This window comes from Juglans microcarpa x Juglans regia, chromosome 5D (genome assembly GCF_004785595.1).
Source record: "Juglans microcarpa x Juglans regia isolate MS1-56 chromosome 5D, Jm3101_v1.0, whole genome shotgun sequence".
NCBI lineage: Eukaryota > Viridiplantae > Streptophyta > Magnoliopsida > Fagales > Juglandaceae > Juglans > Juglans microcarpa x Juglans regia.
In genome coordinates, this window is record NC_054602.1 from 11,102,109 (window position 1) to 11,174,197 (window position 72,089).

The following is a 72,089-nucleotide window of genomic DNA, read 5'->3' on the forward strand; positions in this document are numbered from 1 at the left end:
TAGTTTTTTGCACGAATGAGTTGTGTTTGGGGGTATGGATTTCAAATTCGAAATCCACCCGTTTTGGTGTATTCCGTAGAACTAACATCAAAATAATCGATAGACATGATTGGGCTTCACTCCTTATCATTTCTACCGATTAAAACAAAGGATAACATCTAGATAGGAAGTTTTTCAGTTCGGGGCTGAGTCGACTCAACCATGGTTGTTTGGCTTCTTCCTGTTCGAACTAACTTTAGTCCGTTCGAACGCTTAGTTGTCAAACAACATTATTTATGTTCGAACAACATAAATTTGTTCGAATGAACAAATTTTTCCGGTTCGAATGAACAGAACAGTCCATTCGAATAAATTAGACTAGTTCGAATAAAATATGTTCCATTCGAATGAATTATTTCAATTCATTTCAATATACTATAATTCTTCAATAATATAATTTAAATATTATGGTTAATTATATTCTTACTTTCCTTATGGTTAAACAGTATATTAATGGCATCCAGTGGAAGAAAACGTGCGAGAGATCAGCCCATCCAAAGTAGTGGAGCAGCTCATGCTCAGGAGACGAGGCCAATACTTGTCGAGCGTCCAGTCATTTTGTCTGACTTCTCTGATCATTCATGGGAGGGACAGAGCATACAGTCCATCTTCACCGAACAGAGATGGATATCGATCTGTGAGCAGCGGGGGACTGCGTATCCAGAGATGGTCGGTGAGTTCTACCGTGCCATGGGAGAACTTAGCGCTGATGCTCTGTTCTACATCCTATCGGTCTGGGAAGTGAGTATTAATTTCTCTCCCCGCATTATTGCTGAGTTCCTTGATATCCCGCGCGTGGCCGACGCATATCCTGCAGTGGCTACACGGGGACCAGCGATTGCACCATCTGATTCCAACACACCGGCCGCATCCTCCATGCTAGTCCTGAATGTAGATTCGGATGTTAGTTCGGATGGTAGTGAGGATGATGATCTACCTGATGATGGTCTCACAGACGATCAGGTGCGTCAGCTAGTGCGAGACCCATCGGCTCCTCTATATGATGGGAGCAAGGTGATCCGACAGGCCGATTGTATAGCATTTTTTAGAATGCTTAATTTGATTGTTGGTTATAACATCGATCCGAAAAAACATAAAACTGATTTTGGGATCGATCGAGCCAGATTTTTGCTGCGGATAGAACGGGGGGATCCCATTAATCTGGCATTGTATTTATTCCTCCGCATTCAATCAGAGTCACGATTTTTCAGTGGAGGTAGTCTACCATTTGCACTACTGATATCTAACCTCCTACTCCGATCAGGGGTTACAATGTCGGCCACTGAGCAGAGGTCACCACAGATGGGGCCCCTTAACAAGATCACATTTAGCAAGAGTAAGGGGCACTTGCTGAAGACTGCACCAGAACAGCCTAGTGATCCTCCCACAGATCCAGAGCTTCTAGTAGTGTTGCTGCTGTTAAGAGACAGCCTCCTGGGGCTACTTTGGATCAGGTACGAGCTCTGTTTGTGGAGTTCGTTGAACCCATCATGGAGAAGTTTAGGGATCTGGAAGGATCTATTAAAATGTTGCAAGAGGATGTTGATTTACTAAGGACCCAATGATTGTTTTAGTTATTATTTTTCTTTTTTATGTTGTATTGAACATTATATATTTGAGATGTAATTAATGTATGGTTTTTATTTTTCGTGTTTACTACTTTGTTTATTTTTTTCATTTTACTTGCCGTTCATGATAATATAAAAAATGATAATATATTTGAAGTTATATTTATATAAATTTAACATAAAAGAAATCACTATAAAGTTTTGAAGTTAATTATATAAAATTAATTTATGAATTTATAAATATTTTAACTCACTGCAAATCATAATATATAATATATACACATTTTTATATTTTGAAAATGATAACAAATTAATGGGAAAAATATTTATTTATTTAATAGAAAAAATATAGGCACAAATCCATACTAATAAAAAAATTAATTGAAAAAATTTCCGTTTGAACAAATAAATTTAAGTTCGAACGTTTATTAACTTTCCCCGGAAAAAATAAAATAATTTCCTGGCCAATATTATTATTCGAACAGATTATATATTGTTCGAACGGACATTAATTCCATGTTCGAATCTATTTTGTTATGTTCGAACGGTTTTCTTTTTTTGAGACGATTTTGTTTGTCACAAAATATCTTATTTGAATGGATAGTTTTCAGTTCGAACGAATTTTGTAGCTCAGGCATTTTTTGAGACAAATTTCGTCTCCAAAAATGACTTTTAGAGACGAAATTAAATTCGTCCCTAACAAATTTCGTCCCTAAAAGTCAAATTTCTTGTAGTGGTGGCTAAAATTTGATAATCTACCTTGTACTAATTTATACATGATATAGAGCCCCTATGTTTGCTAAATCTCATCTTCACGATCTTTTAAAAAAGGTAGAACGTTGTGCGTTCCATTCGGGAGAAAAAAAAATGAGACCCATCATAAAAGGTGAATTAGTAGATTATAGTTTTTTTTAATGACTTCAGGAGATTATTATTCCCTTGTTTGTAAGTCTTTTTTTCTTTTTGCAATGGGTGAATTTAACACTGTTCTCTAGGTAAGATGTAGGACTTTGTAGGTGCTTATGACAAAGTTTAGTTTTGAACTCTAACAATTATATCATGTATATGGTGTGTGGTGTAGAGGGCACATGAATAAAGGTATTCATTAAAATACTGAATATCATAATTCCCGAATAATAAACTTATATGTATTAAAATAAGCCTATTTAAGAGGGAGGGAGGGCCTGGAATCTAGCCAACAGGAGTGATAAGGACGTGTTTCACACCACCAATCGCACGGATGGCACCTACAACAATGAAGAGATGGCGCTGGTCGCCCTGTGTAAACTCCGATGCTTAAGTCAGTAACAATATGAGAATACGTATATAAAAATAGAGATCCAGCGAATCAATTTAAGTTTTTGTTACCTCTTGTAAGCTATTTATAGAGGTTATTTTCTTGGAGTGATAGAGTGCAATTTGCTTTGTGAAGCCTTTTCCTTTTAGGAGTCATCTCCTAAAAGGAGTTTGTGTCTATCTCCTATTAGGAGTATGAGTCATATTCTTCTTAAGAGTTTGAGTCCCTTATTGACTTTATCTCTTAGCTAAAATTGTGGGGGTTTAAATATCCCTTCCAGTTACCCAACTAATTTTTTTTTATGCTGGCACATGGGAAATTAAATACTTTGCATTCTCTGTACCTGCCTTTTACCTCGCTGGCTCGTGGGTGTCTGTTTGCTTTTGTTTTCCCCTACCCTGCTGAGAGTCCATACTAGTTAGTATATGGGTGTTTCCATGCCCTTGTGAAGCCTTAGAAGGCCTTGAGAATCTTCAAGTCAATAATATGCAAAATAAATTTAGAAAATTGGTCACTGGCTTCCTGTTCGGAACCTGGTTTGTTGTTCGGTCTTTGATTTTCTGTTTGTTTCATGTTAAGCAGTGAGGGGCTCAGCTTGGAGAGGTAGGCGGAGAGATGCACTCGACCACATTAGTTGTGAGTGCAGAGCTCGATTTTGAGTTTGTTTATTTGTGTGAATGTTTGCCAGAAAGATTGTTTATTGTCGGTGAATAGTGCATATTTCCATGATTGGTTTTTTATGTTTATTTTTGTTATTGTTTTTGCTTTGGTCGGTAGTAATAGATTTTCTACCTAATTGGTGTAAATTGTTGTTGGTATTCTCGTTTTGTTGTTTGTTGGTAGTGGTAGATTTTCTGCCCCTTGGTGTAAATTTCTACTGTGTTCTCGTTTTGTTGTTTGTTTGTAGTACCCACGCTAAAGTGGTCAGGGTGCCCGTCGACCCCTTGGATCCATTTTAGGCAGTTGCTGATCCCGTCGGCCCGTTCCTAAAGGTAATCTGCTCGAGACGGTTTTAGAGCCTGGTGGCTCGTTCTGGAAGGTAACCCGCTCGGGGTGGTTGTGGCATGAGTACAAACACTCGGCGTTTGCTGGAGAATATGCTGTGCTTGTACTGCTATCCAAGAGAGAGGTCGGGCTGTCCCTAACCTTTCCTGCCTGTTGACTTTCACCGCGAGTGTGTAACTCGACTTTTGACTTTGGAGAGGGTCGTATGGTCTTCTGACCTCCACGCCTATTCGATTGCATTGTGAGTATGTCACTCGACTTTTGGTGGCTAACTTTGGAGAGGGTTGTGCGGTTTTCTGACCTCCATGCCCGTTCGTTTGGAGAGGATCATGTGGCTTTCTGACCTTAACGCCCTTCTTGATGGCGATCTTTGGAGAGGGTCGTGTGGGGGGTTGGTTGGTTTAGGGGTCAAACTCTCTTTTAAGTTTGGGCACAACCTGAATCTCCCAAGTGGGAGAGAGAGAAATCCAAGCCTTACAATCTTTATGGTTAATTCCCATATAAATATTTCTGACATTATTAAATAAAAAATAAAGTCGTAGGATCCATTTAATGTATTTATCTCTCCCTCACTTGGCACTCAGTTTGAGCAACAACTTGATCAGTGAATCTTTTTCTAAATTCATAAACGAGTATAATTAATTAAGATTTTGCTTCTCATTAAAGGTGTTCATCTGGGTTCCAGATTGGATATACCCGACCCGGAACCTGGGTATCAAACTTGGGTCGGGCCGGGTTTCGGCCCTAGTATACCTTGGTTATCACCCGTGCCGGAACCCAGATGATTCGGGTTTTTACAACTCGGAAATCCGGGTTTCGGATTTCAACTTGGATTTTTTTTTAAATAAAAGCCTTAACTATTTAATATTTTTCAAAAAAAAAAAACAAATGCTGAAAAGCTTTTTTTTTAATCTAAAAGCCTATATTCTAGTACAATTGCTCTAAGAAAAAATGTTGACAAACATTTTTTTATATTTAAAACAATTATTGCCTTTTTAGCTAAATGCATCTTAAAAAATAATTCAATATTTATCATGTAAATGCATGCAATAATTGAATTTACTACATATTAAATTACATTACATTACAAAACAAAAAATTACAACATACAAAATTAAAAAATATAAAAATTACATATCAAAAGTGGATTGTCAAATTACATATCAAAATTACATGCAATAACATAAACTTCTTCTGTATTGAGTGAGGGCCTGAAATCTTCTTTCCTAGCAACATTAAGAGTGCGTTTGGATATTAAACTAAGTTGAGTTGAGTTGAGTTGAGATGATAAAATATTGTTAGAATATTATTTATTATTATTATTATTATTTTGAGATTTGAAAAAGTTGAATTGTTTATTATATTTTGTATTGGGATTTGAAAAAGTTGTAATGATGAGTTGAGATGAGTTGACTTTCTAAACGAAGCCTAAATCTTGCCAAATAAAAAACAAAAGAAAAACAGTATATTATTTCAACAAATAGTATTAATAATATACAAGCAATAAGCAATAAACTTGTATAACTCATGTTGAACTAAATGCAACTTAAATTCATGTTGAAATGATTCCATTGTGTTATTTGTTCATCTGGTTCTTGTGATGCTGGTGTTGATGATCATGAAGATTATGATGGTTTCTTAGAATATCTGGGTCCATCTGCTTCTCTTCTTTTGTCTTCAATTTTCTTCCATAAAATCTTTAAGGTGAGTTTGAAAAGTAGTGTACTTATATAAAAGCCCCTTTTATGGAATCAAACAAAAACCACCATCAGGATCAGAGTTTGGCTCTGTTTTCTTCGGAAGCAAATTTACTTCACAGGAAGGTTTCCAGAAATCTTTTTGCTGATTTCAATGGATCTACCACCAGATACTATAAACCCAAATTAATATTGTAACTTGGACAGAGAACACACTGCCATTAAAGTAGCCTTAAGAAACAGAGGAAAAAGATGGAAACATGTTAACAACCATCCAATCTGATGACAACCAGAATTATATTTGTGAGTTTGAACCACAAAATTGAAGAAAAATAACATTAAAAAATATTCAGAATAAGGACAATCTGAGCAAGAAATTCCAACAAGAGCAACTTAAAAAAAAAAAAGAAACGCATTAAGCAACTTAATTAGATAGTATCCCCTCACGCTATATAAATATATTTACTGTAATAAAAACCAAATTATATTTTCTGCCAAAAATATCTTCCTACCAGATGTAAAGGGAAATACTACACGATAATCCAAACAAATCTGTTATAAGAAAATGGGTTCAACATCATCTAAAACTTATGCCCAAGATCTAGATCTCACAAGCCTAGTCCAGATCTTATAAGGAATTTAGGAGACTTTGTGGTTATGGATATTTTCACTCGTCTCCTTTCTAGGTCTCACAAATCCAAATCTAACCCATAAAAACACTATACAAAGATTACTCCATTCAAACATTCACATCAAAATAAACTCAAAATCAACAGAGAGAACAAAAATCAGACGCAGAAAGCAAGCCAAGACCAGAAAAAAAATAGCAGATCTAGCAAAAATAACAGCATATAATAGACCCAAATAAATAAAAAAAACCCCATGTTTAAAAACAAACCCAAAACAGACCCTAATCCTTTCCCACCTGCTTACAAATCTAAAACACAGATTTGGAAGTGTAAAGCGTGGGTTTCGGGGAGATTTCCCAAAGAAGGAAATACGAACCTTCGGTTTGTCAAGAAGAACTAACCTAGAGACAATATTTCACAACCCAAATCGAAATAATAGCACCAACACAGAGAGAGAGTATATGAAATGGAGGAAAACTAACCTTGGATTGTAGAAGTCGAGGACAGAGCGAAAAAGTAGAAGACGACGGCCACGAGGACAAATCTTCGATCGGCAGAGGAAGAGTGACAGAAGCTAGGGTTTCAGTACGAGAGAGAAAGAGAGAGAAGAAGACGACAGAGTGAAGAGAGAGAGAGAGAGAGAGAGGGGGTTGTAGCCAGAAGATGGAGTCTAGAATGGGTTTCGAGAAGGGTTTCGACCCTTTTGAATCTTTGATCATGCGAAATTTCTTTTTAACCCGGGTACCGGGATTAAAAACCGGGTTCCGGGTTTTAAATCTGATACCTGGCCCGGCTATATCTGGGTTTAGTCATCCGGATACCGGCCCGGATTTAATCCGGGCCGAAACTCGTAACCAGAATCCGGTATACTGGGTTCCGGATTGGGCTGGGAACAAACCCGGCCCGGATGAACAGTCTTACTTCTCATCATAAAAAATTCAAAATCATACATGGAGTGATTTTCTTGAAAAAGTATTTATTTAAACGAAAATTCATCTTAAGATATGCATGTGATCTACAACTCCAGTAATTTATAATTCTGATCATGTCCGTTTTATTTTCATTTATTTTTAAACTATATAGACAACCTTCATTTATTTTCATTACAACCCGAAATTAAGGAACCTGAACACCAACACAAAGCGGAAAATACAGTAATTATAAATGGCTATAGCTTAATTTTTATTTTATTTTATTCCAGAGATCATAATTTGCTTCCTCTCTTTCTACTTATACGTTTTCGAACACGACCAAGTGGCACTGTCACGCAAGCATGGCCTCCTAAATTAATGTACCTCGTTGTCTGGCATGCAATTAGAGAGGCTAATTAAGCATTTTAGTTGTTGCTTAGTATGGCAGTCGCATGCTCCTGTACCACTTTCCAAGCCATGACGACGTGCCTTTCCTTTACCAGACTTGCACCAACTGCAAACCGTATTACATACATATCTTCAAGTACGGTATGAGTCATGTAAACACGTCCTGACGCGTTCATGGACTCCAATAACTTCTGGTTAAGCTCATTTGCAGTAGTGATCTCTTCTTTTAGTAACTTTTGACCATTATCGACCACCTTACCATTTTGATATGCTCCCCTACCCATTGTTGATGGCAGAACCCTGAAACAGATCATGGCAAAATTCCTAGGGACCACAATCTCAAACCTCTTGTCCATTGCCACAAGCCCTTCAAAAAGCTTGGCCATTTCAACATGACTTCTCATGAAGTTCTTCAGGTTAGCCACTCCATAGCTTCTAAGCACGAACCATAACTTTAACGCTCGGAATCTTCGGCTTAGAGTTATCTGCCAGTCTTTATAGTCGATCACTTGCTTTGAATCAGAGGCTTTATTTCTCAAGAACTCGGGGTTCGTTGATAGTGATTTTATCAAGGCGCTCGGATCTTTAACCCAAAGGCAACAACAATCTAAAGTGGTGAAGAGCCATTTATGTGCATTGAGACTGAGTGAGTTTGCAGCCTCAATGCCATCCATGAATTGCCGGAACTCAGAACAAATGCAAGCACTTCCTGCATAAGCAGCATCAACGTGGACCCAAAGGCCATAATCTTTTGCCACATCACATAACGACCCTAATGGATCAATTGCAGTTGTTGATGTTGTCCCCAAATTGGCACACAGGTACAATGGGACTAGGCCTGCTTCTATATCTGCACAAATTGTGGACCGTAGAGAGTCCGGTGAGAGCGCAAACGATGTTGACTTAGTGGTCTTGATGGCTCTGAAATTCTTTGGGTGGATTCCTGCTATTTGTGCCGCTTTTTGGAGTGCGCTATGTGTTTGGTCAGACCCATAAACCACCAGCTTTCCCGCATTCTCTCTCCCTATTCGGCAGAGCATTTGATCCCTAGCAGCGACCAATGTGCACAAAATGGCCTCACAAGTAGTCCCTTGTATCACACCGCCACCATTGCCAGAAAAAAGAAAAGACTTTGGCAGGTTGAGCATCTCTCCAAGCCAATCCATGACTATCGTCTCCAGTTCAGTCGCAACTGGGGATGCGATCCAGTTGAATCCGACCACATTGAATCCAGTGCAAAGCATCTCACCGAGAAACCCTGCTATGCTACTTGTGCATTGGAAGTAGGCAAAGAAGTTAGGGCTTTGCCAATGCGTTATACCAGGTACAATATGGTCTTGCACGTCTTGGAGAATGGTTTTGATGGGTTCTGAATCATGCGGGGTGGACTTTGGCAAGCGTTTATGGAGATATCCTGGTTCCACTTGGCTTAGGACTGGATATTTCTCGATATCTGCATAGTAATCAGCAAGGAAGTCTATGATCATGTGGCCTTGCCGCCTAAACTCCTCGGGATCTAGCAGATTTGAGTTATGGGAAGAAGTATGCAGGTTTAGTTCATGTTCAAAATTGAGGCTATTCATCTTTAGTACTGGAGAAAGAAATAGTTGTTCGGTTTTTTCCACCAAAGAGTATTAAAAAGTGGAAGAAAAAACTATAACTATATTCCAATCCTTGATGAGGATGGAATGATATAGGAACGGTACTGAATTTATAATGTAGATCAGGTAATGCGGAGTGTCTGATGGCATAATTAAGATCCACATGGATTATAGGTTCGACCCCTCTCCGATGTATAAATAATAATAATATATTGTAACGAAATGACGATCTTGACTGAACCAAAATTAGTAGGTGATGAATTCAATTCAAATAGCCTTGTTACAATACTTGGTACTCAAGCAGCCACGAAACATCACATGTAGGTTGATGGGATAAATCCCTTTTTCGTCTGATTTGTGGTCTGCATCAGGTACGTACCATGCGTTAATGTATTTTAGAGAACTAGTATTGGAGTTATCAAATTTTGACGAAAACTGTATGTTATCTATATATCTAAAAGTTCATTATCTATAACTCTATATTGAATTAGTTATTGAATTCATCAAAATAATAATATAATATTATTTTCATATTTTATAATTATACTAATTATATGTTAATTAATAATTTAATTTAACTCTTACATTATTATTATAAGACGGTTAGAGATTAAACATGAATAAAAAAGACCATTAGAGATTAAAAGTGAATAAAAAATAGATTTGATGAGTGAACAGTAACCCTTCAAATTTGAAATAACATATCCATTTATTGTAACTCAAAGTTTTACACTTATCTATTTGACTAATCTAATGCAGCTCTCTTTTGATGAAATTCATCATATTTTACATTTGATTAATTATGCTTTTGATCAACCCAATGCCAATGTAGCTCTTTTTTGATGAAATTTATCATATTTTACATTTGATTAGGCTTTTGATGAACTTAATGTCAATGTAGCTAACTCGTCTCAATATTATTAATTGAGATGATTTATAAATAGTAATGAAATTATTAATTAAAATTAAATAAGATTAGTTCAAACCGCCTTATAGAAGTCGTCATGAATAATTAATTGGTAGCTAGGTTCCTAGCTTGCATGAACAGTACTATATATAGGTATCTTTTTTTTTTTTTTTTTCGTTTGATTTGTGGTCTGCATGAGGCCAGTACGTACCATGCATTAATATATTCTTGTTAGCAGCTAACTCGCTTAATATTATTAATTGAAATAGTTTATAAATAATAATAAGATTATTAATTAAAATTAAATAAGATAAAATTAGATGGGATTAATTCAAACCGCCTTATAGCTCGTATACTTAAGGTCATCATGAATAATTAATTTGTAGGTTCCTAGCTTGCATGAACAGTATTTATATAGGTATTCCATTTTCGTTTGATTTGCGGTCTGCACGAGGCCAGTACGCAACATGCATAATTAATATATTTTTGTTTGCAGCTAACTCGCTTCAACATTATTAGTTGAAGTGATTTATAAATAGTAATAAAATTAGTAATTATGTTATTAATCCATGATCCACACATATATATATATATATATATAATTATGATACACTTATAATTATTTTATAATTATTTTACAACTCATTTTCAAACAATTAACAAAATCGTGCCACTTAATTAAAAATAAATTTTAATATTATCAAACTACCCTTCATTTTTTGTAGAGTTGTAAAAAATTTGTAAAGTTATCATTTTCTTATAATTATTATACCCATAGTATTTGGCCACCCTACATTTAAATTGCATTTACTTAGTAAAATATTCTATTTATAAGTTAGCGTAGATAACAGATTCAAAGTGTTTATACAATATATATATATATATAATTTAATTTGGAAGAAAAGTTTTAAAACTTGATCTTATAAATTAAATCTTACTATTTAATTGATGTGAATGATGTGTTTTACATATTCTCTAGTTCATCAAGGAGAAATTAATTAAAGAATGTGATTCATTTCTCCTTGCTTCAAAAACTTCCACCACATTCATGCAAAAACTCCCAAATGTAGTCTCCCATGAAAGAAAAGCTAAGAGCATTAATAGTGGACTCAACAAAATTTGGCCAAAATTTAGTTAGAGAATTCACTTTTATAATATATAGTTAGCCACTTTTCAACAACACCAAATAACAGACTCTCCAAAGTTTGGTATTGATATAAACATATGCTCTTTAAGGAAGAGAAATCTATCGTAGCATGTATTACATACTACATGTGTTATTTGACCAAATGAGTAAGTGAGTAAATGGTTCCCTTCTTTCTCACTATGTAAGTCTATATTTTATAAAGTATCATAAGATGGAGGTTGTGACGTCTGTTACATTTGGCATGCTGTCTATGACTATGTATGAACAAGATTGAGAACATTAGAGAGATGCAAGCCTGGATTCATGCCCACTGTGTGTGAGTGAGAGATATAAGTTAGAGGGGGCGCCCACTAGTTCATGCCCCTCCTCCTGTGCTATAACGACATGTAACGTTACATGCTGAAGAGTAAAGTGGCAAACGACCACTTTATTGGTTCAAAGGCTAGCTTTTAAGGCCATCCGTTTGAAATGCACATGGAGGGCTATATATAGCCCTCCTCAAATGGTTCTCAGATTATTCCAAAATCAGAGTATAAAATTTCTCTCTTTTTGTTCTCTCTTATAAAAGTATCTAAGCTGTGGATTTGTTTAGTATTACTTTAGTTCATTCTACGTAATATACTTCACCACCAAGATGAGACGCTTGAGGCATGTTAGATTATTTGTTCAGACTGGATAAACTTGTGAAGCAGCTCAATAAGCTATGTTTGAAGTATTCCGCTGAGTTCTCTAGCATGTACACAAGCAACTAAGAAAAATGAAAAATTATTGCCAGTACAAGAAAAATAATTATTTATGATGAGTTATTTGCAACGATAATGACTATTTGCGATAAGAATATACTATGTGCATGTTTGAGATTGCGGTGAGAAATATAACTTATAGCTTATAACTTAAGTATACTATTAAAAAGTTATTTTCTATAAAAAAAAGTTATTTACTGGTTGGTAACCATATCTTTAAAATACTTTAAAACATGTTACATTTTTTTTAGAAATAAATTAAAAAATTATTTTCTGGAGTAGAAATGACAATTATTTGATTTTTTAAGGATTATGATCATATCATTTATAGTTATAATTATCTGAAAATTGCATGATGATTTTTTTCCATTGATAGGTTTTTTTAAAATTCTAATTTTGTTATGTATTATCCGAAAAAATAAGTTTGATACTATTCTTCAAACGTACTTTTTATTTTATTTAAGATTAAAAAATAAGCTTTAAATAATATTACTAAAAAGAAATAGTCGGGTTACATCGATCATCACATGATCCACCTATATATAATTATTACGCCAACTGTCTCTGGATATATTGGTTGTACTTGATAACAAATTTAATAAAGTATTTATGTATCATAAATATTTTAAAATTTATATCTTATAAATTAAATTTTATCTACTGGATGATGTTGAAATTAAGATCTCATATGCTGTACTATACGTCCACTCAAACGAAACACATCGATCACCCCTGATGGAAGCTCACACCAAAGCCGTTCAAAGTAATCACATTCAAACTAGCTATATAGATAACCTTCCTTTAAATGGAAACGATCGAAAATCATTACAGCCCGAAAAGGAACCTCAAGTACACCAACACAAAGCGTAAGAGTATTGGCAATGGTCTAGCTATTGCCAAGTCTAAAGTTTAGCTAGAAACTTAAATTTTGACTATAATATCAACTTTTAATTAGGTGAGTCCACATTAGACTAGCTATTATAAAGTTAAAATAATAATATAATATAATATTTATTATTTATTATTATTTTTATTTTGTAAATACAATTTATATATTTTTTAGATATTCATATTTTATAGAAATAATGTGTCTACTCTATCAATTAGTAGAAATAATGTGCATGTCATGCATGTTTTACCATTCAAAGAGAGAGAGAAGTAATGAAATAATTAAATATTACTTTCCATTGTGAATAGTAGTTAGCCATGTTTGGAGAGGACTTAAGATTTACTATTCATCAAGTCTTAAGTTTTGGACCATTGGCTAGTCCAATGTAGAGGCTTTTTCTCACATCTAGCTAAAGTTTGGACTTGCATTGGCATTTGACTAGTCCATTGCCAATGCTCTAAAAGACATTAATAAATGGCTGGCTTGAAATTGATATTGATACTTAGTTTTTTATTCCAGAGATCATTATAAATTATTTGCATTATAAGAAATTTGATTTTTAGAGACGAAATTTGTTAAAGATGAATTAAATTACGTTCCTAAAAGTCATTTTTAGAGACGAAATAAAATGTCTGAGCTACTAAATTCGTTCGAAAGGAAAAATATCCTTTCGAATAAGATATTTTGTGACGAACAAAAATAATCTCAAAAAAGGAAAACCGTTCGAACGGAAAAAATAGATTCGAACACGAAATTAATGCCCGTTCGAACAGTATATAATCTGTTTGAATAATAATATTGGCCGGAAATTAATTTATTTTTTCCGGGAAAAGTTAATAACCGTTCGAACTTAAACTTCCTTGCTCAAACGAACATTTTTTCAATTAATTTTTTATTAGTATGGATTTGTGCATATATTTTTTCCATTAAAGTAATAAATATTTTTTCCATTAATTTGTTATCATTTTTAAAATATAAAAATGTGTATATATTATATATTATGATTTGCGGTGAGTTAAAATATTTATAAATTCATAAATATATTTTATATAATTAACTTCAATAGTGATTTATTTTATGTTAAATTTATATAAATATAATTTTAAAGATAGTATCATTTTTTATATTATCATAAACGACAAGTAAAATGAAAAAAATAAACAAAGTGGTTAACACGAAAAATAAAAATTATACATTAATTACATCTCAAATATATAATGTTCAATACAATATAAAAAAGTAAAATAATAACTAAAACGATCATTGGGTCCTTAGGATCTCAACATCCTCTTGCAACATTTTAATAGATCATTCCAGATCCCTAAGCTTGTCCATGATGAGCTCAATGAACTTCACAAACAGAGCTCCTACTTGATCCAAAGTAGCCCTAAGAGGCTGTCTCTCAACAGCGACAACACTACTAGAAGCTGGATCTGTGGGAGGATCACTAGACTGTTCTGGTGCAGTCTTCCGCAAGTGCCCCATGCTCTTGCTGAATGTGATCTTATTAAGGGGCCCCATCTGTGGCGACATCCGCTCAGTGGCCAACACTGTAACCCTCGATCGGAGTAGGAGGTTAGATATCAGCAGTGCAAATGGTAGACTACCTCCACTGAAAAAACGTGGCTCCGATCGAATGTGGAGGAATAAATATAATGCCAGATCAATGGGATCCCCCCGTGCTATCCGCAGCAAAAATCTGGCTCGATTGATTTCGAAATCAGTCTTGTATTTTTTCGGATCGATGTTATAGCTAACAATCAAATTAAGCATTCTGAAAAATCCTATACAATCGGCTTGTCAGATCACCTTGCTCCCATCATATGGAGGAGCCGATGGGTCTCGCACTAGCTGACGCACCTGATTGTCTGTGAGACCATCATCAGGTAGATCCTCATCCTCACTACCATCCGAAGTAGCATCCGAATCTACATTCGGGGCTAGCGTGGAGGATGCGGCCGGTGTGACGGAATCAGATGGTGCAGCCGCTGGTCCTCATGTAGCCGCTGCAGGATATGCGTCGGCTATACGAGGAATGTCAAGGAACTCAGCAATAATGAGGGGAGAGAAATTAATACTCACTCCCCGGACTGATATGGTGTAGAACAGAGCATCAGCGCTAAGTTCTCTCATGGCACGGTAGAACTCACCGACCATCTCTAGATATGCAGTCCCCACTGCTCACAGATTGGTATCCATCCCTGCTCGGTGAAGATGGACTGTATGCTCTGTCCCTCCCATGAAAGATCGAAGAAGTCAGACAAAATGACTGGACGCTCGACAAGTGTAGGCCTTGTCTCCGGCGCATGAGTTGCTGATCCACTACTTTGGCTGGGATGATCTCTCGCACGTTTTCTTCCGCTGGATGCCATTTATATACTGTTTAACCATAATGAAAGTAAGAATATAATTAACCATAATATTTAAATTATATTATTAAAGAATTATAATATATTGAATTGAATTGAAATAATTCGTTCGAACATAACATAGTCTGTTCGAACTAGTAAACTCTATTCGAATGGACTATTCTGTTCATTCGAATAGAGTTTCTATGTTCATTCGAACGAATTTATTTTGTTCGAACAGAAATAATGCAGTTTGGTAACTAAGGCCTCGTTTGTTTTCAAAAAACATCTCATCTCATCTCATCTCATCCCATCTCATCATTATAACTTTTTCAAATCCCCATACAAAATAAAATAAACAATTCAACTTTTTCAAATCCCAAAATAAAAATAATACTAAAAAATATATTCTAACAATATTTTATTCAACTTTTTAACTTTAATCTCATCTCATCTCATCTCATCTCTGAAAACAAACGAGGCCTAAGCGTTCGAATGGACTAGAGTTTGTTCGAACGGAAGAAGCCAAACAGCCATGGCTGAGTTGACTCAGCCTCGAACTGAAAAACTTCCTATCTAGATGTTATTCTTTGTTTTAATCGGTAGAAATAATTAAGGAGTGAAGCCCAATCATTTCTACCGATTATTTTGATGTTATTTCCACGGAATACACCAAAATGGGTGGATTTCGGATTCGAAATCCATACCCCCCAAACACATCCCAGTCGTGCAAAAAACTAAACAATAGAGGTGGAGAGTTGACCCATACCTCTTAGAAGTTCAAATGTGGGGTTCCTACGGCGGTTTTCACGGCAGAGTTAAGGGGCAAACTCGGAAGCTCTCGGTGGTTGCTAGTTCGAACGAGAGAGTTTTGTTTCATTGTATTCGAACTGGGTCTATAATGACCGTGGCATCTCGTTCGAACTGGATAAATATCCGTTCGAACAGTTATTATATTAATATATTTATAATTATATTACTAATAGTAATATATAATAATAATATTACAAAGTACAAAAGTATAAAAATGAAACTAATAATAGTATTATAATACTTTTAATTAATATATTTAGTATATTATTTTTAAATATATTGTTTCTATTATACCAAGTATATACTAAGAGCATTAACATTGGAGTCATTATTTTCATCTTCAAAATTTGATGAAAAGTACATATTTTCCATAAACTCAAAACCTCCCTATCCATAACCCCACATTGAATTAGCCATTGGATTCATCAAAATAATAATATAATATGATTTTTTTAATAATAATATTTTTAATTTATTTTTTCATATTTTACAATTATACTAATTATATGTTAATTAATAATTTAATTTGATACTTAAATTATTGTTTCCCAACTTAAATATATTGTGGCTCAAAATTGGAAAGCAATAATTTAAGTAAATAAAATAATAGTTATAGAGTGTGAATAGTGAGTTTTCAAATTTGAAAATGAATTGGAATGCACAATTCGTCAAAGTTTCAGATTTTAATGTTTGGTGAATCCAATGTAGTGATTTTAAACATGAATTCATCAAATTTTGAAAATTGAACACATTTGATGAGTCCAATACCAATGCTCTAAGTACTTAGTATAATTATAATGGCTGAATTATATAGGTACTATATATAAGTTATGATAACTATACTTCTATAGTTTATATAATATTATAACACTAACCATAGGTTTTTTTTTTTTTTCGAAAAAGAGCCGGTAGCCATATGGAAGTGGCCCCGTCCCAAGTTTATTAATAAGCCCTCACTTATGGCGGAAGAATACCGTGGTTATAAGCCAAGTATGAGGGAGTTTACAGATAAGAGAAAACAAAAACCTCCCAAATACAAACCAACCTAAGAACCAAAACAACAAGAAAAATATAACAAAATAAAACTGAAACTAACAGGCCTATAAAAAAGCCTATAAAAATGAAACACGAAAATACAACTAAACAGGCCTATAACAAAACAATAAAACATCTAAACAAACCTAATAAAAAAAAAATAAAAAACCAGAAAAACAACAAAAACAAACCTGGAACTCAGACTAACAACGAAAGTACGGAATGCCTAGAAAATCCAGCCGCACAATACCTTTTAAATACCTGGGAAAATCTTGGTTGCCGTTATACGTGACATTCAAACCCATTTCACCTTCTCTAGCAAGAAAATCCGCTGCACTGTTACCTTCCCGCAATTGATGAACCACAATAAAATTGAGCCCCTCAAGTTCCTTGTGCAAAACCTCCCAAGAATCTCAAAGATACCACACAGAGCATTTACCCTGACAAAGCCAATCAACAAAAATTTGTGAATCACTTTCAATAATCACATTAATCATATGGAGCCGTTTGCACAATCTAATACCATCCAGAATTGCTTTCATTTCAGCGCCATTATTCGTTCCCACCCCATAATGGGCAGAAAAAGCCCATTTTACCAGACCATTCCAATCTCTAATAATGTCGCCCCCTCCCGAATTACCAGGATTACCTCTACAACTCCCGTCGCAATTAAGCTTCACCCAGCCCGAAGGAGGTCTGGACCATTTAACAATTTTACTAGGTCTCATAGAAATGCGAGGCCTCTCTAAATTAAAATCTTCCAAAATCTTCAAGTCGTGCATGGATAAATGACTATCAGAGTTAATATTATTCGCCAAAGATTTAATCCACACCCGAACACTTCTCCAAACAATCACAGTTGAATCATACTTTCCATCCATTCTAGCCTTACAACGTCTCTTCCAAAGGCACCAAGTGATGATACAAGGAATTAAACTAACAAGAGTACCTTTAAAAGAGGATTTTTTTGCATAAGAAAACCAGCCAGCTACTTTATTTTTCCACGGAAGACTGCGTCTACAAGGGATACCCAAAACAGTACTGGTGTACAACCAGACCTCAAAAGCCATAGCCCCTATAGAAAAAATATGGTCAATATCTTCCATACACCTCATATCACAACAGTCACACGCGGAGGCAAGAGACACACCTTTACTTTGAACCTGAACGTCTACAGGCAGACAATCCAACCAAATTTTCCACAAACATATAGAAATTCGCTTAGGAAGAAGCTGGTGCCAAAACCAATCATGCCAAGGTAATTCCTGACCTCTCCTTCTCACCACCTCCCAAGCTGTACGAGTAGAAAACCTGCCATCAGTAGAAGGCTTCCACACAAACAAATCCGGACCATGAGTAACATTAATAGGCATCTGAATAATTTCCTCAACAACCTCCTCACTAACCAGCTCCCTAAGTAAGTCCTCATCCCAAAAATTATTAGACCAACAATCTTGAAGACGCAGCCTGTTATTAGTAATCTCTTCCACCCGTATGGAAAGGGGACCTGATGCCAACCATCTATCAAACCAAAAAGAAGCATTACCACCACGCACAAGGACATTCACATTGTCCATAACTTCTGGAAGCATCTTTACAATCGATCTCCAGAATCTAGAATCAGTTGGCTTCACCTTGTAAGTAGAAAAATGGCTATGACGAATATATTTGGCACGAAAAAAATCAGACCAAAGATTGTTAGAAGACAAAATACAGAAAGCAAACTTCATATGAAGAGATTTTTGAACCTCTTTAAGATCTTTCACGCCCAAACCACCTTCTCTAGTAGGCAAACAAATATTCCTCCACGACCTCCAATGATATTTCCTTTTACCATCATTCTCACCCTAAAAAAAATTAGCTAACAAAGCATGAATACGAGACAAAGATATGGAAGGCACACACATAACAGATAATAAGTGGATAGGCATACTATTTAAAACATGCTTAATTAAAATCAATCTCCCACCCGATGATAACAATTTAAACTTCCAACCGGCAACTTTTTTCCTGATTTTATCAATTAACGGCTCAAAAACCCGGGTTGTCAATCTACCAGAAACCAACGGCACACCCAAATAAATAGTAGGAAATTTACCTTCCTTAAAGCCCGTAAGACTCAACAAGCTCCTCATATGTAAATTAGAAATAAGCTTAGAAAGAAAAAGAGCAGATTTATCCCTACTGATTTTTTGACCGGACCACCTCTCATAAGTATCAAGAGTATGCAACAAATTTTTAATAGACCTCTTACCCCCATTAGTAAAAATAAGGATATCATCAGCATAAAGTAAATGAGAAACCAAAGGAGCACCAATTGGGTGGCTAAATTTGCCAATCCGACCATCCTGAAAATTACTCCTGAGCAACCGAGACAAAACTTCTTCCATGAGGATGAAAAGATAAGGAGAAAGAGGATCCCCTTGACGAAGACCCCTGGCAGACGGGAAAAAACCTTTTAAGGTACCATTCGTCATGACAGAAAACCACTGAGACTGCACACAGTTAGCAATAATCTGACAAACAGTATCAGAAAAACCAAAAGCACGGATCACATGCAATAAAAAATCCCAATTCACCCTATCATAAGCATTAGCCATATCAAGTTTAATCAAAACATTACCACCAACAGATTTTTTATGAAGTGACTGAACCATCTCCTGAGCAAGGGTAATATTTTCAAAAATACTACGCCCAGGAATAAACGCACATTGTTCATGAGAGACCAAAACATCAAGAACAGAATTAAGACGATTCACAAAAATCTTTGAAAAAATTTTATAAGCCACAGAGCACAAACTAATAGGACGGAATTTATCAAAACCAAAAGGCTCAGGCACTTTTCGGATAAGAACAATAAAAGAGGAAGAATAAAACCTGGATAGGGGAACACCCCTGAAGAAATCTCCAGCAGCCGCTACCACATCCTTTTTGATAATATCCCAGCAAGACATATAAAAACCCGGACCAAAACCATCAGGCCCCGGGCTACTATTCTTTGGAATAGAAAAAACAGCTTGTTTCACTTCCAATTCAGAAGGTGCCGCGCATAACCAAAGATTTTCTTCATCTGAAATTTTCTTCTCAATAAGCCTCGACAAGTCGCAGTGTTCCACCGTAGAGACATCAGAAAGGAAATTACGGAAATAAGCCACGGCCTCCTCATGAACCTCTTCAGCAGTACACAAAACTCTCCCATCGGCAAGGACCATTTTACTAATATGCCCCTTGTTGCGCCTCTGGTTAATAACCGAATGAAAAAACTTCAAATTTTGATCTCCCTCAGTCAACCATTTCTTTTTAGCAATTTGGCCTAGACGAGAAGCTTCCCTTTTCTCCCATATTTCAATCTCGGTTTTAGTAGCCACAAAATCATCCTCAATCTCCTCAGAAAAACCAGTTTGAAGTTGGCTATCCAAAAAATCTAACCTCTCTTCCAGCGCACGAATATTCACATCCACCCAACCAAATACATTTTTATTCCAAGCACGAAGCGCTATCTTAGTTCTTTTCAAACGAATAGAGAGTTTTAGAAGACCAGACGCCGTATCGTGCTGGTTCCAAGCTTCCTTCACACACATAAGAAAACCATCATGTGAGCACCACATATTCAAAAAACGAAAAGGAGAGGGGCCATAGGACATAGCTCGATGATCCGAGTATACAACCATCGGGCAATAATCAGAAGATTTACGGCTCAAATAATTGAAATGAACAGAAGGAAAGAGACTGGCAAACAAATTATTCATGAGCACTCTATCTAATTTTGCCCAACTTCTAGACACTCCCCCATGTCCATTACACCACAACATGCGTTGGCCAGAACTAGATACCTCTAACAGACCACAACGATCAATACAATCGTTGAATTCTAACATCGAGATAAAAGGCCGAGGATTCCCACCAACTCTTTCCGAGTCCCTGCGAATAACATTACAATCACCCAAAACTAACCAAGGCTGATCCAAGTCGGTCCACTCCTCTAAATCATGCCATAGTTCTCTTCTATCAACATAAGAACACTTAGCATATACAAAAGTAACAAGAACACGATGAGCATCCCACTTGAACCAACCAGACACGGATTGGGTTGTACAAAGTACAATTTCAAAAATGTTAGGAATATTCTAGAACACCCACAACTTACCACCCTGATTAGCATTAGAAGCATAATAATTAAAATCCAAAAAACACCCAAGAGAAGCCATTCGAGAATCATCAACAAAAGGTTCCGAGATAGCAAATAAAGAAACCTTGAATTTAAAAAGCAGATTCTTCAAAATACCTCTAGAACTGCCCAGCCCTCTAATATTCCAGAAAAAAATGTTACCAGTCATAAATTCAATTTTTGGGAGCGGGTATGAACCCGTTGTGATTTTCTCAGCGCCTTATCCTCCTTCATATTTGATTTCTCATTTGCCGGGATATGATCCGCATCCGAGTCATAACATTTTTCTTTTCCCATCACAGTAGGTAGAGCACCCTCTTCATTTTCAGAGTCATAAAACCGCGCCCTCTCCCCATGGAAAATCAGCTTACGCGAACTCGGCAAGTCTTCCTGCACCTTTTCACCATCAACCTGCACCTGTGGAACACTGTCACACCAAACTTCCTCACAATCATCTTCACTATCTTGGGCGCTAATATCATTCAATTGCTGGCCAGCATCCATATGAATAACAACAGTAGCATCCTCGAGTAACTTACCAGCCGCAATGTCCTCCACTGAAAGATTAATACCAGGATCCAGCTGGGCGAGGCACACGGCAAGATGGTTTTCCATCAAATCCGATGGCTGGAAGTTCTTGTTAGAGCAAAGGGGAGATGATGCCCCCAGCCCACTAACACACGCCCCTTCTTTGCTGCCCGTCACAAGAGACTTGTTAACCTTAACAGAAACTTCTGCACCCTCCTCTGTTTTTTCCCCTGCATTACTTGTTTCGGGTTTATCAGGTTGTAGCTCAATATTAATTTTCGCATGGTCATCTTCTTTGGTTATCACCACGGCAGAGTTCTTCCGACCCACTTCCTTCCATATTTTTCCATCATCCTTGTTCCCTTCCACGTTTCTGGACTGTTTCCCGACATGCACACGGCTTGCATGCTGTCCCATTCTACAAGCCACCTCCGTCCTTGCTTATAACATTTATTATAGTAAAAACCTGGCTTCTCATAGACCACCGACTACCAAATCTGATGCGAACCAAACATCACAAGAAATCCTTTAATCTGCTCGTCTCTGAGATCAACAGCTACACACAACCGTGCCCCTGTGGCTCGGGTTCTATAAACCGTAGCATTGTCCGTTCCCAAAAACTTCCCAAAACGTGTGGCAAAGCTTTGAAGACAATCCAACCTATACAAATGCAAAGGTAAACCAGGCAAAAAAATCCATTAGGAGCAATTGATGGTTCTCTTTTTAGATCAAAACCCACGGACCAGTTGAACAAACGGAACGGAACGCCTGCCACCACCCTGCCTTCACGTGCCCATGCATGTAAGTAGTCTTTTTCATTTGCAAGGTGTAAAAGAACGTGAAAATCATCCATAAAACTGATCATCGGCACCTCACTAAACCCCAAAGTTTTGATAATATTCTTCCGTAAAACATCTATGGAAGGTCTGGAGGACAAAAACTTAAGGACTAAAGCAAATTTTAAATCTTCGGCTGCCTTTTCCATCTCAAGATCCGAGAAAATGAAACCAAGCTCACCATTAATTACCTCAGGACGCCGGACTAAAAGTTTGAATTTTGGAGGAGGGATAGGCCGCTGCAACGCCTCCGCAAACGTACGCCTCTCGCCGTTCTCGTTACCGGCTAAAAACTCCAACCCCATTAGAGGGGGCCCTACTGGAATCTTGTCCAGCCCGCCGGTCCCAGAGGCGATCGGAGGGCCGCTCATCACTGCCCACGAAGACTAGCGCCGCACAATAAACCCTAGCAGAGCATGCAGCGGACGTTCACGTAAGGAAACTTTTTTTCAAGGTCGAATGCAACCAAATTAAATCTTGAAATTCAACACTAACCATAGTTACTAGTTATATAACTGCAGTGTAAGTATTATATATAGTTACTATATAGCTATAGCTATTATGAGTTATGATAACTATACAAGTTAATATAATTAATATAAATATAGATATAGTGGATATTAGCTATATAACTACTACAATGTAAGTATTATATAGTTACTATATAGTTATAGCTATTATAAGTTATGATAACTATACAAGTTAAAATAATTAATATATATAGTAGTTTTTAGTTATATAGCTACTACAGTGTAAGTATTATAAGTTATAATAATTATACAAGTTAAAATAATTAATATATATAGTAGTTATTAGTTATATAGTTACTACAGTGTAAGTATTATAAGTTTTGATAACTATACAAGTTATCATAAGTACTATAGTTAAAATAGTTACTATAACTACTTCAGTGCAAGTATTATAAGTTATGATAACTATACAAGTTATCGTAACTATAGTAACTAGTTACTAGTTACTATTATAAGTTATTATAACTATAGTTATTATATTTTATATCACAAGATAGTAAGTTATATAACATATAGTGCAAAATTAGAAGACCAAATATATATATATATATATATTAATAAGTACTATATATTAATAGTTAGTATATAGTATAAGTATTATATTAACTATTAGACTTGTAGTACATTATATATTATCAATTATAATATAAAATAGTTGGTAAAATATATAGTTATTATATAGTATATAATATTAAAATATTTTGTGATTGGTTCGAACCCAATAATGTCCCGTTCGAATGGTGTTATCTCGTGGAATGTGTTTGGAGGGAAATTTCGCGCAAAATAATCTGAATGTTAGTTTATTTGAACGTCAAAATTCGTCATTTGAACGCTCTGGTCGAATAGTGTTACAAAAATACCCTTTGAGCTGGTCTACATTTGAAGAATATGCTAAGGAATATTCTGATTTGTTAGTTCGAACAACAAAATGACACGTTCGAACGTGAAATAAATTGCGGCAGATTTGGCGCCTATTCGAAATTTTTGTGTTCGAATAGGTAAATTTCCAGTTTGAACGGTACTTCACAGATTCATATTCCTGAACCTCCAGTTCATTTTCACAGTTGATGAATGTTTAATAGGAGGCAGAGCACGGCTTTGTGATTTTGTGTGTGTGAGAGTGTTGTGGAGAGAGAGATACTCACAGACTTAGTGAGAGAAGGGATTCTTGAGAGAGAGAGGAGAGGTTCGAATAATAGGTATGTTTTTTTTTTCTGTATTTTTTTGTATTTCGAGTTTCATTAATGTTAGTTTATTGCACATAATTTAGGTTTTCTCATAATGTATTTTCTGCTTATGTAGGTATTATGGATTGATACTTTTGTTTGGATTGCTTAAATTCAAGGTAATGTTTATAATTTTTAAATTTTTGATAATTTATAGTTTTTAATTAATTATGTTAAGATGCATGCTGTATATTTGTGTTTGTGCAATCCCATTTAAAATGAGCACTCTGGCAATATACATCTTAAGAGATTGTGATTGTGAAAATTATGTTTTTTGGCAAATGTTTTGTCTCTGTTTCGTGTCTGGAATCTGGGTTAATCCCGTTCGAACGCTATAACGTTAGTTCAAACGAGATCCTGTGGGAGTAGAATCTTGTTCGAACAGAATCCTAATATAAATTAATGTATAAAACTTATAACAAAATTAATTAAAGAATAATATAGTATAATTATAAAATATTATGCACTAAAATCAAACTAGAAACTTAAAATATAGATATAACATAGCAATTGTTAATGATTAAATTAATGTATAAAACTTATAACAAAATTAATTACAAAATAATATAGTATAATTACAAAATATTATGCACTAAAATCAAACTAGAAACTTAAAATATAGATATAACACAACAATTGTTAATTGTTAAATTAATGTATAAAACTTATAACAAAATTAATTAAAAAATAATATAGTTTAATTACAACATATTATGCACTAAAATTAAGTTAGAATGTAGCAACTGGTGATTAATTAAGAATGTAATGTTGCAATGTATTTGTGATTTGGAATGTGATTTCATTGTATAATTGTATTAGGAGTTAGATAGTTTTGAATTTAGGGTTATTTTTATATGTACTTAAACCTTAGACCTGTTCGAGAGTTGTGGCCAAATATTCTATTAAAGAATGTTTGGGTACAATTCTTGAATTGTCCAAAGTGGACAGTTTGGGATTCTATCATCTATACGGTAGATATATTCAGTTTAAACTCTCGTGTTAGTCAATTAAAATTTTGGTTCAGCAATTCCTTACATTTTTCGGGTATGTGGTCTACAAGTTTCTCGGCCCATCAATAGGGTTGATGACTTATCATAACTAGCATACTTAGAGAATAGTAGGGAAATACTGTCGAAATTTGTACTAACATTAGAGTTTAGGACTGAGTATATATGCGATATAAAGAATAGTCTCTCGAATGGGATATGATCAACTACCTTATAAAAGTTGGATGTTTTTTGATAGTGTTTATCCCATGAATTTTGTGTTTTTTGATAGATATCCGACAAGTAACGGAAATACAATGGATAAAAGTTGGATGCTACTGGGAGATAGACTTGGGGCGAGACTATAAGGAGTATGCACAAGGGGTGAAGTGTTTTATAGAGTTTGCTCGCATAAGTGTTGACAGTCGAGGATTTATAAGATGTTCGTGCAAGAAGTGAAAAAAATCTTAGTTCTTATAACTTGGTGGTAGTAGAGGATCATTTATTTGTAAATGGAATTGATTCTAAATACTCATCTTGGGTCTTACATGGCGAACCATTTCCTAAAGAAGTTAGATTTAGCAGTCAGACCAATCAAATGGAGGAGGGTAACGACATCGACATAGACGACGTTAATATGAATGATCATGATGACAGTGATGATAATGGAAAGTATATAATTGAGATGTTAGGCGATCTGGGGGTAGGAATATTTGGGATGAGAGATGGAGAAGGAACATCTGCACAAAAAAGATACATCTGCCTCGCCGGAGGAGTTCAAGATGCATGCTGCAGTGATGTGGACAATAAATGATTTTCCTGCATATGGAAATCTGTCTGGATGGAGCACAAAAGGTAAAATGGCTTGTCCTGTTTGCAATAAAGATACACAGTCTTAGTGGTTGAGTCATGGTAGGAAATTATGTTTTATAGGACATCGTTGTTATTTACCACATGATCATAGATGACATTCAAATAGAGCAATGTTTGATGGAAGGGTTGAGTGCAGGGCATCACCACCAGAGTTGACTGGGAATGATATTATCGCCCAGTTGGGGGATGTTTCAGAAAACAGATTTGGAAAAGATTTAAGGGTTCGAAAGAGAAAACAACAAGAAGTGGAGTTGAATTGGACAAAAAAAGTATTTTCGAATTGCCATACTGTTCTATAAACACTGCGCCACAATTTAGATGTTATGCACATCGAGAAAAATATATGTGAGAATATATTGGGCACTCTGATGTCAATAGAAGGGAAGACGAGCCAGAACTGATATGCTCTAGCATGTGGTCCGTCCAGACAGGCCATCCAGTACTTAGGATGTTTGGTGCATAGATATAGATTTCACACAACTGATAGAGAAAGATATAGAAAAACTCAAAATTGTGGGGTCGTAGTCGAAGGAAGTCATGGGGATGATAACATTGATTTCTAAGGAATTGTGGAAAATATCATAGCGTTAAAGTATGTGGGGGGATATATGGTCTGGTTGTTTAAATGTAATTGGTGGGATGTCTCAAATCTTAGGTTGGGAGTGCGAAATGATGATTATTTTGTGAGTATCAATACATCTCGCACATGGTATGGGGACGATCCTTTCGTTCTTGCTTGCCAAGCGAATCAAGTTTTTTATTTAGATGATCCGGAGTACGGAAACCCATGACGAGTAGTGGAGAAGTTTGCACTAAGAAATGTATATGATTACATTCCAGAGGCAGACGAACCACATGAAGAAGTTGATAATCCAGCAAATGAAGAAGCATATCAAGAAGTGAAGTAGGCATGAATCTAATTGTTGATTTAAGCCAATATGATATGGTTCCATTGCGTAAAGAAGATGTTCAACCCGAAGTAATTGAGGGTGAAATATCGGAAGAAGATGAATCAACTGAAGTGTCTAGTGAGGATGAGGGCGACTGGTCCAGCAAAACCGATAGTGAATGAATTTCAAATATGAATTTCTGTAAGTAATATTAACATATAAATATCTTTAACGTTTGTTTGAATAATAATTTGTTACAATTTCAAATAGATATGGCTCCCAAATGCAAAGTAACATGTGTGTCATCCCCATCCATTATTGACTCCCCATGTGGTTCAACCTGTCATCAATAGTGAGGCAACATCACCAGGCTCAGAACAAGGTATTTTATCAAATTAGATATCATATTTTATGCTCAATTTAAGTTATATATCTATAAAATAAATTAATTTAATTAAAAAGTTATGCTTTAATTGCTGTATATATAGCTATTGTAAATAAGCGTCGAGGTAGAGGCACTACGAGGGGTGTCTGCAAAGAGAAATTAAGGAAAGTTGGTAAAATCAAGGTTGATATTTCTGATGATCACACCGGTGGCTCCGGAGATTCGGCAGCGTGACTTGCTTCTTATGTTGGTACACTTACTCGCACGTATACACCGATTGCTACATTCTCTTGGTCTAAAGTTCCTCAAGATGTGAAAGACCACATAAAAAACCGTTGTTTGGTAATAACCTACATCTCAAGTAACTAAGTATATAACATATTACTTTCAAGTTACTTTGCATTTATAGTAATTGTTTATAATTTTCGAAATGATGAGTTTGAGCTTAATTTTGGCCGAAGAGAGGATCGATTAATGGTTGAGGAACTGATATCGAATGCATTTCGGAGGTACAAAGGTTGATGTCATGCACATTATAAGAAGTTCAGTACTACAATAGAGGCGCGCCAAAATCCATTCCAAAATATTCCACCAAACGAATGGGAGAAAGTTTGTGATATGTTTGAAGATTCTGCTTATCAGGTAATATCGCTGCTTTCTTTTTTTAATAATATATCACAGATGTATTAAACATATAGACTAATATTTTTTTCTTTTAGCTACAGAGTACTGTGAACAAAGCAAATAGATCAAACTTAAAGATAAACCATCATGCAGGTTCTCGATCTTTTCATCGTTTGTCTAACAAAATGGTAAGTTATTTTAGTACCTGTTAAATATTAACATATAATACACATTTTCTGATTTAAGTTCTAATATAGATTTTCCTTTTGCAGAAAGAAGAATGTCCCGCTGACTATGATTTGACCCAATTATATGCTAAAACACATAAAAATCGTGATGGTGTTTGGGTAAGTCATGAAGCAAAGGCAAATTATGTAAGTTTAAGTTTTTTTAATTTCATTGTCACATAATATTTTTGTTACTTATACTAACTTTAATGTTTTTGTTTTTGTAGGACAAGATGATATCTCTTAAGGAAACTGTTGCAGATTCATCTGATGCATCATCTGTCAACGATGCTCAGATCATTTCTCAAGTTCTTGGATCACGTTCTGGATATTTGAAGGGTTTAGGACATTGCATAAAACCATCCTCCTCATCATCATCATCATATTCTCGAGCCAAATCGAATGACGACAAGACTAAGGAATTGGAGGAAGCAGCACTTGAGATAGAACAATTGAGGTCCGAGAAAAAAGAGTTGCTGACCCGATTAGATCAAGCAGCGGATTTGAAGGCGAGATTAAAAGAGAGGATGCAGTTGAATAACCAAAAAATGTTTAAACAATTCCAGTCAATGATGTCCCAAAACTCTTTGCCACCACCATAGTCTTCAAATTTATCTTTTCTTTAATTGCATTTATATTATAAAGTTTGCACTACTTTGAAAAATTGATGTTTGAATTACAATGTGTAATATTAGTATAATATTTTTAATTAAATTGTGATCTGTATGATTAATATAGTTCGAACGGTAAATAACCAGCTCGAACGGTAAATTACCATTAACACATTTGAACCAAAACAGACCCATTCGAACAAAAACTAACCCATTCGAACGACAAACGAGATATACGGACGTTCGAACAATAAATTATTTGTTCGAAGAACATTTATGTGCAAAACCCCGTTCGAACGAATATAATTTCTAAAAATAAAATTTCTGTTTGAACAGACATAAGTTTTGTTCGAACACAAGTCGTTTGAAAAATTTATTAGTTAGAACGTATAAAATCTATTCGAACACCAAGTTCGTTCGAACAGAATCAAATATGGACATTAGTTCGAATGAATATTTCATATTGTTCGAATGGACGTCTCCGTTCAGACGGATAAATATTCCATTCGAACAATATATTGAGACGAAATCGGGTCGTCTAAAAAATAAATTATCCGTTCGAACGGTTTCGACTGGATCCGCCCAATTTCGTCTCTGAAAATAATTTTTTGAGACGAAATTCAAAAAACTTTTGAGATGGTCTTTTTGAGACAAATTTGAGATGAAATTTTTTCGTCTCCAAATCTAATTTGGGACGAAAATTGTGTTTTTTGAGACAATTTTTTGTCTAAAAAAACACAATCTGTTGTAGTGTTGACGTCTTGCTACTCGTACGTTGTCGAACATGACCAGGTACTATCGCGCTGGCATGGCCTCCCAAATGTACGTTGTTTGGCGCCATGCAATTAGAAGGCAAAGCTGTTGTGAAATGTTATGAAAAACATACACTAACGATACCAAATAAAGTAAAAGCAACACAATCAAGAACACGACACACAATATACGTGGTTCGACAAATTGCCTACGACCACAGAGCTACAGAAATCTTATTAACCAGAGGAGATTACAATCACTCAATCTCAACTCACACTCTTTAGGTCGTTTTTGCTTTCCCACACAATATGCACTCACTAAACAATTGTTCTCTCTCAAAATATGCTCGAGGCCTTCCAACACAAGTCTAATATGATATATTTATATTGAGTGGTGTTGGAAACCTAATTTGGCAAAAACTGCGTACTTCGCTTGAGCGGAGTGTCGAGCGCGACTCGAGCAAATAGCCAAATGAACATTGGCTCGAGCGGAGTGTCGAGCTGGACTCGAGCGAACTCTCAGACTTGATCTTTGCTCGAGCCAACTATCGAGCCAACTTTCAGCAAACACTTTTTTAGCTCCAAAACCTGTCTCCACATATATCCCAACAAAAGCATTTTAGTTGTTGCTTAGTATGGCAGTCGCATGCTCCTGTACCACTTTCCAAGCCATTATAACGTGTCTTTCCTCTACCAGAGTTGCACCAACTGCAAACTGTATTACATACACATCTTCAAGTACGGTACGAGTCATGTAAACACGACCTGATGCGTTAATGGACTCCAATAACTTCTTGTTAATCTCATTTGCAGTGGTGGTCTTTTCTTTTAGTAACTTTGGACCATTATCACCCACCTTGCCATTTTGATATGCCCTTTACCCATTGTTAATGGCAGATTAATCCTGAAACAAATCATGGCAAAATTTCTGGGGACCACAATCTTGAACCTCTTGTCCATTGCTACAAACCCTTCAAAAAGTTTGGCCATTTTAACATGACTTCTCATGAAGTTCCTCTAGTTAGCCGCTCCATATTACTCAATAATGATCTCCCAGCTGCAGGTCGTTTATCTACTACAGAAGCTGCATGTCGTCTTGCATTAAATCATAAGTCTGGGCATGGATGATACTGCACATATTTCATGGATTTCATTTCTTGAATATTCTTTTGATAATTCTATAGATATTTGCCCATTGTTAGAGAATTACCATTTGTGGTAAATAAGTAGTTAGTTTGTTACGCTTGAGATGTATATATATTTGTTGGTTGTACAGTGCTACCGTATCAAAATATAAGAGGAATATTCAAGCATTCTCCATCTCATTCGTGTGAAATAGCTCTCTACCCTCTTTGATTTCTAATACCTAATATGGTATCCAGAGCCTCGAGAGCACCATCCATGGAGGATTCTCCCGATAGTTCAGACGATTCCTCATCTTCCATGCATCTCTCTGTTCATTCCAACAAACCCTCAAACACCCACAGTGCCACGAACACCATCCGTTATCTAAACCTCACAGACCCTAACAAACCATTTTGCTTAGACAACGGCGACAACCATGCTGTGATTTTAGTCATGGATTTCCTCACCAATGACAACTATATTACCTGGTTGTGTGCGATGAGGAGGGCTCTTCGTGCGAAGAACAAGTTGGGGTTTATTTCCGGCTCACTTCCTCAATCCACTAACCCTAATGATCATCTTCTTGATCTATGGAACCGCTGCAACGATATGGTAGTCTCATGGCTACAAAATTCCATTTGCCCTTCCGTCATATCCATCATCGCTTTCGTTGATGATGCCCGTGAGATCTGGCTTGATCTTAAGGATCGATTTGCTCATCAGAACGGCTTGTGAATCTACCAGCTCAAGAAGAACTTAGCTAGCCTTCACCATGAATCTAACACTGTAAGTATTTATTATGGCAAGCTAAAAACTCTTTGGGATGAATTTTTTATTTATGATCCTATCCCTGTTTGCACTTGTGGCTTAATGAAAACATTATCCGATCGTTATCAACGTGATTGCGTATTTCAATTTTTGATGGGCTTGCACCATAATTATTCTCTTGTTCGGGATCAATTATGCTGCTCGACCCATTACCCCCACTCACCAAAGTCTTCTCCCTAATTCAACAACAGGAATGCCATTACGAGATGGCATCCACCAACCCTTCCTCTAACTCCTTGGCCTTTGCAGTCAGAAAACCCTGCCCAAACCCTACTAAAGCTCCCCCTCAATCCAAACCCAAGAAAGACAGAGCATATTGTACTTATTGTAAAATCACTGGCCACACCCTTGATACCTGTTTCTAAGCCGAAAATGCTGAGCCACCAATATGTTCCCACTGTAACATGTTTGGACACACGATGAAAAAATGCTATAAGCTTCATGGCTACCCACCTAGCCATAGATTGTTCAATAACACCCACGGCTCATCTGCTCTTGTTGCTCAATCTGCTTTTGAACCAGAAACTAATAGTGATGCTCAAGTGGGTCTCACTAAGACTCAGTATTGGCAACTTCTGGCTTTACTTCAACCTCGGGAGCTTTCCACTGTTGTTCAGCCTTCTGCTAATAAGATTCAGTCCAATTTTCCTTCTACATCGACTCCTCACATCTTTGGTATATCACTTTGTTTATCTACCAGCACACAATCCACTTTATCCACTACAAACATTCCTTGGATCATTGATACAGGCGCAACAGACCACATGGTCTGCTGCCCCTCTCTGCTCACCTCCATCACAACCTCTATCTCTCACTCAGTTAGGCTCCCAAATGGAATTAATGTTCCTGTCACACACACTGACATTATTCAATTGTCATCTTCCATTTCTCTTAACAATGTTTTGTGTGTTCTCTCTTTTAAATTTAATCTGATCTCAACCAAGAAATTGGCTGCTTCACTCATCTGCTGTCTCGTGTTCTTTCCTGATTTTTGTCTCATACAGGACCTTCTCTCATGGACAACGATTGAGAAGGGTGAAGTGAGTGATGGACTTTATTACTTGCTTAATACTGTTGTTTCTCCATCTGCTCTGGCCTCAACACTTTCAAAATTCAATAAAACTCCACCAACAACTTGTGTTTCCCATTCTCATACTGTTACTGACCTATGGCATTGTCGCCTAGGCTATCTTTCATTTTCAGTTTTAAATATGATTGCAAATCCTATTGTAAAAGAACACATTAGTATCATAAATACAAAGCCATGTTATGTTTGTCCACTTGCAAAATTTCATAGACTTCCTTTTCCTCATAGCAAACATAAAACAACCAGACCTTTTGAAATTGTGCATTGTGACCTCTAAGGACCAAATTCAGTCCCTGCCTATGATGGTTCTAATTATTTTCTTACCATAGTTGATGACTTTACTAGAAGCACTTAGCTCTATCTTCTTTGCACTAAAGCTGAAGCCAGAAAAAGCATAGAATCTTTTGCCAATTTAATTGAAAATCAATTTGATTTCAAAATCAAAATTCCAAAAAGTGACAATGGCAAAGAATTTTTTATGCACAATTTTTTCAACGGCAAAGGTATTATTCATCACACTAGTTGTGTTGCCATACCCCAACAAAATGAGGTTGTGGAACGAAAGCATCAACACATTCTCAGTGTAGCTCGAGCTTTAAAATTCCAAGCTAGTCTTCCTCTTGAATTTTGGAACGACTATGTTTTAACAGCCACATACCTCATCAATAGGACTCCTAAAAATAAAACCCCTTTTGAACTTCTTTTTAACTGTCCACCTTCATATTCTCATTTAAGAGATTTTGGTTAACTATGTATTGTCTCCACCTTACATAATGGTAGGAAGAAATTTGACCCTCGAGGTCGCATGTGCATTTTTCTAGGGTACCCTTTTGGTACTAAAGGTTACAAACTCCTTGATCTTGAATCAAGAACCACCTTCATATCTCAGGATGTCATATTCCATAAATCCACATTTCCTTTCCAACATTTACCTCATCCCTCATCCAACCCCTCTCCCACACTTGTTTTTACTAAGTCCTTACCTATTTCACTTGAATTTCCCACCAATCTGCTGAATTTCAACCCTATCACACCTCAACATCCTGCCCCTTCCATCCAAATCTCAGCCCCATCTCAAATTCCAGCCACATCTCAAAATCAAACCACCCCTCAAACCTAATCTACACCTTCCAACTTTGTCTCCCCTTCTTTCCAATTTCCTTCCCCCTCCTCACATATGCCTAACCCCCTTCTCCACCATCTAACCCCCCTCTCCGCAGGTCCACCAGAGTTAGAAAAGCTCCACAGTATTTTCAAGAGTTCCATTGCAGCCAGAGCTCACTTCCAGCCACTTCTTAGTTGTTGTCCAAGTCTAACATTGGAAATTCTTGTTCTCTTGCTCATTTTTTAACTTACCTGAAATTTTTCCCTTCATTTACTACTTTTTCTACTTCTATTTCAACCATCTCTGATCCCACTACTTATAAACAGGTTGTGAAACACCTTGGTTGGTGTAAAGCCATGGAAGCTGAACTCTTAGCCTTAGAACAAAACCAAACTTGGATCATCACTGATTTGCCTCTTGGGAAAGAGGCTATTGACTGTAAGTATGTCTACAAGACCAAGTTTAATGATGATGGGTCTATGGAAAGGTTGAAAGCACGACTTGTTGCAAAGGGGTTTACACAACAAGAAAGTGTAGACTATACCGAAACATTTTCCCCCATAGCCAAGCTTGTTACCGTGAGGATTTTGCTCTCCATTGCTGCTGTCAAGGGCTGGTTCCTTTTTCAATTTGACGTCAATAATGCATTTCTCCATAGAGATTTGGATGAGGAGATTTATATGTTTAAACCACCCGGTTACACCAAAGGGAGCCCCAACCAAGTATGCAAGCTTCTCAAAAGCCTTTATGGCCTTAAACAAGCTTCACGACAATGGTACTCTAAATTTTCCTCCTCACTTATTGCTTTTGGATTCCAACAATCTAAAGCTGATTACAGTCTTTACTAAACTAGATGGAACTTCTTTCATTGCACTTCTAGTTTATGTAGACGATATTATTATTGCTGGAAATTGTTCATCTTCCATTGCCTCCCTTAAATGCTTCCTTAACACTCAATTTAAGCTTAAAGACCCTGGTTGTTTGCGCTATTTTCTTGGCTTGGAAGTTGCAAGATCTTCCAAGGGCATTCACTTGTGACAAAGAAAGTATGCTTTGGATGTTTTGGCTGATTCAGGGACACTTGGCAGCAAGCCTCTTAAGCTTCCTCTTGAGTAGAATTTCAAACTTAGAAAGAATTCTGGTGTTCCCCTATCAGACCCAAGTACTTATAGACGGCTTATTGGTCGATTATTGTACATCACAATCACTAGGCCTGATATATGCTATGCAGTCTGATGAGAACCAAGATGGGCCTAGTTTGAAAGATCCTTTGCAGCAAGGAGATCAAGGAGACAATGATGCAATCCACTTGGGATGAGTTTAGCAAGATCCCAACATTCATGATGGGCTTGAAGGATGAAGATCCAGTTTTCATTCATTTGATAAGCTATAGAAGAGGGCAACAATATAACTTAAAAGCTTTGGGCACTTGAAGGCTTTCAACTTGTTTGATTCATTTAAAGGACTTATTTTATTATTTTAGAATAATTGAATTTATTATGGGAAGAGCCTAATGGGGGCCTATGCAAGGGCATGTTGGGAAAGTTATTATTTTATTGAACTAGGGTTAGGGTTTTACTGTAGCAAGTACTGTAGCGCGCAACAGTAGCTGCATCATTGTTCATCAGGGGCATTTTTGGGAAAAGTGGCATTATTTTGGCTAGGGTTTTAATTAGATTTGGTTTAAATACTTTATGTTGCCTCATTTTAAGAAGTTTATGAAATTTGATGAATTTATTGATTGTGAGTTGAGTTTTACTCCTCTTGTTCTGAATTGAACTTTTGAACTTATCAAAGATAAATCACAACCTTTGTGGCATTCCTCATTGTAATCTGGGTTCTTGGGATGGGTTCTTCAACGAATCTAGATTTTAATATAATCTAGGTTCTTGAAACGAGTTCTCATCGGGTCTAGATTTTCCATCCATTGACTTGATTTTGGCTTTCTTGGAGAGTTTTCAAATTGACTGTGGGTTCAAGGGATTTCATTCCCCCGGGTTCATATCATTTGGTATTTAGAGCAAGGTTTCCAATCAGGTCTAATTCTATCTTTTAATTTCTTGTATCCATAAATTTAATTCTAGGGCTACATTGTTCTAGGGTTGCAAAAAAAAAAAAAAAAAATTACGATAACAAAAAGTAGGCTGCCGAAATTCTTAGGGTTTTGGGTTTGGCTGAAATTTGCATCATCTAGGGTTTCAAATTTCTAGAGTTTAATGCATCTCTAAGTTTGTCAATTGCTTGGAGTGCCGTTCCATTGATTTTCTTTTATTTCTTTATCAATTTTTGTGTGCTTGATTTTCACAATTGAGTATTGCTGTTTGTAATTGAATTAGAGAAAAAGAAAAGTAAAGAAAGGAAAAGAAAAGAAAAGAAAAGAAAAGAAAGGAAAGGAAAAGAAAAGAAAAGAAAAGAAAAGAAAATTCGAAAAGAAAAGAAAAAAAAAGGTAGCATATTCAAAGGTTGCTACATAGTTGCAACAAAGAGAAAAGAAAAACATTTGTTAATTTAGTTTTATCATCAAAGGGGCTGAATACATATTTGTAGTTGGTATCTTATTTTATAATTACTCTTTCCCTCATATAAATTCCTTGAGTCTCGTGTCATTTTATTCCTTCCTTGTTTCTTGTTTCTTGGATCTATATTACTGGTTGGAATAATACAAGGTTGTATATTGTCTTGATTCACATGTCATTTTTTTTTCATTCCTTTCGTTTTTCTCTTGTTCTTGTTTCTTGGACCTAATTACTAGTTGGGATAAAACATGGTTGCTTTGTCTTGATTTAGTTGAACTAGTTCTTAAAGAACTTGAGCGATAAAACTATTGAGGTAAAAAGCAAGAGTGTATGAGACTATTATCGAGAAAAAGCCAATTAAGTGTGAAACACGAGTGGAGTGCCATTATTTGAGTGTAAACACGTAAGGGAGTGTGTGAGGTTTTCCACTAACATTCTTTTGTGCAACACTTTACAATGTCTCACCGGAGTGGTTCTTCATCAAAGGGGATGGTAGATAACTCATTTTTTGTGTTGCAATCCATGGAATAACAATTTGAACGGTTAAACTTGGTGTTGGGTGAAGTGAGAGATAAGATAGATCATCAAGATGCGGTAATTAGAAATTTACAGGTCATGAGAGATATGAAACGAAGTGAGTCTAATGTTGAAAATGGGTATGAGAAAGAAGAGTGGTGATTCTCTTGCTACAACGCGTGCACTCAATACACAAAATTGAGATAGATGATACAAAGCAGCAGAGGGAGAACATTTTTCATAATAGATGCCACATCAACAACAATGTATGTAGTATGCTTATTGATTTGAGGAGTTGTATTAATTTGGCTAGCACTACTTTAGTTGAGAAATTGAATTTACCTACCTTGAAACACCCTAGACCATACATGTTGCAGTGGTTGAGTGATTGTGGGGAGGTTAGGGTAAATAAGCAAGTGCTAGTTTCTTTTTCAATTGAGAAATACCAGAATATGGTCCTTTGTGATATAGTGCCTATGTATGCTGGCCATATTTTGTTGGAGAAACCGTGGTAGTATGATAGGAAGGTGATTCATGATGGGTTAAGGAACATGTACAATTTCGAAAATGATGGAAAAACAATCAAACTTGCTCCTTTAACTCCAACATAGGTCCATGGGGACCAATTGAAATTCAAAAGTGAGGTTTCTCAAAAAAGAAAGAATGAAAATAAGAGTGATCAAAAAAGAAAAAGTGAGAGTAAGAGTGATAAAAAAGGAAATAGTGAAAATGAGATTGTTCGAAAAAGAAAGAGTGAAAGTGAGAGTGATCAAAAAGGGAAAAGTGAAAAAGAGATTGAGCTAAAAAGCAAGAGTGAAAGTGAGATTGAGAAAAAAAGAAATAGTGAGGCTGAAAAGGAGAGAGAGAGAAAAATGAGAGAGAAAGAGGGTGAGGCTGAGGCTGAGACCTCAAGAGAAAGAGAGAATGAGTTGAAAAATAATTGTCTGGTCGAGAGTTCAAAGAAAGATGAAGGAAAAGAGAGTGATAGAAAAAAAGAGAGTGAAAAGCAAAAAGAGAGTGAAAGGAAAAAAGAGAGTGAAAAAGAAAAAGAGTGTGGAAAGAAAAGAGAGAGTGAAGAAAGTGAGAGAAAAACAAAGAGAAAAGTGAGTTTTTATGTTAAGGCGATTCTTAATACTAATGAACTTGACGTATCTTTGCCTAGTGTTGTTTTCTCTTTGTTGCAGGGATATGAGGTCGTGTTTCCTAGGGGTGTACTTAGTGGATTGCCACCTATTAGAGAGATAGAGCACTATATTGATTTTGTGAGAGGTGCGACAATTCCTAACCGACCTTTCTTTGAAGAACATAAGTCCTTGACACACATGAAAGGACAAGGTAAGTTGCTGACTAGAATGCATGTTAAGTGGGAGGACTGTATTAATACTTTTCCTCATGTACTCAAATACACACAAGGTATGGTAAATTTATTGGTTGATGCTTTAGCGAGAAGGTATGTCCTTGTCTTCATTTTAGATGCAAAATTATTGAGACTTGAATATGATAAGGAATTGCATACTAATGATGATGACTTTGCTAGTGTGTATGGAACATGTGAGAAAACATCGTTTGGTAAGTTCTATAAACTAGATTGGTACTTGTTTAGAGATAATAGATTTTGTATGCCTACTAGTTTTATGTGTAAGTTGCTTGTGTGAGATAGACATGGTGGTTTGTTAGGTAACCTTGGTGTAAAGAAGACTTTTGTTGTGTTACATGAACGTTTATGGGAATATCATTTGCCATTCAATGACGTGTTGCATGAATGTTTGTTGAAGTATCATTTGTCATTCATTGATGTTTTGCATGAACGTTTGTGGGAGTATCATTTGCCATTCAATGACGTGTTGCATGAACGTTTGTGGAAGTATCATTTATTATTCATTGATGTATTGCATGAACGTTTGTGGGAGTATCATTTGCCATTCATTGAAGTGTTATATGAACATTTGTGGAAGTATTATTTGTCATTGATTCACGTGTTGCATGAACGTTTGTGGGAGTATTGCTTGCCATTCATTGAGTTTGCATATAATTGGAGTTGTTATTTTGGTGCAAGGAAAGCTTTAGGTGTGTTTCATGAACGTTTGTGTGAGTATCATTTGCCATACAATGACTTGTTGGATGAGCATTTACGGGAGTATCATTTGTGTTTTATTGAGTTTGCATATAATTGGAGTGGTCATTTTAGTGTGAGGAAAGCTTTAGATATGTTTCATGAATATTTGTGGGAGTATTGTTTACCATTCAATGAGTTTACATATAATTGGAGTTATCATGCAACTACACAATTTTCACCTTTTGAAATTGTTTATAAACTTAATCCATTTACTCTTTTAGATTTAACACCTTTACCTGTTGATGACAGGAGTAGCTCGGATGGACTTTTCCAAATTCTTGAACAAATTAAAGAAAATGCATATCTAATGGATCTTCCAGGTAAGTATCCTCTTTCTGCTATTTTCAATGCTACTAACCATTTTTCCTTTGATCCAGGTGGAGATTCGAGGTTGAATCCTTTTGAGGAGAGGGGGAATGATGGGAATCAAGATGAGCCTAGTTTTAAAGATCCTTTGCAGCAAGGAGATCAAGGAGACAATGATGCAATCCACTTGGGACGAGTTTAGCAAGATCCCAATATTCATGATGGGCTTGAAGGATGAAGATCCAGTTTTCATTCATTTGATAAGCTATAGAAGAGGGCAACAACATGACTTAAAAGTTTTGGGCACTTGAAAGCTTTCAACTTGTTTGATTCATTTAAATGACTTATTTTATTATTTTAGAATAATTGAGTTTATTATGGGAAGAACCTAACGGGGGCCTATGCAAGGGCATGTTGGGAAAGTTATTATTTTATTGAACTAGGGTTAGGGTTTTACTGTAGCAAGTATTGTAGCGAGCAACAGTAGCCGCATCACTGTTCATCAGGGGCATTTTTGGGAAAAGTGGCATTATTTTGGCTAGGGTTTTAATTAGATTTGGTTTAAATAGTCTATGTTGCCTCATTTTAAGAAATTTATGAAATTTGATGAATTTATTGATTGTGAGTTGAGTTTTACTTCTCTTGTTCTTAATTGAACTTTTGAACTTATCAAAGATAAATCACAACCTTTGTGGCGTTCCTCCTTGTAATCTGGGTTCTTGAGATGGGTTCTTCAACAGGTCTAGATTTTAATATAATCTAGGTTCTTGAAACGAGTTCTCATCGGGTTTAGATTTTTCATCCATTGACTTGATTTTAGCTTTCTTGGGGAGTTTTCAAATTGACTGTGGGCTTAAGGGATTTCATTCCCCCGGGTTCACTCCTTTTGTTCTTAATTGAACTTTTAAACTTATCAAAGATAAATCACAACTTTTGTGGCGTTTCTCCTTGTAATCTGGGTTCTTGAGATGGGTTCTTCAACGGGTCTAGATTTTAATATAATCTAGGTTCTTGAAACGAGTTCTCATCGGGTCTAGATTTTTCATCCATTGACTTGATTTTGGCTTTCTTGGAGAGTTTTCAAATTGACTGTGGGTTCAAGGGATTTCATTCCCCCGGGTTCATATCACAGTCCAGCTTCTAAGTCAATTTATGAGTCATCCAACAACATCACACTTGGCCACAGCACATAAGATTCTCCAATATATCAAAGCTGCTCCTGGTCAAGGCATATTGCTCTCATCTTCTTCTCAACTTTAACTTAGAGCATATTGTGACTCAGATTGGGCCTCATGTCTTGACACACGTCGTAGTGTCACTGGTTATTGTGTATTTCTTGGAGCCTCTCTTTTTTTTTGGAAGTCAAAGAAACAATCTATGGTTTCTCATTCCTCAGCTGAAGCTGAGTATCGCTCTATGGCCTCCACATGTTCTAAAATTACTTGGCTCAAATATCTTCTCAATGATCTTCGGATTAATCATTCAGAGCCAGTATTACTTTACTATGACAACCAAGCGGCTCTTCATATCATTGCCAATCCAGTTTTTCACGAAACAACAAAGCACATCAAGTTGGATTGTCACCACTGCCCATATTGCCTCAAACAGCCAACTGACTGACATTTTTACCAAAGCCTTGCCCTCATATTTTCTTCAATTACATCTGTCCAAGATGGGAATAGTTAATCTCTATTCTCCATCTTATGGGGGGCTATTACAGAATTATGATCTCCCAACTGCAGGTCATTTATCTACTACAGAAGCTGTATGTCGTCTTGCATTAAATCATAAGTCTAGGCATGGATGATACTGCACATATTTCATGTATTTCATTTCTCGAATATTCTTTTAATTATTTTGTAGATATTTTCCCATTGTTAGAGAATTACCATTTGTGGTAAATTAGCAGTTAGTTTGTTGCGCTCGAGATGTATATATATTTGTTGGTTGTGCTACAGTATCAAAATACAAGAGGAATATTCAAGCATTCTCCATTTCCTTCGTGTGAAATAGCTCTCTGCCCTCTTTGATTTCTAATACCTAATACTCCATAGCTTCTAAGCACGAACCATAACTTTAAGGCTCAGAATCTTCGGCTTAGAGTTATCTGCTAGTCTTTATAGTCGATCACTTGGTTCGAATCAAAGGCTTTATTTATCAAGAACTCGGGGTATGTTGATAGTGATTTTATCAAGGCGCTCGGATCTTTTACCCAAAGGCAGCGACAATCTAAAGAGGTGAAAAGCCATTTATGTGCATTGAGACTGAGTGAGATTACACCTTCAACGCCATCCATGAAATGCCGAAACTCAAAACAAATGCAAGCACTTCCGGCATAAGCAGCGTCAACGTGGACCCAAAGGCCATAATCTTTTGCCACATCACATAATGACTCTAATGGATCAATGGCAGTCGTTGATGTTGTCCCCACATTGGCACATAGGTGCAATGGGACCAGACCTGCTTCCATATCTGCACGAATGGCTGATCGTAGGAGTCTGGTGAGTGGTGAGAGCGCAAATGATGTGGACTTAGTGGTCTTGATGGCTCTGAAATTCTTTGGGTGGATTCCTGCTATTTGTGCCGCTTTTTGGAGTGCGCTATGTGTTTGGTCAGACCCATAAACTACCAACTTTTCCATATTTTGTCCCCCAACTCGGCGAAGCATTTGATCCCTGGCAGCGACCATTGTGCACAAAATGGCCTCATAAGTAGTCCCTTGTATCACTCCACCTCCATTGCCCGAAAATAGAAAAGATTTAGGCAGGTTGAGCATCTCTCCAAGCCAATCCATGACTATCGTCTCCAGTTCAGTCGCAACTAGGGATGATATCCAGTTGAACCCAACCACATTGAATCCAGTGCAAAGCATCTCACCGAGAAACCCTGCTATGCTACTTGTGCATTGGAAGTAGGCAAAGAAGTTAGGGCTTTGCGAATGCGTTATGCCAGGAATAATATGTCTTTCACGTATTGGAGAATGGTTTCGATGCAGGGGCGGACCTACGATAGCCCCCACAAAATTTTTAAAAAATATGCTTTAGTATATAGTTTTTTTCAAAGATATCCTAATATAAAGATAATTTGTCTCGCCAAAGCATTTTCAAAAATCTCATTTAGTACTTAGTTGTCTAGGTTTCTTTTAGTTTTTTAATAATTTTTTCCTAATTACACCTATTTTTTGCCATTAATAAAATCTCATATTCTCAATTTTTTTTTTTACATCTTATAGGAGGCAATAAAATATCTTGGTCTCTTTTTATAAGCTATTTGGTAAATTTACAATCACATTTTTTTCTATTTATTTACACTTTCCTTTTTAAGTCTTCCACTAGCTAGCTTGTTTGGATTAGTTTTGCTAGTAAGTATGTAACACCTCGTATTTTAGTGTATTTTTATTGAAGAATTTTTTTTTAATAATTCAAAAATTTATTCTCTTGTTTTAAAATTTTCGGATTTTTTTAATGGATTTAATTTTTATGATTTTTAATTTGTAAAAAATTAATTTGTTATGTTTTCTTAATATTTATTATTGTGATGCATTTAAATTATTCTTTATTTTAAATTAATTGATTGTTGGATTTAATTATTTTATCTTCATTTTATCATTACGTTTAAATTATTTTATTTGACTTACTGTTTTGAAATTATTTTCGTTGGATCATTTTTTTTTGGACTCAAGATGTGAGAATTGGACCTCATTTCTTTCCCTCTATGTTTCCTTTTCCTTTTTCTTTTTCTTTTCCTTCTCTTTTTTCTTTCTTCTTCTTTTCTTTTTCTTCTCTCCTCTCTCCCTCTCCCGCGCGCGCTGCTTCCCCTCTCTCCCGTGCGATTTTCTTCTCCTCCACCTAGCCACCGCCGCGCGCCGCCTTGCACCTCACCGCCCAGCCCATCGTCTTCCCCTCCCTCCGGGGACTACCCCCCTCCAGTTTCAGCCTCCCTCGCGCTGCCGTTAGCTACCACGATCTCCTCAAAGCCGCGGCCTTCTCTTCGCTCCAGCGCCGCCATCGCGCCACCTCCGGCCACCATCTCTTCACCACTTCATCTTCGACCTCCTAGCAACCTAACCCACCCATTCCCATCTCCGATCCGTCACCGGTGAAGCTCCACCCTCCACATTTCCGTTTTGGGCATTTTTATCCTAAAACCGCCTCCTACACCGCCACCCATGGCAAACCACTACCACCACTAGTTTCACCGACATCTCTAAGCCCTACTCTATCAATTTCGGGTTTTGGTTTGCCCCCGTTCAAAAGTGGGTTTCTGAGACCCACGGCCACAGTGCATTTTGCACTGTTCTGTTGTTGTGTCGCCACCTTTTTGCACCTCCGTGACCTTTCAAAAATTATATTATAGCATTGTAAGTATTTTTCTAAATAACTTTCATGATTTAAATGTATTTTTATTCTAACTCATTTTACTGTGAACTGGTTGGTTATGCAGGACTGAATCCGAGGAGTAAGGGGTCGGTTGGATTGGATTATGGAGTTGTTTGTGTGATTGGTTTATGATGTGAGATTTATTGACGGTTTCAGATTTAAATATTGGTGTTTTGAGTTTTGACGTTGGTTACGGTGGATATTGATGATTTTAGAAAGTGATGATATATTTTGGGATTATGAGGGTTTTAAGTTTTGAGGAATTAAAATAGATTATTTTAGAAGCTTAGGCTTACATATCGAAATCCGTAAATGATTGAAAACTTACGGAAATTACGTGATTATTTTTATAGGTAACGATTTATAGTCGACTCGACATTTTTGAGGAAAATTCTGGAAAAGCTAAGTCGTCCAGGTAAGCGGGGTTCCTATGCTAGATTTGCATAAAAATAAATGAACTGAGGTTGGTTTGTAAAAATGTGCATGTTGTTTTAAAAAGAAAAAGTGAAAAACCACCTCAGTATATGTTTTGCATTCACTCATGAGATACGTATGAAAGAGAAAAGAAATGTTTTTGACATGAAATATGTAGGCATGGGCAATATTTGACAAGTTTCTGAAATATACAAAAGAGCGAATATGATATCATTAAGATTTTTGTGCATGTGGTATGAAATGATTTGGATATGTTTTTGATCAAATGGAAATGATATGAATATGTTTCGCACGTGTTTTGATATGATATGGATGTGATAAAACTTTGGCATACTTATCTGTTCTGAATCTGATTCTGAATATGGTTCTGATATGATGATACTGGTTCACGTGATATGGTTGATATCAACATGATATGATATGATATGAGTGCACCCACTCATATGGTTCTTTTTACGTGTTCTTTTTATGTGTTTTGATATGATATGGTTCTTTTTACGTGTTCTTTCCTGTGTGCACACTCGGGATTCCAAGATTGAAAAATGGAAAGTTCACCATATGATACTGCCTGGTTTGGCCACCGGGGATAGCACAACCCTACCACGGGGGTTAAACATGGTATATGATATGATACGATATGACATGATATGATAAGATGAAGATGTTCAGTTATGTTATGCCAAAACGTTTTTGAATATGAAACTGATATTTAAATATGAACAGTTGGTTTTTGAATATGAAAATGGTTTTTGAATACCAAAAAAATGTCTTTGATTATGAAACGGATCTTTGAATATGAACAGTTGGTTGTCGAATATGAAAATGGTCTTTGAATATAGAAAGTGTCTTTAAATATGAACAATTAATTTTTTTGAGTTTAAAAAGTCTGAAAAGTCGCTCTGATTTTCTAATAACACGCTTATGAGATCTGCATATAAAAATGAAATGTTTTATTTCTGCATACGGAATTTTCTAAAAAGGCTCATGTTTACATACTAGTATATGCTCTCTACTTACTGAGTTGTTGATAACTCACCCCCTCTTATCTCCAATATTTTCAGATGATTTTTGGATATTTCAGCAGAGGATAAGGACCATGAAGAATTGGGTGAGATGACTTAAGAATAGTGGATTGAGAATAGAAAACTTTCGATGAATATTGGTGATTTTTGATAATTATATTGTTGAAATGTGAGTTTAAGTGACATGTAGAGAAATTGGTAATTTTGGGGGTTATTGTATCGAGGATTTTATATACACGTATGTGTGGTTAATTAAATTTGAAGTGTTTACGTTGGATTTGGAGCTTTTAGAAGAATATTAGCAATGTTGGAGTTGATTTTCAGGTAATTTGAGCTAACTCTCCGGACCCTCGGGGACGGGGCGTTACAAAGTACATAGATACTACCATCAAGTTAACAATTAGGAGCAAATGCAACAAATCTCGCATAACTATTTCTATCTATATTATAGAGACTTTACAATATTCAATCTTAGATTCAACAAAAAAAATTTATCTTTGTTTACTTAGTTTTTATCATTTGCTTCAAAAAATCTTTCATGACTATTTCTATCTTAATTTTTATCTTTCACTTGAGTCCAATGGAGCTCAAGTAAGAGGTTTAAATGGGTGACTTTAATAATTTAGTTTGTCCCTAGATAACAACCTTATATAGTTAATATTAAATGTCGGTAACACACTTTACTGCCTTAAATGTTGGTTATTGTTGTCCCCTACATACGATACACTTTGCTAATCGCCCCCCATGCACCAAATCCTAGTTCCGCCCATGTTTCGATGGGTTCTGGATCACGTGGGGTGGACTTTGGCAAGTGTTTTTGGAGATATTCTGGTTCAACTTGGCTTAGGACTGGATATTTCTCGATATCTACATATATAGTAATCGGCTAGGAAGTCTACGATCATGTGGCGCCCTTGTCGCCTAAACTCCTCAGGATCTAGTGGGTTTGTGTTATTGGAAGAAGTGTAATTTAGTTCATGGTCAAAATTTAGGCCATAAATCTTTGGTACAGCAGGTAGCTATGAGAAAGAAATAGTTGTGGCTTCTTTGGTTTTCCAGTACTACTACGACGACTTGCTGAGGATGAAATGATATAGGAACGAAGAGCTTATATATATATATATAGTACTGGACATGAAGCCTCTTGAGAAATGAAATTCATGTGGTGAATCCATGCAAGTTAGATCGATCGCCTTGTTTTAATACTTGGTACTCATGCAGCTACGAATTGAATTATCTCATTCATGTAATTATCTGGTTTGATTTGTGGTCTAGTACCGTGCAATCTATGGTTGTGTGCATGGACATTAACTGCACGGGGCCGGGACCTGCAAATTTGTTCTTTTCAATAACGTGCATGAATCATGCATGTGCATTTTTTTCTTGGAGAATATCTTGCTAATCATCACATGATCATCATCAAGTGATATTTTTATAATTGATCCGTGAGTAAATGACATTAAATCTTGTGCAGCAATAACGAAGTTGTGATCTACTACTTGAATCTTTCCAGCTTCCTTCTAATTTCCTTCCCTGCCTCCATTTTTCTTTTGTTTTCCCGGCCTGCAAATGTTGTACTTAACGTCTGAGTAATAAACTCAGCTCGTCTTTTTGTCATCAAATTTAGGGAGAAAACTGAAAAGATCTGAGAACTGTTTTGATAAGTAGTTCTATTTTATGCGTGCATGCAGTTCCTACTTGAATAATAATCAACTTCGATCTTTTTCTAGCTAGCTGGTTGAAGCAAAAAACAAAAAAAAAGAAAAACTTCTTTAATTTTTATGTTTGGTAATGAAAACGTCTTGACAGTTCACCGTATACGTTAATATTGCTTGAATTAAGAGTTGATTTATTTTCAGGAGCACGTGAAAATGAAGGATATATCATTATCATATGTAATTACAATTAATTTTGACAAACGACCGAAAGAGTTTGTTGTCCGTATCAAGTTGATATTTTCGATTCCTTGTAAAGGTTTGCATAACGTGCATTCCCAGACAAATGGCACTACAAGAAAAAGGGTAGTTCCAGCGATTTTTATAGCGTTGCAAGAAGAGTTGCCGCAGTAGATCACTTTTTGCAGCGTGTTTTTTTATCGCCGCATATTTTCGCTGAGACAGCCGATTTAGTAGGAAGTGGGCCCCTTATTGACATTTGCTGCAGCGAATATAAGTCTTTTTGCAGCGATTTATTTCGCCAGAAAAAGAAAAAACCTATTGCAGCGCTCAAAGTCGCCGAAGTAGATCTGGGCACCAAATCTCTAAAAATCTTTTATTTTTCCCCCAGATTTCTTTCCTTCTCCACTTCTCTCTGTTCTTTCCCGTTCCGTCTCCATTTGCCTTTCCAAGAGATCATCTTAACTCCACCCATGTCCCCGAACGATTTCATCTTCATTTTCATGCAACCACCCATGGGTACGTAGATAGGGACATTATTAATACTATAACAAAAATTATTTTCTTTAAAGAAAATTTCCACCTCAAAAAATTTGTTTTTATCACAAAAATTAAAAAAAAAAAATAATGTTTGAAAGCATATATTTACGTACAAAACATTACAATTGGAGCCAGGAGTAGGTCGTCTCCAAAGGGGTCAAACGTCTGAATGTCGATCTTCTAATAATTCAATATTTTCAATTTCCTTTAATATATTACATATATTTAATTATATTTTATAGAGCAATGCTACGTACAGCCCACAAATGGGGACTGCATGTACAAGTCTACTCAATTTTGTCTTTAAATTTTTTTAAAATTACAATAATATCCTTATTAAAATGATATTTTTTCTCATTTAATGAAATGTTTGCACATGCAGTCTCTAATGCAAATAGAATTTCTCTATTTTATATGCATATATAGATCAAGTGTAAAGCTGCTAAGCTTTAAACCTTCCAATATTTAAAGGTTGATACATCAATCTCCTATTATTTTTTGAAAAAAATGAGATATACCCAGGGATGGAACTAGAATTTGGTGCATGGAGAGCGATTAGCAAAGTTTATCGTATATAGAGATGAATAGTAACCAACATTTAAGGTAGCAAAGTGGGTCATCAACATTTAATATTAACCATATAAAGTAGTTATCTAGGGACACTACAACAAAAATTAATTTTTGTGAAGGTTGGAAATTGTGAACAGTGCCCAAACTGTCACAAAAAGTATTTTCTGTGACAGTTTGTGGAAACCGTCACTGAAGGTTACTAAGAAATTGCATTACATTCGGACGTATACATATTGTTAGAACATTCCCTGGACATTCGAACGTGGGGTCTATTTACGTGCAAACGTGAAAATTTTTGGCGCCAACATTCAAACGTTATTGATTATCAGGTGTGAACGTTAATTGATTTAATATTAAAGTTGGATATTTCAAATTAAAAAATATTGAGAATTGAAATTAAAAAACAATAGATATATTAAATAATAATATTGTTCATTACATATGATAAAAATAAAGTACAAAATATTCAAAACGTGTTGGTTACATATTTATTAAAATTGTCAGTTAATGCGTTGACCTTTGTGTTTAGGATATCTATCCGATGGAGAACATCGACGACAAAATCTCCAAGACACTGTTCTACTGACTTGATCTTTCGGTCGATGTGCACAGTAATATCTGAGACCATCACATCAACACAAGCAGCCCGCGCATCTCCCATAGATGTACCCGTCGGCGGCTAATTAGTACTCACAATACCAGGCTCAGACTGGGTTGGAGGAACAAGATCTGGTACGTGGCCAGACTGACTTCAAGCATGCCCCTTCTCCTGTCCAATGTTCTGATGGTGTGTGGTAATGTCGATGGGGCTCATCTGGTTTGTCCTCCACTTCACCATAAGTTGCACACTCTGAGCAAGTAATAGCTTGGTAATGAGGACTCCATATGGGAGGTTGTCTGTGGAGATGACGCTCACCTCATAACGGATCCTCTCAAAAATATGAAGTGGCTAGTTGATGGGGTCTCCACGTACCACTTGTATAAGGAACTGTACGCATTTTCGGCTAAATGTGGCTTTATGTCCCATAAGATCCACATTTGTTGTAACAATAAGATGCAACATGCAGAAAAAATGGAGGAATGGTACCTAGCTGAAGGAGTTGTTCCTATCAATCCAGTCTTGGTCAGTCCCAGTGAGGATGTAGAAATCCTCATCTTAGTCACCTTCTCCTCATCAGTAGAAATCCTCATCTCGGTCGCCTCCTCCTCATTCAAAGCTTTCAATCTCTCTTCTCTAATTGAGTCTTAACCCTTGTTCATTTTGAGAGAGATATAATTTGCACAGTATTGTTCTTATTTCACTAATTGAGGAGTGTTTTCTGATAACATACCCATTATTAGCTCTAGTATCATTAAAATGTTGTGCATAACCCTTGTGTGTAGAAGGTGTTCTACACAGAGAATAGTTAAATCACCATGCATAAGGTGATTGCAAGTGTAAAAGGTGTTTTATACGGATTCTTTGTAGCAGTACTGCTCAAAGGAGTAATAGATTTCTATTTCCACCTGAAGGAGGTTGAATAGTTAATTTGGAAATTCTTAAGGGATACATTGAGGCGAGGACGTAGACAGTAGGACTGAACCTTGTTAAAATACTGAGTTTGCTTATCTCTTACCCTTAATCTTTATATTTACTACTACTTCGTATTTTGTTCATATTTTATATTGTGTATATGGTTTATAATTGTCCATTCTTAAATACAACTCAATTCACCCCCTTTTGTGTTAGTCATCTGGGTAACAATTGGTATCAGAGCAGGGACTCTTTTATAAGATTAACTATCTTTTGAGTTAAGATATTATAGGTAACATTGTAGCTACCTTTGGTGAATGTCAATCCAGTAGCCGCCCTCCATTATTTTGTGGAAACAGTTACACATTCTGGAAAGGTAGAATGAAAATATTCATTTAGGATAAAAGTCGAAAAATTTGGAAATGCGTTGTAAATGAACCTTATATCCCAACAAAAATTGTTGATGAAGTAAAGGTTAAAAAGGAAGAAGAAGAGTTTGATCATGAAGACGAGAGAATTCTAAGATTGAATTCAACGGCTATAAGTCTCTTATATAATACTCTCGATAAGAATGAGTTCAATAGAATAATGATTTGCAAGACAACAAATGAAATTTGGGATAACTTGAAAGTAACTTACGAAGGAACTTCGTAAGTCTAGGAATCAAAAATTTATATTCTTATTCATGAATATGAAATGCATAAAATGAATGATGATAAATCTATTTTTATAATGTACACTCGTTTTGCTAACATTATAAACAGCTCAACAGCTCTTGGCAAGGTCTATTCCAGTTTGGAGATAGTAAGAAAAATTCTCAACTCCCTGTCAAAATGCTGTGAATCAAAAGTAACTACGATTATTGAAGTTAGAGATCTTAAGAAACTTGAAGTAAATAGACTCATCGGGTCACTTATGACCCATGAGTACACATTAAAAAAAGGAGAAGAAGAATGAAAGCTAAACAAGCTTGACACTTAAAGATGTTCCTTATGAAAGTGAAAGTGATGAAAATGAGGAAATTGACAACAAAGATGAAGAAGTTGCGATGATAACAAGAAGAATTAAGAGATTCTTAAAGAGAAATAAACCTCCTTAAAGGAAATCATTCAAAAAGTTTTCCATGAAAGATAAAAGTAAAAATGACTTTTTAACTTATTACAAATGCAATAAGCCTAGACATATTAAGGCGGATTGTCCTCTGCTAAAGAAAGATCGAAATAAGGGCAAGAAAGCACTGAAAGCTACATAGGATGATGATTCAAGTAGCTCAGACAGTGAAGCAAAAAATGGAGATTTGCAAATCTTTGTCTTATGGCTAAAGACGACCTTGAGGTAACAGATCTTGGCAATATTGAAAATCTTTCATATGAGGAATTGCAAAATGTTTTGAAAGAGGTATATGAGAAACTTGAGAAATTGAGTATCAAATATACTACCTTAAAAAATAAAAATTCTTCTTTAACAAATGAAATTGATGTATTAAGAAAAGAAAACATCGTGTTAAAATATGAAAATCATGAGTTGAAAAAGAAAGTGATTGATTTAGAAAAGATAGTTGAAAACTTTACAAACGGAAAATTTTGTTTTGAAAAACTTCTTAGTAGTCAGATAATTGGTTTTTACAAGGTAGGCTTGGGATACATGCCAAAACAAAAATACAAACCTTGTAAAAACTTATTTGATAATCATTCTAAATCAAAGTCCAGTATTCAAAATTATTTTCATAAAAAATAAAATTTTCAAAGAAAAATAATATTACAATTACTCAAGTTCTTTATATATGTCACATGTTATATGTAATTTTTGTAATAAAAATGGTCATAATTATTATGCTTGTCCTAGTACTAGAAGAAAACATACAATGACTATTAGGGTCATATGAGTACCTAAAAATCTTGTTTCTTCTAATACTAATAAATGAAGGACCCAAAGAACAGAAAAAATATTCTAGTTGTTTTTGTAGGTATGCATGAAATCCTCCATAAGCAAAAGCAAGTGTTTTTTTATAGTAGATGTTTAAGACACATGATGAGAGACAAGACTAAGTTCATTAATCTTGCATATAAAGAAGAAGGACATGTAACATTTGGAGACGATTCAAAAGAGAAGATTGTGGGAATAGATAAAATTGGAAGTGAGTCTTCTCTCATAATTGAAAATGTTCTACTTGTTGAAGGTCTAAAACATAACTTTTTGAACATAAGTCAATTATGTCATATAGGACTTATAGTTACTTTTAAAAGGGATAAGTGCATTATTTTGAATGATCATGATTGCAATGTTTGTTTTATTGCTTTTAGAAACAACAATGTTTATACTATTGAATTTGAAGAAATTGTCTCATAAGATACTACTTTTTTTTCAGCTCAAAATGAAATTAGCTGACTATGGCATAGAAGACTAGGTCATGCTAACATGAAACTTATTTCCAGACTTTCAAAAAATGATCTTGTGAGAGGTTTACCAAATGCAAATTTTTTTAAAAACAAAATTTGCAATGCATGTCAACTTGGCAAACAAACAATAACTTCTTTTAAAACCAAGAAAAATATTTTCACTACTAGACCACTACAACTGATACATATGGATCTTTTTGGACCAAACCGAGTTGCAAGCCTAAGAGGAAAATATTGTGCATTTGTTATTTTTGATGATTTCTCTATATATACTTGGGTCATCTTTCTTGCTCATAAAGGTGAGGCACATAATATCTTTACCAAGCTATGCAAGAAAATTCAAAATGAAAAGGGTTATACTATTTCAGGGGGAAAAAAATTTGTTAATAAAGATATTGAAACTTTTTTTGATGAAAATGATTTTATACATAATTTCTCTGCTCCTCGAACTCTTCAACAAAATGAGATAGTAGAGAGGAAGTACAGAACTCTTTAAGAGATGGCAAGAACAATGTTTAATGAGAACAACTTGCCTAGTTATTTTTGGGCTGAAGCGGTAAGTACTGCTTGTTATGTTATAAATAGAGTTATGTTAAGGTCTAAATTAGAAAAAAAAAACCCCTAAGAGCTTTGGAATGGAAAAAAGTCCAACGTGGTTACTTTCATATATTTGCATTCAAATGTTTCATTTTGAATGACATGGATACTTTAGGTAAATCTGGTGTAAAATTTGATAAATGTATCTTTCTCGAATATTCTACTTATAGTAAAGCTTATAAAGTCTTCAATAAAAAGACTTTGACTGTACAAGAATCTATGAATGTAATATTTGATGAATCTAATCCTCTACTTTCCAAGAAATTTATTGATGAAGAAACAAAAGCTATAAATAAAATGGAAAGCCTCAGACTCAATAAAGAGAACACCAAGAGGACGTCCAACATGGAAACATCGGGAAAGATCAACAAAACTTAATACAAGATGTAACCAAACATTGGAAACTTGTGAAAGATCACTCAGCGGAACAAATTCTAAGAGAACCATCACGAGGTGTAAATACTCAATTATCTTTTAGAAATGTTTGCAATCATACTGCATTTTTATCTCAAATTGAACCTAAAACTATTGATGAAACACTTCTTGATAAATCTTGGATTCTAGCTATGCAAGAGGAGCTAAATCAATTTGAAATAAACGATGTTTGAACACTTGTTCCTACACCTAAAAATCATATAGTTATTGGAACAAAATGGTTTTATAGAAATAAGAAAGATGAGTCTGGAGTCAACACTAGAAACAAGGCTCGACTTGTAGCCTAAGATTTCAATAAAGAAGAATAAATCGATTATGATGAGATATATGTACCGGTCACAAGATTAGAAACTATTTGAATGCTATTTGCCTATACTTGTTATACTGATTTCAAATTTTTCCAAATGGATGTTAAAAGTGCTTTCTTATATAGTTATATAAATGAAGAGGTATATGTTGAGCAACCTCTAGGTTTTGAAAATTATATTTCTCCAAAGCATGTTTTCAAGCTCACAAAAACACTATATGGACTTAAAGAAGCCTCTAGAGCTTGGTATGAGAGACTTAGTGGTTTATTGATTGAAAAAAGTTTTTTAAAAGGAAAAATCGATACAACTCTTTTCATCAAACATGAAACGGTTGATATTCTTCTAATTCAAATTTATGTGGATGGTATAACATTTGGTGCTACTAATGGAAATATGTGCCAAGATTTTGCTAAGAGTATGCAGAAAGAATTTGAAATGAGCATGATAAGAGAACTTAATTTCTTTTCTGAATTGCAAATCAAGCAAGCAAAAAGTGGAACATTCATTAATCAGTCAAAATATATCAAAAAATTACTCAAAAAGTTTGAGATGGAGGTGCGAAGGAAATTGGAACACTAATGAGCCCATCCACCAAACTTGAGAAAGATGAAAGCGGTAAGCTAGTTGACTCAAAGGTATATCGAGGTATGATTGGTAGTTTATTATATTTGACAGCCAGTAGACCGGATATTATGTTTAATGCATGTTTATGTGCACATTTTCAATCATCTCTAAAAGAATCTCATTTGATTGCAGTTTAGCGCATTCTTAGATATCTTGTTGGTACAATTGACCTAGGGTTATGGTATCCTAAACACACTTCTTTAGACCTAATCAACTACTCAGATGCAGATCATGCTGGTTGCAAAGTTGATCAAAAAACACTAGTGGAACATGTCATTTTTTAGGCCATGCACTTGTTTCATAGTTTAGTAAAAAGCAAAATTATATTGCAATATCTACTGCTGAGGTAGAATATGTTGTTGCGGGTAGTTGTTGTGCTTAAGTTTTTTACATGAAACAACAACTTGATGACTTTAAGCTCATGAATCACATTCCAATAAAATGTGATAATACAAGTGCTATAAATCTTTCAAAGAACCTAATACAACATTCTAGAACTAAGCATATTTAGGTTAGATATCATTTTCTTCGAGATCATGTGCAGAAGGGCGATATTGTACTAGAGTCCACAAGCACACACAATCAGCTGGCATACATTTTCACAAAACCTCTGCCAGATGATAGACTATGCATGATTAGAAGAAAAATATGAATAATGCATCCCATTAATATCTGTTAAATATTTTTGTTTAATTATCTCAAATGATTTACAAAAACTTGAGAGATTTTTAACATCATTTTCTAAGCGCTCTTACTCTTCATATATCAACATGCTATCTTTATCTAAAGAATTATGCAGTCGAAGTGAAGAGACAAGTAATGATTTCAAATCCTTATTCTTCTGCTTTAAGTCTCATATTTTTTTTGTTAGACTTGTGAACAAGTCGTTAAAGTACATAAATATTCTCCTTAAGCTTTTCGACCTCATGAGTTCTGGATTGTAATTGCCGGAAAATGCGACAATGGATGATGAGTATCGAGTACTGAGACTCATAAGTTTATAAATGACGTCATCATCTAACTTATTAGTTAGATCACTCTCATGCTGCATTATGACACATATGGCAGATGCAAAAATAACTTGTGACTGAAGTGAAGAATATCTCATATATTGATCACGTGGATTACTGAAAGAAGATTGACGAGCCATTGAAAATTTGTAGAATAAGAATGTAGATGAATTATAAAGATGTGAAGAAGATTTGATGCGTATTAGATGAAGTTGAAGACTGCTTTTATAGAGATAGAAATAAGAACAAGACAAACTATCATCTTTTCTGAACCTCTGCAGTTATCTGCTGATATTGACTTTGTATTTGAACTCTCTCTCGTTCTAGCTCATTTATCCGTGGTTGTAGGTCATGAGCATACCAGTCTGTAAATTTCTTCAACTCTCTTTTTTTTCTTGTTTTAACCTTTTATTCTTTCTATCTTTATTAGCAAGCTTTTGACTCAATTAAGATAATTGACTGTTAAGCTGATCAACTTCACTCACCCTCGCTAGTAACCTCCGAGACATTATCATACCCGAGGCAACATATTGAGCACTGAGAGTTCTTGATTATGCAACAACCTCAAAATCAGTTCTACCAGAAAATTGCATTTCTGCTCCTATCATGGTGTTAACAGCCTTAGGAGAGAAATTGGGTGGTTGAGGTGTAAAAGTTTCTTGATTCAAATCTGGAATATCAATGGAAGAAAGGTTTTTAGTCATACTATCATTTTGGATAAATAGAAATTAGGTCAAGGAGCAATGTGATAGTTTTTTACGTGAATATCTGATGGGTGATAATGGTCCTTTTTAAAAAGAAACCCAGAGCTTTCAAATCTTAACAAAATCCCAGTTGTTAACAACATCAAGTGGGATTAAATCTCCTTCCGCACTAAGTTGATAGAGCTAGGTATCAGCTCTCTACAGTTTCCACTAACACATTGTTTTCATTTGTCCGTTGGTTACTGTGGTTCCTTTTTAATGATACCAAAAGGGGGAGAAGTTTTAGAATAAGAACATTAACATGTTCTTGCCAATGCTTTATTTGAAATTAACATCCCTTGAATTGTTAAGCTTGTTATATATGCTTAGAATTATGTTTATCTATTGCTTGAAAAACTAACACACATTTTTAGGGATAGTTTAAGTGTTACTACAGGCCTTAGAGTTCTAGTAAGTATTTGTCATCATCAAAAAGTGGGAGATTGTTGAACCCAAGGTTTCAAACTTCATATAATTATATATTTATATATGGATTTTGATGATAACAAATGAATCAAGCAGAAAGGAGTCTCAAGATCAAGTTGTTTACACAATGGAGCCAAGTACATCAACAAATCAAGCATGAGCAAGAAAAAAAAACAATCTTACAAATGAAGCTCTTGGAGTAATTTTGTACATCTCTTGATAAAAATTGGAATTGAATTAAGGCTCAAAATTAATATTTTCTCATAAAGCATCAAATTGCATTTTCTACATGTGCATGATATATTTGAAAATTAAAAGTTCAAAATTTGAATTTTTGAAAGATGATTGATTATCATCTTTCACATATGCGTGTTTTATTTAAAAAGTTTGAAAAGTGATTTATGCTCTTTTTGACATATGCAAAAGGTAGATGATTTTGTTTGAAAATTTTGAAAAGTAAATAATGCTTATTTTTTCATATACGAAAAGTAAAAGATTAGGTTTGAAATTTTTGAAAAGTGAATGATGTTGTTTTTGACAATTGCAAAAAGGAGAAACTTTTATTTGAAAATTTTGAAAAATGAGTGGTGCTTCTTTTTGACATGTGAATCATTTTAAATTTGAAAATGAAGTCTTATATGCCTATAAATAGCTCAAATGAGATCTTCAAATTTAAAATAAACAAGAGTATACACACAACCCTTATGCGTGTATAAAGTGTTCTACATAGGGAATAGTTGAATCACCACGTACAAAGTGATTGCAAGTGTAGAGTGTTCTACATGGATTCTTTGTAGCAGTACTGCTCAAAGGTGTAATAGATTTCTATCTCTGTCTAAAGGAGGTTGAATACTGAATTTGGAAATCCTCAAGGGGTAGCTTAAGGCGAGGACGTAGGCAGTGAGACCGAACCTCGTTAAAATACTGAGTTTGCTTCTCTCTTACTTTTACTCTTTATATTTACTGCTACTTCGTATTGTGTTCATATTTTATATTGTATATTTGATTTATAATTGTCAATTCTTAAATACAACTCAATTCACCCCATCTTCATGTGTTAGTCATCTGGGCAACAATAACATTTTTAATAGGGCTATAAATTCTGGAGTCACATGTAATTCATTAGCGTCTGATACTGATGGCACTTCCACTCCTTGCAAGTACGAAGTGATGCATGAGATTGCCGGTTCAAAAATCGAGTGCTCGAGTTATTTTCCAACTGACATATATGTATACTATATATTCAAACTATACTTTTTTAAGAGCATATATATATATATATATATATATATATATATATATATTTATATTTAGATACAGATACATGTGCATATGTATATTCATTGCTTGCTCTACTATTTCTTTGATTGAAAAGTTTTTTTTTTTTTTTTAATAGCAATAAGAAATTTTATTAATGCAAGTAGATAGGCATAGCCCAAGAGATTTCTTTTGGCCTGCAGGTAGAAGGACTAGTTGTCATTCTCATAGGCTCGTGACTTGCATTTTGTGGAGTGAACACACTTCCGATAAAAACTTGCAGAGAGCTTAGTCACAGAGAAAGGCCGTCTTCCGGCACTATTTGGCCACAAAAAAACATGCTCTATCGATATGGAGAGTGCTTGCCAAACTCTAAAGCCAGATTAATGAGGGTTTCCGCTTGAGATTAAAATGAAGAAATAATAAGCTGTCAATTCTATCACTCATTTTAGTTGCACTATTGTTTTGATCCCACCTGCACGCATTTTCTTCTGGGACGTTATGAGTACCTTATCTTACCTCCATTTTTTTATGCATTACTCAATAACTATTATTTTCGTAAGATGCATATCATATGTTTGTATAAATATAGAGATTAGTTGGATGAAAACAAGAAGAAAAACACACACATATAATAGTGGGTATATATAGGCGTATTTCTTTTGTGTGTTTTGGTTTGTATCTTTCTTCTATTGTTGACAGTGGCCCATGTTTAAAGAGTTGGGAATTTGGGATCGATCCATGCCCAACTCCCCTTGATTTTTTCCTTCTTTTTTCCCCTCTAATTCGCTCTTTTTTTGCTTCGCCCTAATTAATTTATGTTCAATGTTCTGTTCATGTTTCTTTCCAATTCTATATGCACACAATTAATACCCTTTCCATTTGGTGCAAAGATTGACAGTGATGTACATTATTATATAAAGATTCGTGCTCTATACACCTGGGATGAATTATAATATTATATAGAACTTTTCGACGGAAAATTGTAATTAGAGTGGTGGCTAGAATTTGATAATCTACCTTGTACTAATTTATACATGATATAGAGCACCTGATGTTTGCTAAATCTCATCTTCACGATCTTTAGAAAAAGATGGAACGTTGTGCATTCCATTCGGGGAAAAACAAAAATTTGAGACCCATCATAAAAGATGAATTAGTAGATTATAGTCTTTTTAATGACTGCAGGAGATCATTATTCCCTTGTTTGTAAGTCTTTTTTTCTTTTTGCAATGTGTGAATTTAACACTATTCTCTAGGTATGATGTAGGACTTTGTAGGTGTTTACGACAAAGTTTAGTTTTGAAGTCCAACAATTATATCATGTATATAGTGTGTGGTGTAGAGGGCGTATGAATAAAGGTATTCATTAAATACTGAATATCATAATTCCCAAATAATGGACTTACATGTATTAAAATAAGCCTATTTAACAGGGAGGGAGGGAGGGTCAGGAATCTAGCTAACAGGAGTGTTAAGGACGTGTTTCACACCACCAATCTCACGGATGACACCTGCAGCAATGAGGTGATGGCACTAGTCGCCCTGGTAAACTCCGATGCTTAAGTCACTAACAATATGAGAATAAGTATATAAAAATAGAGATCAAGCGAATCAAGTTAAGTTTTTGTTACCTCTTGTTGGCTATTTATAGAGGTTATTTCCTTGGAGTAATAGAGTCCAATTTGCCTTGTGAAGCCTTTTACTTTTAGGAGTTTGAGTTTATCTCCTAAAAGGAGTCTTAAGTCTATCTCTTATCAGGAGTCTGAGTCATCATTAGGAGTCTAAGTCATCTCCTTCTTAGGAGTTTGTGTCCCTTCTTGACTTTATCTCTTAGCTAAAATTGTGGGGGTTTAAATATTCCTTCTAGTTACCCCACTAATTCTTTTTGTGTTGGCACATGGGAAATTAAATACTTTGCATTCTCTGTACCTGCCTTTTACCTCGCTGGCTCGTGGGTATCTGCTTGCTTTTGTTTTCCCTACCCCACTGAGGGTCCATACTAGTTAGTGCATGTGTTTCCACTCCTTTGTGAAGCCTCAGAAAGCTTTGAGAATCTTCAAGTCAATAATCTGCAAAATAAATTTAGAAAATTGGTCATTGGCTTCCCATTCGGTCCCTGGTTTGTTGTTCGGTCTTTGGTTTTTTTATTTGTTTCGTGCTAAGCGGTGAGGGGCTCAGCTTGGAGAGATAGGTGGGAGATGCACTCGACCACATTGTGTGAATGTTTGTCTGAGAGATTGTTTATTGTTGGCGAAAAGTGCATATTTCCATGATTAGTTTTTTGTGCGTATTTTTGTGATCATTTTGCTTTAGTTGGTAGTAATAGATTTTCTACCTCCTTGGTGTAAATTGTTGTTGGTATTTTCATTTTGTTGTTTGTTGGTAGTGGTGGATTTTCTGCCCCTTGGTATAAATTTCTACTGGTTTCTCGTTTTATTGTTTGTTTGTAGTACCTGCGCTTAAGTGGTCAGGGTGCCCGTCGACCCCCTGGATCCATCTTAGGAGATTACTGAACCCGTTGGCTCGTTTCCGAAGGTAACCCGCTCAAGGCGGTTGTAGAGCCTGGTGGCTCGTTCCCGAAGATAACCCGCTCGAGGCGTTTGTAGAGCCGATGCCTCATTCCTAAATGTAATCCGCTCGGTTGTAGAGCCTGGTGACTCGTTCCCAAAGGTAACCCGCTTGAGGCGGTTGTGGAGCGAGTACAAACACTCAGTGTTTGCTAGAGAATATGCTATGCTTGTACTGCTGTCCAAAAAAGAGGTCGGGCAGTCTAGAGAGTTGCCCGCCTGTTAGGCACTTGGGACGTTGGGCGATCATTTACCTTTCCCGTCTATTGAATTGCACTGTGAGTGTGTAACTCGACTTTTGGTGGCTAATTTTGGAGAGGGTCGTGTGGTCTTCTGATCTCCAAGCTCATTCATTTGGAGATCTTTTAGAGAGAGTCGTGTGGTCTTCTGACCTCCACGATCGTTCGATTGCACCGCTAGCGTGTCACTCAACTTTTGGTGACTAACTTTGGATATAATCGTGTGGTCTTTCCAACCTCCACGCCCTTCTTGATGGCGATCTTTGGAGAGGGTTGTGGGGGGTTGGTTGGTTTAGCGGTCAAACTCTCTTCAAGTTTGGGCACAACCTGAATTTCCCAAGTGGGAGAGATCGAGAAAATCCAAGCCTTACAATATTTATTTTTAATTCCCATATAAATATTTCTGACATTATTAAATAAAAAATAAAGTCGTAGGATCCATTTAATGCATTTATCTCTACCTCACTTGACACTTAGTTTGAGCAACATCTTGGAGTGAATCTTTTTCTAAATTCATAAACAAGTATAATTAATTAAGGTTTTGCTTCTCATTATAAAAAATTCAAAATCATGCATGGAGTGATTTTTTTTGAAAAAGTATTTATTTAAACGAAAATTCATCTTAAGATATGCATGTGATCTACTACTCGAGTAATTAATTCTCATGTCCCTTTTATTTTCATTATTAAATGTAAAACACATGTAAAAAATACTTCTGTGTATATTCCGAATAATATAGTATTGTAAAATAATACAAGCTATTTATACTACAAAGGGTAAAGTAAAATGAGTGTAATTACATCTAAGGAAAAAATAAAATAACATATTACAATAAAACTTTATACAAGTTATTATAAAATGTAAAACTCCCCCTCAAGATGGAGAGTAAATGGAATGAACGCCCATCTTGACTATCAATGTAGAGAATTGGTGGCTGCCCAAGGCTTTAGTAAGTACATCAACAAGTTGATGTTGAGAACCAACATGAAATGTCTTAAGAATCCCAACTTGAAGCTTGTCACGTACAAAATGGCAATCAAGCTCAATATGCTTTGTGCGCTCGTGAAAGACAGGGTTAGCAGCAATATCAAGTGCAGCTGTGTTATCACAAAACAAATGAGCAGTATTAGAATGAGAAACTCTAAAATCTGAGAGTAAGGAAAGAAGCCAAACAATTTCACAAGTTGTAGCGGCCATCGAACGGTATTCTGCCTCCGCAGATGAACGAGAAATTGTTTGTTGTTTCTTAGATTTCCAGGACACCAATGAATCTCCAAGAAAGACACAGAAGCCCGTAGTAGATCTGCGAGTATCAGGGCATGAAGCCCAATCTGAATCTGTAAAGGCTCTGATCTAAAAAGAAGAGTCAGTTAGAAAAAATAATCCATGTCTTGGAATGGATTTGACATACTGCAAAATACGATAAGCAGCTTGTAGGTGAGGTTCACGGGGCTAATCCATATACTGACTAAGCCGATGAACAGAGAATGTGAGATCTGGCCTTGTAATGGTAAGATATAACAATCTACCAATTAATCTTCTAAAAACAGTAGGATCAGCCAATAAAATACCACTATCCTTACTGAGTTTCAAATTTTGTTCCATTGGAAAAGTTGCTGGTTTAGCACCAAGAAATCTAGCATCTTGTAATATCTCAAGTGCATACTTACGTTGACATAAGGAAATGCCTTTAGGAGATTTTGCAACTTCCAAACCAAGGAAGTATTTAAGCTGACCCAGATCTTTCAGCTTAAATTTAGTGTCCAATAACAGTTTCAAATCATCAACAACATGTGAATCATTACTTGCAATTAAGATATCATCAACGTACACAAGAAGTGCAATGAAAGAAGTACCATTAACCCGAGTAAACAAGGAATAATCAGCTTTAGACTGATTAAAACCAAGTTCAAGAAGAGTATTAGAAAACTTGGAAAACCATTGACGAGATGCCTGTTTCAAACCATAGAGGGATTTGCTTAATTTGCACACTTTAGACTCCCCCTTAGTATGAAAACCAGGAGGAAGTGTCATATAAACTTCCTCAATTAAATCCCCATGTAAGAATGTGTTATTCACATCAAGTTGAACCAAAGACCAATTCTAAACAGCAGCTATGGCAAGAAGTGTACGAACAGTAACCATCTTTGCCACAGGGGAAAAAGTTTCAAAATAATCTAATCCTTCATGTTGGGTATACCCCTTAGCAACCAATCGAGCTTTGTAACGCTCAATAGAACCATCAGCTCTATATTTGATTTTATAAACCCATTTACATCTAATGGGTTTTTTTCCAATAGGCAAAGAGGTAACAGTCCTAGTATTATTATTTTCTAAGGCTAGAATCATGAGAGTGCTTGACTGCCTGATGATAAAACTCAGGCTCTATATCAGCAGTAATAGCTAAAGCAAAGGATTTATATTTAAGGGATAGTCTATGATAAGAAAGAAAATGATTAAGATCATATGGAATACTTGCTGGTATAGGAACAGAACCCATGGAATTTGTGCAAACTATGTAGTAAGAGAGTTGTAATAGTAATGCTGCAAATAACCAGGAGCTCCTCTATCTCTAGATGATTTACAAATTGGAAAGAGAAACTATTTCAGATTCTGGTACAGGGGTTGTTTCAGATTCTGTTTCAAGGGTTGTTTCAGATTCTATAGATGAATCTAAAACTGAATGAATTTGTGTGGATGAAGAGGGTTATGGTTTAGTATCTGTATGGTTTTGAAAGGTAGTGAGAGAATTTGTATTTGGTGAAAAAGAGTTCTCAGCAGGGAGTGAAGATACAGTTGAAGGCATATTATAATTTTCAAAAATTGATGATTGACCTAGAACAATATTAAAATGCTCTGAAGTTGACAGTAGGACAAAGGGAAAATGAGATTTAAAAGGAAAAACATGCTCATAAAAAACAACATGTCTTGACACAAAAGTATTATTTATAGTAAGATCTAACAGTTTATAACCCTTAATCTGTCGTGCTCTAGGATCAAACTTAGATCTTGATCTAAGTAGAAAAGATGCAAAACAGAGACATCCAAAGGTTCTAAGATGATCATAAGTGGGAGGTGATTGAAAAAGTAGTTCACAAGGTGATTTATTTCCCAACAAAGGTGTAGGTAATCTGTTTATAAGATGAGTGGCTGTAAGAATGGCATCACCCCAAAAATGAATAGGTAAATTGGACTGAAACATTAAGGCCTGAGCAATGTTTAAAAGGTGTTGATGTTTACGCTCAACAACAGAATTCTGTTAAGGAGTTTCAACGCAACTATAATGATGGATAACACCTTTAGATTGAAGGAAAGATGTTAAGAAAAATTCAATACCATGATCAGTATGAATTTTCTTATTTTTTTTTATGGAATTGTGTTTTAACAAGTTTAAAAAATTGAGGAATAAGAGAACAAACTTTAGACTTGCATTTTAATAGGTTAATCCATGTTGCGCGTGTACAATCATCAACAATTGTTAAAAAAAATTTATGACCTTCAACAGTGGGGATAGAAAAAGGCCCCCATACATCACAATGAACCAAATCGAATGGAAATGCAGACATATGAGAATTATGAGGAAATGACAATTTCTTTTGTTTGGTCAGAGGACAAACAAGACATGGAGAGTCAGTATCTAACATATCAGGCACAAATTTATGTAAAAATTTCATCCTAGAAACAGAAGGATGATCTAATCTATTATGCCAAAGTTCAAACAAGGCATGTTTTGAGGATTTGGAACAAACAAACAGCTGCTTAGCTAAATTGGATGCTATTACAGGTAAAGAATGAGTTTGAAATAAATCACTAGTAGAAGAGCCTGATTGTTGCATAAATAAAGCCCTCCCTTGTGCCTACCCACTCCAATCAGCTTCCATTGATTTAGGTCATGTATAAAGACAAAAAAAAAAAAAAAACACAAGCAACAAGTTAGAGTCAAGGTTAACTTGCTAACAGAAATTAATTTGAATGAAAAGGCTGGAATGCAAAGACCATCTCCAAGGATCAAATCTTTAGAAATGTGAACAGTGCCAATATGTGAAACAGATACACTTTGGCCATTTGGAAGCTTGACAGTAGTGTTAATGACTGGTATGAAGGAAAAAAAAAAAAAAGATGTTGATGGAACCATATGATTTGTGGCTCCCGAATCAAGAATCCAAGATAAAACCAAGATTAGTAGGCAAAACACAATTGGAAGAAAAAATAGATGGAATATGAGAAAAGTCTATACCAGCAATTGAAACAGAGGAAACTGCATTAGCAGTGTGTGGTGGATTGATAGAGGAGGTAACGGGATCAGATGGCTGAAGCATAGCCAGTAACTGTTGATATTGAGACTTAGTTAATGAAAATGGAGATGCAGCCAAAGAATTGTTGTCAGAGACAACTTGATTGACCATGGACTGCGGCCGTGGCTTGAATTTGTGTCCAGGAGGAAAACCGTGAAGCTTGAAGCACTTCTCAATAACATGACCAACAAGGCCACAATGCTTGCACACAAGACCTCTTTCTTGTACACAAGCTTCACAGATCAATTAGTATCATACTTAACAGTAAAATCATGATTGTCATGTGAAGATACAGGAGATATAGAAATCGTATGTTACTGTTCCTCTTGTAAAACAAAGCTGAAAACCTTGTTAAGAGGGGGCAGAGGATCCATTAAGAGGATCTGAGCCCTAACATATATAGGATTCATTCAAACCAACAAGAAACTAAAGTATGCGCTCTTGTTGAACATAGGAATTAAGTGTATAAACAACTCCACAAGAACAAACCGGAATTGGTTTGTAATTGATTAATTCATCCCAAAGACCTTTCAGCTTAGTAAAATAGGCACTAACAGTCAACTGGCCTAGAGAAAGAGTCGAAATCGACTTTTGTAATTAAAAAATACGGGGGTCATTCTGTTGAGAGAATCGCTCCTTGAGATCATTCCAGATCTCATGTGCCGTATTAATGTAGAGAATACTAGCAGAAATCTCAGATGAAACAAAGTTAAGTATACATGAGATTACCATATTATTACAGCGCAGCCAAGAAGGAAGCGTTGTATTGGCAGGATCTGAAGGCTTGATAATGGATCCGTCGACAAACCCTAACTTGTCTTTGCAGAGAGTGCCATGTGCATCGATCGACACCATGAGTGATAGTTACAATGTTTTGAATACCATACCGGACGTCGTACCGGTCAAGACACTGAAACAAAATATTTCGGTACCGGTACCGTTTCGTGTATCGTTTCAAGATAGTTGATATATGAATAAATTATATATATAAATTATATTCCAAAATAATAGTCTATATATGAATAAATTATAAATAAATACATATATGTATATAAATTATAAATAGTCTAATCTGAATTAGAGGTTAAAAAATAAGCTTGTAGTTTGAAAAAATAAAAAAATAAAAAATAAAAAAAACAAAGGCTGAAATTGAGGCCGGTACAGCCGGTACGAAACGGATATGGTACCTGTACCGGCCAAACGGCCAGTACAAAAAATATCAACCGTACCAGACGGTACGGTACGAGTTTCGAAATAGTGGATAGTTCTCACCATTTAGAGATTGCGTAACAAGAACAATACCAGGATTGTCTCCTAGATGAAGGAAGAAGGGACTGGATGCTTCTTCCATGGAAGATTTCGGAGCTATGAGAGGAGAAAGGGAAAAAGTCGCGAAGAAACGTGCTGAAGGAGACTTGAAATCTGATACCATATGAAATGTAAAACACATGTAAAAATTAATATTTCTATGTATATTCTGAATAATACAGAATTGTAAAACAATACAAGGTATTTATACTACAAAGGGTAAAGTAAAATGAGTGTAATTACATCTAAGGACAAAATAAAATAACATATTACAATAAAACTTTATACAAGTTATTATAAAATGTAATATTCATTTATTTTCAAACTATATAACAACCTTCATTTATTTTCATTACAACCCGAAATTAAGGAACCTGAACATCAACACAAAGCGGAAAATACAGTAATTATAAATGGCTATAGCTTAATTTTTATTTTATTTTATTCCAGAGATCATAATTTGCTTCATCTCTTTCTACTTATACGTTGTCGAACATGACCAAGTGGCACTGTCACGCAAGCATGGCCTCCTCAATTAATGTACCTCGTTGTCTGGCATGCAAATAGACAGGCTAATTAAGCATTTTAGTTGTTGCTTAGTATGGCAGTCGCATGCTCCTGTACCACTTTCCAAGCCATGATGACGTGCCTTTCCTCTGCCAGACTTGCACCAACTGCAAACCGAATTACATACATATCTTCAAGTACGGTATGAGTCATGTAAACACGTCCTGACGCGTTCATGGACTCCAATAACTTCAACATGACCAAGTGGCACTGTCACGCAAGCATGGCCTCCTCAATTAATGTACCTCGTTGTCTGGCATGCAAATAGACAGGCTAATTAAGCATTTTAGTTGTTGCTTAGTATGGCAGTCGCATGCTCCTGTACCACTTTCCAAGCCATGATGACGTGCCTTTCCTCTACCAGACTTGCACCAACTGCAAACCGTATTACATACATATCTTCAAGTACTGTATGAGTCATGTAAACACGTCCTGACGCGTTCATGGACTCCAATAACTTCTGGTTAAGCTCATTTGCAGTAGTGATCTCTTCTTTTAGTAACTTTTGACCATTATCGACCACCTTCCCATTTTGATATGCTCCCCTACCCATTGTTGATGGCAGAACCCTGAAACAGATCATGGCAAAATTCCTAGGGACCACAATCTCAAACCTCTTGTCCATTGCCACAAGCCCTTCAAAAAGCTTGGCCATTTCGAACCAAAACTTTAACGCTCGGAATCTTCGGCTTAGAGTTATCTGCCAGTCTTTATAGTCGATCACTTGCTTTGAATCAGAGGCTTTATTTCTCAAGAACTCGGGGTTAGTTGATAGTGATTTTATCAAGGCGCTCGGATCTTTAACCCAAAGGCAACAACAATCTAAAGGGGTGAAGAGCCATTTATGTGCATTGAGACTGAGTGAGATTGCAGCCTCAATGCCATCCATGAATTGCCGGAACTCAGGACAAATGCAAGCACTTCCGGCATAAGCAGCATCAACGTGGACCCAAAGGCCATAATCTTTTGCCACATCACATAACGACCCTAATGGATCAATTGCAGTTGTTGATGTTGTCCCCAAATTGGCACACAGGTACAATGGGACTAGGCCTGCTTCTATATCTGCACAAATTGTGGACCGTAGAGAGTCCGGTGAGAGCGCAAACGATGTTGACTTAGTGGTCTTGATGGCTCTGAAATTCTTTGGGTGGATTCCTGCTATTTGTGCCGCTTTTTGGAGTGCGCTGTGTTTGGTCAGACCCATAAACCACCAGCTTTCCCGCATTCTCTCTCCCAATTCGGCAGAGCATTTGAGCATCTCTCCAAGCCAATCCATGACTATCGTCTCTAGTTCAGTCGCAACTGGGGATGCGATCCAGTTGAATCCGACCACATTGAATCCAGTGCAAAGCATCTCACCGAGAAACCCTGCTATGCTACTTCTGCATTGGAAGTAGGCAAAGAAGTTAGGGCTTTGCCAATGCGTTATACCAGGAACAATATGGTCTTGCACGTCTTGGAGAATGGTTTTGATGGGTTCTGGATCATGCGGGGTGGACTTTGGCAAGCGTTTATGGAGATATCCTGGTTCCACTTGGCTTAGGACTGGATATTTCTCGATATCTGCATAGTAATCAGCAAGGAAGTCTATGATCATGTGGCCTTGCCGACTAAACTCCTCGGGATCTAGCAGATTTGAATTATGGGAAGAAGTACGCAGGTTTAGTTCATGTTCAAAATTGAGGCTATATATTCATCTTTAGTACAGGAGAAAGAAATAGTTGTTCGGTTGTTTCCACCAAAGAGTATTAAAAAGTGGAAGAAAAAACCATTAACTATATTCCAATCCTTGATGAGGATGGAATGATATAGGAACGGTACTGAATTTATAATGTAGAGGTAATGGAAGGGTCTGATGGCATAAGATCCACATAGATTATAGGTTCGACCCCTCTCCAATGTATAAATAATAATAATAATAATAATAATAACAACGATGCGGAGGTAACCAAACCTGACGATCTTGACTGAACTTTTTTTTTGATAAATAGAACTTCATTGAAATAGTAATATTACATCAGTTGGTATCAAACCATAGTACATGACTAACAAAAAAAGGGATCTGCTCCCACCAAACATTAATATCAATAATGTTCCACGCCTATCTAGCTAAAGAGTGAGCACCTCCATTCCCAATCCGACTAATATGTTGAACTCGGACTTCCTGGAAACGCCCCATTAAAACCTTGGCACCAGCACTAGTCCTGTAACACCCTGTATTTTAGTGTATTTTTTAATTGAATGATTATTTTTATTAATTTAAAAATTGATTCTCTTGTTTTAAATTTGTCGGATTTTTAATGGATTTATTTTTATAATTTTTAATTTGTGAAAATTAAATTGATTTGTTTCCTTAATATTAATTATTGTTATGTATTTAAATTTCTCTTTATTTTAAATTAGTTTATTGTTGGGTTTAATTATTTTATTTTCATTTAATCACTACGTTTAAATTATTTTATTTAACTTGTTGTTTTGAAATCTTTTTCGTTGGATCATTTTTGTGATCCAAAATGTGAGGATTGGACCTCATTTCTTTCCCTCACTTTTTTCTTTTTTTCTTTTTATTTCTTCCTCTTTTCTTTTCCCCCCATTTCTTTTCTCCTCTCTCTCTCCTCTCCCGTGAGCTGCACCTCTCCCCTTTCCCCCCGTGCGTTTTCTTCTTCTCCACTAAGCCACCGCCGCGCGCCGCCGTGACCGACACTGCCCCTCTCCTTCCCTTCCCCACCGGCCGGCAACCACCCCCTTCAATCATAGCCTTTTTCGCACCGCCGTGAGTCCCCATGCACAGCTTGAAGCCGCAACCTTCTCTTCGCTCCAGCGCCGTCGTCCATCTCTTCACCACATCATCATTGACCTCCCAGCAATCTAAACCACCAATCCCTAGCTCCGATCCCCCACCGGTGAAGCCCCACCATCAACATTTCTGGTTTGAACATTTTGGCCTTCAACCGCCCTCTACGCCGCCACCCATGGCCAATAACCACCACCATTAGCTTCACCAACATCCCTAAGCCTTTCCCTAGTAATCTCAAGTCTTGGTTTGTCCTTGTTCAAAAGTGAGTTTTTGAGACCCACAGCCACAGTGCATTTTGCATTATTCCGTTGCTGTGCTGCCACTTCTAGTACCTCCGTGATCTTTCAAAAATTATATTATAGCATTGTAAGTATTTTTTCAAAGAACTTTCGTGATTTAAATGTATTTTTGCACTAACTCATTTTACTGTGAATTTGTTGGTTATGCCGGACTGAATCTGAGGAGTAGGGGGTCGGTTGGATTGGATGATGGAGTTGTTGGTGTGATTGGTTTATACTGTGAGATTTGTTGGCTGTTTTGGGTTTAAATATGAGTGTTTTGAGTTTGACGTTGGTTATGGTGGATATTGGTGATTTTAGAAAGTGATGATATATTTTGAGATTATGAGGGTTTTAAGTTTTGAGGAATTAAAATAGGCTATTTTAGAAGCTTAGGCTTAAATATTGTAATACGTGATTGATTGAAAACTTACAAAAATTACGTGATTATTTTTATAGGTGACGATTTATAGTCGACTTGATATTTTTGAAGAAAATTCTGAAAAGCTAAGTCGTCCAAATAAGCGGGATTCTTACGCTAGATTTGCATAAAAATAAAATGGGTTGTGGCGCCCCCGACCCCCATGTAAGGAGATACGGGAATCAAGATGCCAGGATGGTGACAACACGATCACACATCCCAACGATAGTATCAAGTATGTGCACATGCAACAGTGTACAATAAACAACGCAGCGGATAATATACATAAGTCTACTAAGTACTAGAATTTTAAATACAAATATTTAAAACAAATCATCTTTAAAAAAAGTTATACAGTCATTCCAAATAAAAATATATACAAGTCTCAAACCAGAATACGAGTGATCCCAATCACTCCTCGGGCGGAGCCGACTCCTCAGGCTCACCCTCATCCTCCTCTGCATCAAAATCTGCGTTACCATAGAACGGTACTGCAGGTAAGTATAAACCAAACAACTACGAGATAAAAACATATTAGTGCAACTAACATGCATGCATATGATGAAATATGCATTAGATCCAAAATATCATTTTCCTTGAAAATAGATATTTTCAACATACGCCAAAATCCCATTTTGGCCCAAAAACAATAATCCGTCATTTTCCCAGAAAATGACCCAAATCAATAAAACCTCATTTTCCCAGAAAATTAATCACATAAAAACCTTTTAATCAACACACGCTATTTTCCCAGAAAACAGCCCATTATTCCATTAACCAATGCACCATGATCTCCCCTAGGGATCATCCACACGTCCTGACTTCGTAGCGATGCTCAGTTCCGCGGCCAGGGCGTTCGTGGCCAAGCACCCACTACCCAACGAGCGATGTCCAATTCCGCACCCAGCGCGTTCGTGGTCAAGCATCCTCTAGCCCTCGCCAGCAGAGGGGCCACGAAGTCGGCACGAGACTATCTCGTCCAATCCCGTTGTCGCCCAGCGACAACCCAGGGGACGTCACTCAGTATATTCCGCTCCCGAGTGACCAGAGGAGCTCTACCGAGATAATACCCCATCTCGGCTTGGGGTCGTGATACACACGCACCCAAAATCCTTTAACACATGAAAATCCAGTTTTCATGAAACACATGAACATGAATGCATGTACACGAAAATCCAGTCTCTTTTACAAACATGATCATGCGTGCAATATGCCATGTACATGAAGAACACCATACCAACAACCAAAATTTCACAATACCAACCAAACACACAACTCCATCCACAATCAATCCGACCCCCGAACTCCTCAGACTCAGTCCGGCATGTTCAACCAAATCACAATAATATGAGTTAGTGTAAAAATATATTTAAATCACGATAGTTCTTTGAAAAAATACTTACAGTGCTATAATATGATTTTCGAAGGATCCCGGAGGTGCAAGCAGTGGTGGCTCAGCAACGAAACAGTGTAAAATACACTGTGGCCGTGGATCTCAAAAATCCACTTTTCAACGGAGACAATCCAAGACCCGAAATTAATAGGGTAAGGCTTAGAGAGGTTGGTGAAGCCAATGGTGGTAGTGGTGGTTTGCCGTGGGTGGCAGCACAAAGGGTGGTTTTAGGCCAAAGATGTCCAAATCAGAAATGGAGATAGATAGGCTTCACCAGTGATGGATCGGAGCTGGGGTTGGGTCCATTGGGTTGTTATGAGGTCGAGGATGAAGTGGTGAAGAAATGGTGGCCGGAGGTGGCGCGACGGTGGCGCTGGAACGAAGAGAAGGCCGCGGCTTTGGGTGGTTCGTGGAGGCTAACGACGGCGAGATAGGGGTTAGGATTTACGGGGAAGGGTCGCCGGCCGGTGGGGGAGAGGTTGGGCTGGACGGTGTCGCGCACGGCGACGTGACGGCTGTGGGCTGGGAGAGCGACGGAATGCACAGGGAGGGAGAGAGGAGAGGTCGCAGCACGTGGGGAGGGAAAACAGCGGAAGAAAGAAAGATAAAGGAAAGAAAAAGAGAAAAAGAAAAGTGGGGAAAAGAAATGAGGTTCAATCCTCACCTCTTGGGTCAGAAAAATGATCAAACGAAAATGATTTCAAAACAGCAAGTTAAATAAAATAATTAAATCCAACAATCAATTAATTTAAAAAGAAGAACAATTTAATGCATAACAATAAATAATATTAAG

The 72,089-nt window shown here is 36.1% G+C and overlaps 1 protein-coding gene and 2 pseudogenes across 1 annotated transcript; all 3 read right to left on the bottom strand.

Annotated features, from left to right (window-relative positions):
- Nucleotides 1-7,288: 7,288 nt before the first annotated feature.
- Nucleotides 7,289-9,222, bottom strand: LOC121264467 (phenylacetaldehyde synthase-like). The gene has a single exon (XM_041167645.1). It carries the CDS (start codon nucleotides 9,135-9,137, stop codon nucleotides 7,572-7,574), a length of 1,566 nt encoding a protein of 521 aa, XP_041023579.1. The 5' UTR covers nucleotides 9,138-9,222; the 3' UTR covers nucleotides 7,289-7,571.
- A 21,070-nt stretch (nucleotides 9,223-30,292) lies between these two features.
- Nucleotides 30,293-48,774, bottom strand: LOC121265671 (annotated as a pseudogene).
- Nucleotides 48,775-66,661: 17,887 nt separating this feature from the next.
- On the bottom strand, nucleotides 66,662-68,010 carry LOC121266037 (annotated as a pseudogene).
- Nucleotides 68,011-72,089: the final 4,079 nt, after the last annotated feature.

Bases quoted from the DNA above. Each gene is read 5' to 3' on its own strand.
- LOC121264467 (XM_041167645.1), bottom strand. From the start codon at position 9,137: ATGAATAGCCTCAATTTTGAACATGAACTAAACCTGCATACTTCTTCC.